Source organism: Equus caballus, chromosome 7 (genome assembly GCF_041296265.1).
Source record: "Equus caballus isolate H_3958 breed thoroughbred chromosome 7, TB-T2T, whole genome shotgun sequence".
In the NCBI taxonomy this organism is placed as follows: domain Eukaryota; kingdom Metazoa; phylum Chordata; class Mammalia; order Perissodactyla; family Equidae; genus Equus; species Equus caballus.
In genome coordinates this window covers 4581315-4653403 of record NC_091690.1, presented here as the reverse complement: position 1 = coordinate 4653403, position 72089 = coordinate 4581315, and the positions used below count along the sequence as shown (strand labels likewise).

The window sequence follows — 72089 nt, the reverse complement described above, 5'->3', positions numbered from 1 at the left end:
GAGAGGTGAGGCCTCTTCAGGGACTGAGACCTCAACAACAGCCATTACTGTGAGCTAGTACAGGCGTGTGGACACAGACACTGGCAGACACCATTGGAGATCTTCCCCTGGCCTGTTAGCCCGGGGTCTGCCACACACACTGGAGTGCTGGTTTAATCGGGCTCAGCCAGGGCAGACAGCCCACCCTAGGGAAAGACTCCACTCAACAGCAAGCCCTCAGGCAACTTTTCGACGTGCATAGACTGGGTGCCTGAATCCACTGCAGGCAGGCAACTTGCACTGCTTCTGCAGGGCAGAGCATGCATGAGGAACAGTGGAGTGGGTGGGGCGCTGGTGGGGTGTGTGGGAGCCTCTGTAGTGTGGTGACTGAGTATGCTCCAGGGAGCCAGGACGTCTGCATGGGCCAGGACTGTGTTGACAGTGTGTGTGGACCGGCAGGCTTTGGGGCTTATGAGCAAAAGAAGACCACTGCTTCACAAACAGCCAAATTGGGCTTGGCCCTGCCTGCCAAAGCCTGAAATAATTGGGTGCTTCTGCACCTGGGGCAAGCCCCACTCAGCTGCAATCCTGAGAGAGCTGACAACAGCCTTCCAAGAGGGAGGCCTACAGCAATTGTAAGCCCCTGTGCCTAGCAACCAGCCATTCTGGGAGCCTACTCACTTGACAGAAAAATTGCAACAGGAATCTGCTATTAGACCTTGCAGCCATCTGTGCTGGGGCTCGTCAAACCTGAGAAAGTGACTGAAGGGTCCACAGCAGCCACAGCAGCTGAGCATTACAACCAGCCAGCCAAGGGGACAGGCTAACCTCCCTGTGCACCTGCAGCAAGAGCAACCCTGCTGCAGCAGAGGGACACATGTAGCCCACACAGGGGTCACTGCTGCAACATTTGGACTGGAAAGTAAAAGGAAGCACACTGCTGGGCCTCAACAGGTATAAGGCCACTTCTCCAAAATCAGGAGACATGGCTGACCAACCTAATACATAGATATAAGCACAGAGAAAGAGGCAAAATGAGAGGCAAAGAAACACATTCCAAGCAAGGGAACAGGACAAAGCCCCAGAAAAAGAACTAAATGAAACAGAAATAAGCAATCTACCTGACAAGGAGTTCAAACAAAAAGTCATAAGGATCCTCACTGACCTTGGGAGAAGACTTGATGAACACCATAAGAATGTCAACAAAGAACTGGAAAATATGAAAAAGAACCATTCAGAAATAAAGAATACAATACTGGAAATGAAAAATTCACTAGAGGGACTCAATAGCAGAGTAGATGATACAGAAGAACGGATCAGTGAGCTGGATGAAAGACTAGAGGAAAACACCCAAGATGAAGAGATAAAAGAAAAAAGAATTAAAAAAGAACATTACAGTCTAAGGGAACTCTGGGACAACTTCAAGTGCACTAACATTCGTATTATAGGTGTCCCAGAAGGAGAAGATAAAGACAAAGAGGGCAGAGAATCTATTTGAAGAAATAATAACTTAAAGCTTCCCTAACCTGAGGAAGGAAACAGACATCCAAATACAGGAAGCACAGAGAGCACCAAACAAAATAAAGCCAAAGAGGCCCACACCAAGACACATTATAATTAAAATGTCAATAATTAAAGATAAAGAGAGAATCTTAAAAGCCACAAGAGAAAGGCCAAAAGTGACATACAAAGGAAACCCCACAAGGCTATGAGCTGACTTCTCAGGTGAAACCTTGCAGGCTATAAGGGAGCAGCAAAATATATTTAAAATGCCAAAAGGAAAAAACCTACAGCCAAGACTATTGTACCTGGCAAGGTTACCACCCAGATTGCAAGGAGAGATAAAGAGTTTCCCAGACAAGCAAAAATTAAAGGAGTTTCTCACCAAGAAACCAGTTTTACAGGAAATGCTAAAGGGATTTATTTAGGTGGGAAAGAGAAGACCACAAACATGGATAAGAAAATTACCAAGAAAAAAAAAAAAGGCAATAAAATCACTGGTAAAGGCAAAAATACAATAAAAGTAGCAGATCAACCACTATGAAGAGGATATGAAGATCAAAAAACAAAAGCACTAAAATTACCTATTTCAATGATAAAGGGGTAATGGCTACACACACACCAAATAAGAGGTTAGACAGGATATCAAAAACATAAAGTATGGGAAGAGGGGAATAAAAAAGCAGAGCTTTCAGAAAGAGGTCAAACTAAAGAGACGGTCAACTCAATATAGATCACTATATATGGAGATTACTATATATGAACCTCATGGTAATCACAAACCAGAAACCTATAATAAATACACAAATAATTAAGACAAAGGAATCCAAACAGAATACTAAAGAAAGCCATCAAACTACAAGGGACGAGAGCAAGAGAAGAAGAAAGGAACAGAGAAGAACTACTAAAACATCCCCAAAAAAGTAACAAAATGGCAATAAGTACACATTTATCAATAGCTACTTTAAATGTCAACGGACTAAATGCTCCAATCAAAAGGCACAGGGTGGCCAATTGGATAAAAAAAAAAAAAAAAAAAAAAAAAAACAAGACCCATATAGATGCTGCATACACGAGACACACTTCAGACCCAAAGACACTCATGAACTGAAAGTGAAGGATGGAAAAAGTTACTCCATGCAAATGGCAAAGGAAAGGAAGCTGTGGCAGCAACACTTATATCAGACAAAGTAGACCTTAAAACAAAAACTGTAACAAAAGACAAAGAGCAGCACTACATAATGATAAAGGGAACAGTCCAACAAGATACTATAACACTTGTAAATGTCTATGCACCCAACACAGGAGCACCTGAATATACAAAGCAATTATTAACAGACAAAAAAGGAGAAATAGACAGTGACACAATAATAGGAGGGGACTTTAACACTCCACTTACACCAACGGATAGATCATCCAGACAGAAGATCAATAAGGAAACATTGGCCTTAAATGACACATGAGACCAGATGGACTTAGTAGATATATACAGAACATTCCATCCAAAAACCAGAGAATACACATCTGTTCAAGTGTGCATAGAACAGTCTCCAAGATTCATCACATATTAGGCCATAAAACAAGTCTCAATAAATTTAAGAAGATTGAAGTAATACGAAGCATCTTTTCTGACCACAAAGGTATAAAACTGGAAATCAACCACAGGAAGAAAACCAGAAAAGCCACAAATATGTGGAGATTAAACAAAATGCTCCTGAACAATGATTTGGTCAATGAAGAAATCAAAGCAGAAATCACAAAATACCTGGAGACAAATGAAAATGAAAATATGACATGCCAAAACCTATGAGATACAGCAAGAGAGGTTGTAGGAGGGAAGTTTACAGCAGTTCAGGCCTACCTCAAAAAACAAGAAAAATCCCAAATAAACAATCTGACAGTGCACCTAAAGGGACTGGGAAAAGAAGAACAAACAAAGCCTCAAATCAGGAGAAGGAAGGAAATAATAAAAATCAGAGCAGAAATAAAAGAAATAGAGACTTTAAAAATTAGAAAAAAATCACTGAAACCAAGAGCTGGTTCTTTGAAAAGATAAACAAAATTGACAAACCTTTAGCTAGACTCACCAAGAAAAAAAGAGAGAACGCTCAAATAAATAAAATCAGAAATGAAAGAGGAGAGATTACAATGGACACCTCAGAAAAACAAAAGATTATAAGTGAATACTATGAAAAACCATATGCCAACAAATTGGATAATCCAGAAGAAATGGATAAATTCTTAGAAACATATAAGCTTCCAACAGAATCAAGAAGAAATAGAGAATTTCAATAGGCTGGTCACCAGTAAGGAGATCTAAACAGTAATCAAAAATCTCCCAAAAAATAGGGGCCAGCCTGGTGGCACAGCAGTTAAGTTCTCCCATTCGGCTTCGTCAGCCTGGGGTTCACTGGTCCAGATCCTGGGTGCAGACCTTTGCACCGCTTATCAAGCTGTGCTGTGGAAGGTGTCCCACATACAAAATAGAGGAAGATGGGCACAGATGTTAGCTCAGGGCCAATCTTCCTCAGCAAAAAGAGGAGGATTGGCAGCAGTTGTTAGCTCGGAGCTAATCTTCCTTAAAAAGAAAAAAACTCCCAAAAAGTAAAAGTCCAGGACCAGATGGCTTCTCTGGTGAATTCTACCAAACATTCAAAGATTTAATACCTATTCTTCTCAAACTCTTCCAAAAAATTGAAGAGGAGGGGAAGCTTCCTAACTCGTTCTATGAAGCCAACATTACCCTGATACCAAAACCAGGAGAGGACAACACAAAAAAACAAAATTACAGGCCAATATCACTGATGAACATTGATGCAAAAATCCTCAACAAAATACAAGCAAATCAAATACAACAATATAGTAAAAATTCATACACCGTGATCAAGTGGGATTCACATCAGGGATGCAGGGATGGTTCAACATCTGCAAATCTATCAACGTAATACACCACATTAACAAAATGAAGAATAAAATGACACGATCATCTCAATAGATGCAGAGAAAGCATTTGACAAGATACAGCATCCACTTATGATAAAAATTGTGAACAAAATTAGTATAGAAGGAAAGTACCTCAACATAATAAAGCCCATATATGACAAACCCACATCTAATATCATTCTGAATGGAGAAAAACTGAAAGCCATCCTTCTAAGAACAGGAACCACACAAGGATGCCCACTTTCACCACTCTTATTTAACATAGTATTGGAAGTCCCAGCCAGAGCAATCAGGCAAGAAAAAGAAATAAAAGGGATCCATATTGGAAAAGAAGAAGTGAAACTGTCACTATTTGAAGACAACATGATTTTATATTAGATGTAGAAAACTCTAAAGAATCTACTAAAAAACTCTTAAAAATAATAAAGAAATACAGTCAAGTTGCAGTACATAAAATCAACATACAAATATCAGTTGTGTTTTTATACACTAACAACAAAGTAGCAGAAAGAGAAATTAAGAATACAATCCCATTTACAATTGCAACAAAAAGAATAAAACACCTAGGAATAAACTTAACCAAAGAGGTGAAAGATCTGTACACTGAAAACTGTAAAACATTGTTGAAAGAAATTGAAGACATAAAGAAATGGAAAGATATTCCATGTTCTTGGATTGGAAGAATTAGCATAGTTAAAATGTCCATACTTCCTAAAGCAATCCACAGATTCAATGCAATCCCTATCAAAGTTCCAACAGCACTTTTCACAGAAATAGAACAAAGAATCCTAAAATTTATATGGATCAACAAAAGACCCCGAATGGCCAAAGGAATTCTGAGAAAAAAGAACAAAGCTGGGGGTATCATACTCTCTGATTTCAAAATATACTACAAAGCCGTAGTAACCAAAACAGCATGGTACTGGCACAAAAACAGACACAAAGATCAATGGAACAGAATCGAGAGCCCAGAAATAAACCCACACATTTATGGGCAGCTAATATTTGACAAGGGAGCCAAGAGCATACAATGGAGAAAGGAGAGTCTCTTCAATAAATGGTGTTGGGCAAACTGGACAGCCACATGCAAAAGAATGAAATTAGACCATTATCTTTCACTATACACAAAAATTAACTCAAAATGGATTAAAGACTTGAATGTAAGACCTGAAGCCACTAAACTTCTAGAAGAAAACGTAGGTAGTACACTCTTCAAGATTGGTCTTAGCAGCATATTTTCAAGTACCATGTCTGACCAGTCAAGGGAAATGATAGGAAAAACAAACCAGTGGGACTACATCAAACTAAAAAACTTCTGCACAGCAAAGGAAACCACCAACAAGACAAAAAGACAACCTAACAACTGGGAGACAATATTTGCAAACCATATATCTGATAAGGGGTTAATATCCAAAATATACAAAGAACTCACATATTTCAATAACAAAAAAAAAACTAACAGCCCAATTAAAAATGGGCAAACGATCTGAACAGACATTTCTCCAAAGAAGATATACAGATGGCCAACAGGCACATGAAAAGATGCTCAACATCATTAACTACCAGGGAAATGCAAATTAAAACTACAGTGAGGGGCCAGCCAGGCAGCGCAGCGGTTTAGGTCAGCCCGTTCTGCTTCAGTGGCCTGGGGTTCACCAGTTCAAATGCCAGATGCATATGCAACACTTGGCAGGCCGTGCTGTGGCAGCTGTCCCACATATAAAGTAGAGGAAGATGGGCACAGATGTTAGCTCAGGGCCAGTCTTCCTCAGCCAAAATAGGAGAATTGGCAGCAGATGTTAGCTCAGGGCTAATCTTCCTAGAAAAAAAAAATACAATGAGATATCACCTCACTCCTGTCAGAATGGTTATAATTAACAAGACAGGAAACAATAAGTATTGAAGCAGATGTGGAGAGAAGAGAACCCTCATACACTGCTGGTAGGAGTGCAAACTGGTGCAGCCACTATGGAAAACAATATGGAGATTCCTCATAAAATTAAGAATAGAACTACCATATGATCCAGCTATTCCACTTCTGGGTATTTATCCAAAGAACATGAAAACGCAAATGCAGAAAGATCCATGTATCCTTATGTTCATTGCAGCATCATTCACAACAGCCAAGACTTGGAAGCAACCTAGCTGCCCATCAAGAGACGGATGGATAAAGAAGATGTGGTTATTTATACACGATGGAATACTACTCAGCCATAAGAAATGATGAAAATCCAGCCATTTGTGACAACATGGATGGACTTTGAGGGTACTAGGCTAAGTAAAATCAGTCAGAGGGAGAAAGTCAAATACCGCATGACGTCACTCATAAGTAGAAGATAAAAACAATGACAAACAAACGTAGAATCAGAGATTGGATTAGTGGTTAGCAGAGGGGAAGGGAAAGGGAGGGGCGGAAAAGAGTAATTGGGCACATGTGTGTGGTGATGGACTGTCATTAATCTTTGGGTGGCGAATATGATGCAGTCCACACAGAAATCAAAATACATAACAATATACACTCGAAATTTATATAAGGTTATACCCAATGTTATCACAATAATAAATAAATAAACAAATTAAATAAAAAAGACATTTGCTTCAGACCCCACCACTGGACCGATGGGCCACATCCATGCTCTTCTCTTTGCCAATAAGCACTTTGGAGTGGAAAAGATTCCTCAAAGCCACATTCAGTAGATTTGTGAAACAGTCTTAACCTCTGGAGAAAACCTAGCTAGAAAGAAGAATTTAACAGCAAAGACTCCACTGGTGTATGAATGGTACCAAGAATATTACGTGGGGGCTGCTCACGGCCTGGCAGGAATTTACTACCTCCTGATGCAGCCCAGCCTTCAGGTGAGCCATGCGAAGTTACATAGTTTGGTCAAGCCCAGTGTAGACTATGTCTGCCAGCTGAAATTCCCTTCTGGCCATTGCCCTCCACGTGTGGACAATACTCAAGATCTGCTAGTCCACTGGTGCCACGGTGCCCCTGGGGTAATCTACATGCTCATCCAGGCCTATAAGGTGTTCAGAGAGGAGCGCTATCTCAGCGACGCCCGGCAGAGCGCTGACCTGACCTGGCAGTACGGGCTGCTGAAGAAGGGCTACTGGCTGTGCCACGGCGCTGCGGGCAACGCCGACGCCTTCCTGGCGCTGTTCAACCTCACACAGGCCAGGAAGTACCTGTACAGGGCCTGCAAGTTCGCTGAGTGATGCTTGGATTACGGAGAACATGGGTGCAGAACACCGGACAACCCCTTCTCCCTCTTTGAAGGAATGGCTGGAACAATCTATTTCCTGGCTGACCTGCTAGTGCCAGAGAAAGCCTGGTTCCCTGCATTTGAACTGTAAAAGGAAAGCTTGCCCCCTGCGATTGACTGCATGACCCTTTCTGTGTATCAGGCCTGGGCTAAGTGCTGTCGTTGCTTTTCAAGGAAATAGAGAGTCCAACTGTGTACTTGATTTAGTGGATTTTTTTTTTCAGAATTTGTCTTTAGTGCAGTTCGTTTTATCATTTATTTTTACTTTAAGATACCAAGAAATCTTTTAACTTCAGTTTCTTCCTATAAGAAGGTTCGATGATACATGCAGTATTTTGAGGGCATATGTATATATATTTAAGAACTAGGAGGAAATTTTATTCTTATTTAAGCTTATGAATATAACCATCTGTTACTGTTCTAAAAATGTTTAAAAGAAACTAAATGTGGTTAAAAAAAGATAAATATATGATTACTATTAGACATTGCCCTCCACCTCTGCTCTCCAGTATTTTGTCTCCAGCAGGACAGATGGTTTTATGACTCTACTTTTCTCTGGGAATTCTGAAAGGGAACAAAAATAAAGCTGTATGCTTTCAGGACAGAAATTGCAAGAGTTGCCACCTGAGCAAGGGACCCAAATACCATTTTTCAAATTCCCAATGCTTATTTAAACTAGAGAGAAACATACTTTCAAATTTAACTCTTTCTGTTAGTCAGCATCCAGGCTCTGTAAGCCAGTGTTTTTTTATCAAAAACTTCTAAAATGCAATGGTCGTTGTGAAAATTCTGATTTGAAGGTTAGTTCAGGGTAAGCTAACAAAAACATTTATTGTTTTTTTCTAAAATAAGCCAGTGTATTTTGGAACTACTTACTTAAATTTATTTGTTCTTTGGAATTAGTATAAGATCCGGAATGAGTTTGCTGTGTGTGAATATGTTGTGACCCGGGATTGGAGTCCACGCTGTCTGACTGACCTTCTAAACGTTGACTTGTGTTTTACTTACCGTGCAATGATTGTGCTATAGTGCTGCCCATTGGGGACGAGCCCTAAGGTATTTTCCTTCCTACCAATCTATCTGGATTTTGGTCTTTTCACTAAATCGTACAGCTCTCTACTTCTGTTTAAAAAGGGGAGGGTGTTAGATAGCCAGTGACTCGAGCAGAGACACAGAACTTTTGACAGAGATGCTGCTTGTGTAGGAGGCATTACCCAGGGCCGGGCTTAGAGCGGACAGGTGCCGTCTTTGCATGTCCTTGGCTTGACGTTCATCAGCCTTGAGCCCTCGGGGCCGGGATGATATGGCAGGTGCAGACTCCCTGGCATGTCACATTCTGTGTAGATGTTTTGACTAATCAGCTTCACTCCTCCTCCTTCCATTGCTGCCTTTCCCAAGCTTTTTTCGTCTTTTCTACGTTTTGACTGATTTTAGAACATTTTGCAGCTTTCGAAAAAACAGGGTCTAAGAATTTTAAATGTGCCTATTTCACAGCTCTTGGTCACAAAAATATGCTATTTTTATTGGAACTTTCAACTAAATTGCCACTGGATGTATGTTGGTGCCTGTGTGTAGCAGTCCCCTGTTATTTTCCATTTAGCACCAAAATAGCTAATGTTATTGGAAATTGACCCTTTAAAGGCTGCCGACAGTAGGATCTGAAAAGCAGCCCACTACTCAGTTCCTGGGATCAGCTTCCTGCTCTGCGACTTGTGCTCGTTGGGAACCACCTTGTGCCTCTCCGATTTCCTCATTGCTACTGCTTAGCCGCGTGCAGCCTGTGCCTTTCTAGTGAACATTTTGGATTCACGGGACAGCTCATTTGCCTTTGGCTGCGTGTCCAGCTTGAAAGAATAAAGCCCATTTGGTTTAGTTAAATGTCTTGCTATGCTGTACCTGCACACTTTCTCTTAGCCAGAGGAGGCTTCATCACAGTGCTTCTCCAAACATCTTGGTTAATTTAACCCCAGCAAGACTTCAAGATAAGGAGAAGAACATTTAGAATAAGATTCTTTCTAATATTTGGATTACAGTTTAGCTACTGTCATCCCTTAACAAATTCATCAGTACAAACACAGTTCATTTCATGTTCTTTAGCTATTTAGGACTTACTAAGCTGGCAAGATTTTATATTTGTGCCATTGTTTGTTTTATTTATGCTTAACAGTTAAGAAAGTTTGGTAGAATTTTAAACTTAGGCAAAGGCTGCGGAACGAAGACCAGTACCCTAACATCATGGTTGAAACTGAAAGAAACTTTTACATTGGCTTTCTTAGTTTTAAAGGGAAGAAGCATCATTTTGCTTCTATTTCTGTTACATCGTTTTTCCCTCAGATATTTTTCTTTTCAGTAAGAACTTTCCCAAAAGTTGCTTTCCGGAAAACTCAATAGTATCTCTTACCTCTTACAGCGATACTGTTGGAGATAAGACTAGGTAGTAAAACCCCGAAAACTTGTTGAGGAGTGTTGCTTTATCCTGTCATGTGTTTCTCTTGCTCTAGTGATGAGAAATTACAGTAGTTGACTTTTCATCGTGTAAAAAATGTCAGCGTCACCACCATCTCCATCAATTCCACTGGGCTTTGGTCTCATCCAAATTGTCAGTCTTTAATCCTTAGAGTTATTTGGCTCCCTTTTCATCTTTGACATCAGTTCCAATTATCTGGCATCAGAAGCCTTCATGGTAGGTAGAATTTTAGGTAAAAATGCATCCAAGGCTGTTTTCTCTCCTTATTACCACTTCTCTACGTAACTGAATTGAGAGACATACTCTGCTCCTGTGTCTGTTCTTATGATGACCTGCCTTCTGCTAAAAAAAAAAAAAAGAAAGAAAGAAATTCAACTTAGTAAATTTAAAGATCTAATTGGCCTTATTCAGCAACTCATGAATCAGGCAACATCTCATTTAACAAGTAGAAAGAACCTCAAGGAATTTTTCCAAATGGGAGATTTTTATAGGCAGAAAGAGGGTGGGACAAAGTTAAAGGAGTGGATTATTTCAGGAAAGGTCATCTTCCCTTAGGAGAAGACAGGGGGTCTTATCAGGCAGATTCTCTCACTAGTATTGGTCAAAATTTCAGACTGATTGGTTTAAAATTCCACTCCTGGGAGAGGCTGAAACTGCAATTAGGCTAAGTATTAAGTCTTGATGGGGCTGAGCACAAGCGACTCCATTTTGGGCCTGTTGTTTCTTTTTAACAGGACCTGTCATCCTGGAGGTCCCCTTGGGTGCCTCCTTATGTTGGAGCACTGGTTTGAGAAGCAGCCAATGACTGTTCACACTAACAAATTCTTTATAAAACCAGCTATTTGGGGAGGTCACCTGTCTCTGGTCAAGATGCAGTGGTTTGATTATTCTTGATTTGCACAAAACTTGGAAGGAAACAAAAGCACCGTGCACATGAAGGAATCTACTCCTATGTAGCATGCAAAGGAGCAAGTCACAGCTATCCACAGCAGTGTGGACAGTTTTCAGAGAAACACAGCTGAGCAACAATAGCCTTATGGGAGAAAGTTACCCACCATACTGGGTGCACAGCCAATGCGTTGCAGGCTCTAAAGGGAGTTGCAGTCGTGAGACCCCTGGCAGGCCATACTCTTATGCATGGCTGCATTCCTAGCCCACTTGCCTTCATTGGAGGCCTCCTGATAAAGAGACCTGAGAATAGAGTTCTCCATTTATCAGGAGGCAGGGGAAAATCTCGAAGACACTTCTCCACTCTGGCTCAGTAATCAGTATTTTTCTACTTCGGTCCCTCCCCTTCTCCGAGACCTCAGGTCCATAAAACTGCACAAGCCTCTTTTTGGGGGGTTTCTCTTGGTCATGAGATGACCCCTACATCTGTGCCATTCCAGCTGACTGTCAACCAGCACGCTGTTTATGGGGAAGATGGAACAGTGGAATGTTGGTGTTTTCTGAAGTTTAGCTTCTTGCTCATACTCATAATCACAGTAAATGACAAGTCTTGACTACTACTTTCATTTTGACTGATCTTAATGAGCTAATCTGACACCTGGTAGCTCAGATCTCTCCAGCTCACTTCAACTCTTAACATTACTGTCTTTCTCCTGACATTACTGTCATCCATCTCCGGAGAGGATCAACTTTCCTTCTTGTGAAAATTAATAAACAGAAACTTCATTTAAAGTGGAGTCGGGAGGCCATAAGAGAAAACTGTGACGCATGTGCCACTCGATGCAAACTGCAGACCCCAAAAGGCAAAGACACACCTCGCATCTCTGACAGGAAGTGATGCTACTTTACAACCCCAACAGAAGGAAGAAAGAAATTTTTCCTCGCCCAGCAACAGCTCAACCAATAATAGACTGCCATAATTCAGCCAATGAAAAGCCACTATACTTGGAACTCCAAGTTTCCTCCAATGGATACTTTGTTTATAACAGCCCCTCCCAACTTCTCTGGACTTGTCTGTGGTTTGCCATAGACCACGTGTCCCAAAGGCAGTTCTTTGCTGTTCCCAAATAAACACATTTTGCTGATAAAGTAACTGGCGAGTCATTTGTTTTAGGTCAATGCTTCTTTTAGGCAGCTAAGATGGAGCCACTAGCCTTTCTAGATCTCTTTAATTCACTCAAGGATTGAGTTGATCCAACACTGGGCATCAATCTCTGTGAGAATGGACCTAGTCCCAATTTTTTCTCAATCTATCAAATGCTTTGAGTGTTCACCAGGGTGGCCCCTCTTCAGTAGACCTTAACTCCAAATTTTGTGCTTCCAGCCTCATAAGTAGGTTGGGTCCTCAGCCTGTGAGCCACTCCTTCCAGATCTTATTGATTGACACCCGTGAGGAGAAGCAGCTGCCAACCTCTGAAATTCGCTCACTCAAAATCTTGGCTCTGTGACTTCCACCCAGCATTGGTGGTTCTTCCAATGAATCCAAACAGATTATTTTTATATATGTTGTCCAGAATTTCTATCTGCTCTTAGGGGGGAAAAAAAAGACCACAGACTCAAAACTTTGAAGCCAGAATGTGCAATTTAAAGAGCTACAGCGCATTTCAGGAAGAAATGAAGGCTGCTCTCCCAGTGGGGATCTGGGAACCTCAGATCTCCCTTTTTTACCAACCAAAACTAGAGGCTATTTATTCCAGAGAATTCAATATTCTTCCTCAACATTCTTTTTCAGGTTTCTTTTGGGACCCATAAGGAGAGGAGAGCCTTATACTCACAAATCAACTTCAAAAGTTTCTTCCGTTTGAAAAATATTGAAATAAAGATGTTAGGGGGAGGTGCAGAGGCTCACTATTCATTCGGAAAAACAAAGGGGTGGCGTGCACTGAATTGAAAAGTGAGTCGTGAAGCTATAGCCAAAGAGTAAAATATTAATGATCTCTTTATTAGCTGGAACTTTTAACTTTGAGACGTGTAACATGAAATTCTGCTGATCATGATGAGGATTATTTTAGGCTGGTTACTTTTAAAACTGCAGATGAGAAGGGGGCTGGTTACCTTTAATAAAAGCAACTCTGAGGAGTGGAGTTTGCTTGCCCTTTGTTGGGAAACATTTACATTTGTAAGGGAAACCTCCATCTGTAAAGATGCCTCCTCTCTGTGCCAGGAAGAAGGGAGATGACCTTATCTCTAGAAACTCTTAATCAATGCCAAAGGCAAGAACTTAAGTTGTTTACTGTCTGGCAACCTCATGTAACTGACCCCCCCCCCAACATCCTCCTTTGTCTTTAGCGGAAGATAATATTTAAGCGGTGACTTCTGCCATTTACTCAATCTGGTTTGATTCTTATCTAAAAGTTATAGGACCACCCAATAACCAGAACCCTACCGGCACTGATACCATTTTTTAGCTCTTTTTACATATTCTTTCCTTTGTCTTGTAAAGAGATAACTCACATACCTATGCCTTAAATTAGCCTTACTTTCCACCCATGTTTGCAGCAGCTGGGGCAGCAGCACCTCCTCCTGCCCGTGGGTCCTGTCCCCATGCTATTCCACACTATTCTCCAAAGAAAAGAGCACTACTGCCAGATCTTGAGAGTCCAAGAAATCTTTCTTTCGACTCCTTGGCTCACCGACCCTGCATCAATCATGGAGAGAATAATTATGTCATTGTATCCCACCCTGTGGCTTTGGGCATACATTTATAGCTAAATACTGATTAAGCTATAGATATGCCTTTTCAACCATTGTTCACTTGATTGCTTCCTAGGACTGCCATAACAAAGTATCACAAATTCAGGGGCTTAAAACAGCATAAATATAGTCTCTCAGAGTTCTGGAGGCCAGGAGTCCAATATCAGAGTGTTGGCAGAATCACGATCCCTGTGAAGACTGCAGGAGAGGATCTTTCCAGTTTCTTCTAGCTTCAGGTGGCAGTCCTTGGTGTTCTTTGACTCGTGACTGCATCACTCCAATCTCTGGCCTTCTCCATATGTGTGTGTCTGTGTTTAAGAAAACTTAGTCTTCCTCTCATGTTTCTCCTTTACTCTCATACTACTACCCCACTCACATTTCTGATGCCAGATGTTGGGGGGCGGGGGTTGACCCCAGGCAATTCTCTGACATCAGCTGGGGGTTCTACAATTCAACTCAATTCTGACACTATCTACCTGGAGGTAGCGTCAGATCCCACAGGTTGAGGGCAAGTCCAGGTTGTCCCCTGTGCTTCTGACTGATGAGCTATAGATCAGAGATTCCAACAATCCCCTCCTTGGGTTCAATTAATTTGCTAGAGCAGCTGAAAGAACTCAGAGAAATATTTTACTTACTAGATTACTGGCTTATTATAAAAGGATGTAACTCAGGAACAGCCAGATGGAAGAGATGCATAGGGGAAGGTATGAGGAAAGGAATGCAGAGTTTCCATGCTTTCCCCAGGCATGGCACTCTCCCCAAATCTCTATATGTTCACCAACCCAGAAACTCTCTGAACCTTATCCTTTTGGGTTTTTATGGAGGTTTCATTACCTAGGTGTATGTATTTGATTGAATCATTGGCGACTGGTGATTAATTCAACCTCCAGCCTCTTTCCTCCCCAAAGGCCTGGGAGTGGGGCTGAAAGTTCCAACCCTCTAATCACACGGTTGGTTCCCCTGGCAACCAGCTCCATCCTTCAGTTATCTAGGAGCTTTCCAAAACTTACCTCGTTAACATAACAAGACCCCTTTATGGCTCTCATCACTTAGGAAATTCCAAGGGTTTTGGGAGGTCCATGCCAGCAACAGGGTGAAGACCAAATACATATTTCTCACTATAAACTACAACATCACAGTCTGTTTCTCTTCTTGTTCCTGCACAAAAATGGGGTTCTCCTACCCAATGCACATTAAAAACCCAATTAATTACAACATCAGCTTTTGGGAAAAGAAAACAATTTTATTGCTAGGTCCGTCTGCAAGGAGACAGGAGGCATGTTCCCTCAGATCTGTCTCCAAATTCAGGATTTGAGGCAAAATTGAAGAGGTGAGAGAGAAGAGCTGGCACACGGAAGTGCTGGTGGAACAGGTTATTATTGGTGGGCTTTAAGCATTTATGGAAAGGTTCTAAACATTTATGGTCATGTTCTAACCATTTGTGGTCATGTTCTAACCATTTATGGTCATGTTCTAACCATTTATGGTCATGTTCTAACAAGATGGGGAAGGGATTTTCTCTCTGGATCTTCCTGGATGACAGACCCCTCACTTCTGATGAGAGTCCGACTTTCAAGTGCCGGTCATGTCCTGGTCCTGTGGTTCCATGGTCATTACAGGTCAAGATTTCTTCTGCATGTGCTTTGGCTATATGACTTTGCAAATTTTCTGAAAAACAATTCTTAATCACTCTACTCATAACAGATGGCTTCTGTTCGAATTGGCTCCAGCAGACTCATGATGGTTACATTCTCCTCTTATAAGGACACCAGTGATTGGATTTAGATCCCACCCTAATGATTTCATCTTATCTTACATCTTAATTACATCTGCAAAGATCCTATTTCTAAATAAGGTCACATTCACAAGTACCAGAGGTTAGGACTTGAACCTATCTTTTTTGGAGGATGCAATTCAACCCATCACAGTCACCATCATTCTGAGAGATTCTTGAAGGAAGTAGACCAGGTGAGGGTTGAGGGACCACAGTCAACTATAACAGTGAGCAAGATGAAGATAGTTATGCATCTGTGATCAGACTGGGCCAGTGGTATTCTACTTCATCATGGCAGCCTTGAAGTTGTCTGTGCTTTGTTTCACTGCTATGTTCTTTCCTTGGTTAGTCTTCAAGGCCACAAGGTAACTCCCTTTTCCCTTCTAAATGACAGCTTACACAGGTCTCCTAGGCTTTCAGCATCTTCACTAGTATCCGTGATGCTGGTAGAGGCAGATTCCACATGTTTAGGGGCAATTTTGATATGGTTGTGGCTTCTTGTCCACAGATCAGTACAGAGCTGACTTGAAATGAAATTTGTGTATCCGTGAGAGCAGTCCAGGATTTGGGATGAGCCAAGAGAATTTCGGAGGTCACAGCTCACCTGGGCAGGAGCAATTCCTTCTCCAGAATTCTTTTTCATAGACCCACTCTTCCAGATGGAAGAGATGTGCTGGCATGGAGTTCAGTGTGGATCTGGCCACCCACACTAATCCTGAGAAAAAGCTTAGAATGAAAGTGAATTTTTCAGTTTCTTATACATGACACCAAAAGCACAAAAAACAAAAGAATGAAATAGATAAATTAGACTTCATCAAAATCACACACATTTGTGCTTCAAAGGACACCATCAAGAAAGTGAAAGGACAACCCACAGGATAGGAGAAAATCTTTGCAAATCATATACCTGATAAGGGACTTGTACCCAGAATATATAAAGAACTCTTAAAATATAATTCAACAATTAAAAGACAAATAATCCGATTTTTAAATGGGCAAGGAATTCAAGTAGATATTTCTCCAAGAAGATATGCAAGTGACCAATGAGCACATGGAAAGATGCTCAGCATGATTAGTAATTAGAGAAATGCAAATCAAAGCCATAATAGGATACACTTTAAAACCACAATAAGGTATACACACCATAGGACAGTTATAGTAAAAAATACAGACGCTGACAAATGGTGAAGATGCAAAGAAATTGGAATCCCCACACATTGCTGGTAGCATTCTATAACGATGCAGCCACTTGAAAAACAGGTTGGAAGTTCCTCAAAATGTTAAGAATAGAGTTATCAACTGAAACAGTAATTTCACTCCTAGGTGCATGGCTAAGAGAAGTGAAAACATGGGTCCCCACAGAAGCACAGTGTTCATAGCAGCATTACTCGTAATAGTCAAAAAGTGGAAAAACCCAAATGTCCATCAACTGATGAACAGATAAACAAAATGTGGTATTTCCACATGATGGAATAATATTTGGCAATAAAAATAGGGTACTGATTCGTGCTACAACATGGATGGACTTTGAAAGCATTTTGCTGATTGAAAGAAGCTAGACACAAAAGGTCACATATTGCATGATTCCATTTGTGTGAAATGTCCAGAATAGTAAACCCAAAGAGACAAAGCAGTGGTTGTCAAGGACAAGGGACAAGGGAAAATAAGAGTAACTTCTAGTGGATATGTGGTTTCTTTTGAGGGATGAAAGTATTCTAAAATTAGATGGTGAATTAAACTCTGTGCATAAACTAAAAACCATGGAATTCTGAATTTTATGGTATGTGGATTATATCTCAATAAAGTGAATCTTTATATGAAAAGAGAATTTTAACAGTGACATCTGGAAATGTAGGACAGACAATTCCACTGGGTCTGAGCCCCACCAGTGGCTCAGCTACAGTCTTAATGATCAACATGGTCACCAGAAAGAGCTCAGGCCACTTGAGGTCTACTTTTTGGCAACTGACATTATCTCTGAACACATATTAAGGCCCATGAGCTTCCCTGGCCTTGTTTCTTCTTTCCCTCTTGGGACACATCAAATGCTGTTTACAATGTTTATAACAATAATTCTATAACTTTAAGGGGGAGGCAATCATTGAAACCCACTAAGACAAGATCCATCAGGCATGCCTTGACTCAGAGGGTCCCTTACTTACTCTCTATTTCCTGCCCAGAGTTTACACTGTGTATCTCCTTCTCTATTCAGGTCCAACCTCCTTTGTTCTGTTCTCTCATTCCCATCTTCAGGTTCCTGGTCTCCATTCTAAACAGAATATCAAAGGTCCCTGTGATGTTGTGATATAATAAAATATTATACCAAACTGTTTTCCAATAAAATATTTTTTATGATATAAAAAATACGTATTTGGTCTTTAGCCCTGGTTCCCAGCACAAGAGCTTCTAAAACCCTTGGAATTTCCTGAATGACAGGAGTGAGAGGACTGTCTTTGTTATTCATAATAATCCCCTTTCAAACATACCTCAATTTATGCTAATGAAGTGACTCTTGTGGGCCCCTAGATAGCTTCAGGATGGGGTCTGGTTCTCAGAGGAACCAACATGTGATTACAGGGTTAAAACTTTCACTCCTCCCTAAACTGAACCTACAGGGGTGGGAGAGGGGGTGGAGATTGAGCTAATCACTAACAGTCAATGATTTACTCAGCCACACCTATTTAAAGAAATCTCCATAGGAACCCCTAAATGAAAAAGTTCAGAGAACTTCCAGGTTAGTGAATGCAACCAGGTGCTGGGAGGGTGGTGCGCCTGGAGAGAGCATGGCTGCTCCACCCACCTTCCCTTGCACCTTGCCCTATGCATCTCTTCCCTTTGGCTCTTCCTCAAGTTGCATCCATCATAATAAACTGGTAATAGCAAGAAAAGTATTTTATGAGTCCTGTGAGCTTTTCTAGCAGATTACTGAGGGGATCATATGAACCCCTGACCTATAGGGGATCGGTCAGAAGTACAGGAGGTCCAGATCTTGTGATTGATGCGTGGAGCAGGGTCAGTCTTGTGGGACTGAGACCCCTGTGGGATCTGCACTAATTCTGGGTAGTGTCAGATTTGAATTGAACTGTGGGACATTCAGTTGGTGTCTGGAGAGTTAGACAATTGGTCAATGTGAGAAAAAAACTACACTTTTGGTGTCAAAACTGTTGTGGGTAAAAATGGCCCAGAGTCCCTCCCTTCCATGAGCCAGCATTTTGCATTCTCCCTCTAGACTGAGTCCTTTTATAGAAGCTAAGTATGCATTAAAATGTTTTCCCAGACAGAGGAGGAGTCACCCTTCAAAGATTGATTCTGTTGTTGCCCCCTAGAATAGAGAAATGGCTCAGCTTTCTAGAAGAGTAGCCATATTTTTGTTTAAAATAGTAATCTCAAGAAAAGCACTCTGTAATAGTGGAGTAGTTACATCCAAAAATCCACTTCTCCATAAAAACAACAAGAACGTTGGCAAAATTATGAAAATCAACTTTTTTCAGAACACTGGAAATTAAGCAAAAACATGCAACAACCCTCAAAGTATTTACTCAAAAAAAGTGATGGAATCTCAGTAAAACTAATGAGATTTGTGGTGTTTTGACTTGTGCTACTTCCATACCCCTCTTTCCAGATTTTCAGTAGCCTTGAAAACCAAAAGCCTCACCATGACAATTGCTGTGAAAATCAGCCGCCTAGCAGCCATTGAAGAGAGCAGAACAGGTGTGAAGATCTCTACAAAGCTGCATTCCCAAAGAATTGTCCCAATTTGACCTGCTTGACAGCTCCCTATGAATCCAGTCTTAGAGGATTTGTCTTTATTTGACCTGATTCAGACCTCACTCACTTTGAACAGACTTTTTCCCAGGAGATACATCAAAGACAATCAGTAACAATTGTTTAATATTGCAGCTGCCTGAGAAGGAGAGAACAGTTGGAGCAAGCAAGAGGCAGACCAAAACATGTAAAAAGACAAGCTGGGGGATGAGATGAAGAATTTGAACCTTCCCAGAATATTCCTGGGAACCTAAGAGGTCACACTCAGGGCTGTGTGCATGCTGAGGAAAGACCTGAGAAACCCCTAATTTAACCTCTAACAGCCTTTGGGCATCTAAATGAAGGAAGCTAATACAGAGTTGTCACAACTACCACATATTTTTGTGATTCTATTTATATAGGACATAAGCATATGCAAATCCGTACCAAAAAACCACTAACTAGTGGTTGGCAGGAATTAGAGGAAGGCTAAAATTGGGAATGACAGCTAATGAGTATGGGGTTTCTTTTTATGGGGATAGAAATATTCTGGAATTGGATAGTGGTGATGGTTTCACAACTTTGTGAACATACTAAAAGCCATCAAATTGTACATTTTAAAATGGTGAATTTTGTAGTATGTGAATTTTATCACAATAATTTTTTTTATTTTATTGAGTTCACATTGGTTTTATAACATTATAAAAATTTCAGGTGTACATCATCTTATTTTGACTTCTGTATAGACTACACTGTTTCACCAAAAGTCTACTTTCCATTTATCACCACATTGTGTGCCCCTTTACTCCTTTCACCATCCCCCAACCCCCTTCTCTTCTGGTAACCACCAATATGTTCTCTATATCTATGTGTTTGTTTACTTCCACATATAAGTGAAACCATATAGTAATTATCTTTCTCCATCTGACTTATTTTGCTTAGCATAATACCCACAGGATCCATCCTTGTTGTGGCAAATGACATGATTTCATCTTTTCATGGCTGAGTAGTATTCTTGTGTGTGTGTGTGTGTGTGTGTGTATACACCACATCTTCTTTATCCATTCAACCATTGGTGAGCGGTTAAGTTGCTTCCGTGTATTAAGAATATTGCTGCAATGAACATAGGGGTGCATATATCTTTTTGAAATGTGTTTTCATGTTCTTTGGATAAATACCCAGAAGTGGAACAGCTGGAACATACGGTATTTCTATTTTTAATGTTTTGAGAAATCTCCATACTGTTTTCCATAGTGGCTGCACCAGTTTCCATTCCCACCAGCAGTGTATAAGGATTCCCTTTTCTCCATATCCTCTCCAACACTTGCTATTTCTTGTCTTTTTTATAATACCCATTCTGTTGGGTGGGAGGTAGTATCTCATTGTAGTTTTTGATATGCATTTCCCTAATAAGTAGTGATTTTGAACGTCTTTTCATGTGCCTTTTGTCAGTCTGTACAGCTCTTTGGAAAAATATTCATATCATCCTCACAGTAATTTTAACAGGAGAAATTAAGACATTCTTAAACAAACAAAACTTGATAGAGTTCATCACTAGCAGAACTTCCCTACAAGAAATGCTAAAAGGGTCATTTCAGACTAAAATGAAAGGACACTCAATGGTAACTTGAATCCACATGAAGAAATAAAGAGCACTAAGTTAATAATAATTAAATATAAAAGACAGTGTATATATATATATATTTGTTGTTGTTTGTAACTCTCTTTTCCTCCTATATGATTTAAAAGACAACTGCATAAAGCAATAGTTATAAAGCTGTGTGGATGGACTTATAATGTATAAAGATGTAATTTGTTATAGAACTCTGTTCTATAACAGAGTTATAGAAGAGTAAGATTTTGATATACTATTCACATTAAGTTGGTATTAATCTGAACTATATTGTTTTAAGTTAATATGTTAATTGTAATCCCAAGGGCAATCACTAAGAAAATAACTCTAAAAGATGTGGTATAAAGATTAAAATATTTAACACTAGAGAAGGCAACAATTGAGAAACAGAGGAACAAGAAAGATATGACGTATAGAAATAATAACAAAATGGCAGACCTAAATCCTACCTTAGCAGTAATTACATTAACTGTAAATAGATTAAACACTCCAATCAAAAGACAGAGATTGGCATAATGAATAAAATGAAATGACACAACTACATACTCTCTACAAGAGACTCAATTTAGAGTCAAAGACACAAAAAGGTTGGAAGTAAAAGGATGAAAAAAGATATACCATGCAAAGAGTAACCAAAGGAGAACTGCAGTGGCCACACTAATATCATACAAAATAGACTATAAGATAAAAAGTATTCCTAGAGACAAAGAAGGACATTTTATAATGAAAAAAGGGTCAAACCAACAAAAAGATATAACAATTATAAATATATATGCACCTAATAACAGAATACCAAAATATATATGCAAAAACTAAAAAAAAAAAGAAAGAACTAGACAATTCAACAATAATAGTTGAAGACTAACAAGTAATTTCATTTTGTTGTGTTTTTACTTTGCAGATGTTTCCAACCTTCAAAGCTTTCTCTATACACTGTGGATGGGAATGAAAAGTACAGTATATTAATTAATCATCTGAACATTTTGCTTTTGGAAATGGATGACTCTGATCATACCAGACAAACCATTTTCTGGATAACAATGATAAACTCTAGACGTAATACAAACATCAGCTACTTGAAGACAATGGAAAATAAACAGAAGGAAGCAGATTTTGGTGAGGACTATATACTTTGAGGAGGGAGATATACAAAGTAAATTCTCAATTTCATGGCTTTGGTCAAAAGTCAGGCAAATTCAATGCTTCAAACGGGGCGGCAGAAGCACTGGTGGGAAAACAGCAGTCTTTCTGGCTTGGGAAGCCAGGAGACTAAATCCAGAACAATGCGGTCACTGGAGAGAGAGGAATCCCATAAGAGAAAAAGAGGAGAGAACTTCCAAATTGTCTACCCATACCTCTGTCCGACCTCTGAATCACACATGAATGAATCAGACCGAAAACAAATCAGTTAGTGACAAAAGATCTGAAATTACGATGGAGCTCTCACCCAAGAAACAGAGTTTTCATTTCAAGTCTGACTAAGATAGTTCCCTGCTGAAACGAAAGAAGCAACACTCATCAGAGAAAAATAACTGAATCCAGGTCTTCACATTTATAATGTCCAAGATACAAGGAAAATTATCCAAAAAATGAAGAACCAAGAAAAGTGAATGGGTTTTCAAGAGCAAAGAGAGTCAGCGGAGACCAAAGATGAGATATTGAAAGTAGCAGGCAAGGATTTTAAAGAAGTTATCATAAATTTCTTCAATGAAGATTGCATACGATAGATAGATAGATGGATAGATGGATAGATAGATGGATGGATGGATGGATGGATGGATAGATGGGTGGATACATAGATACATAGACAGATAGATAGATGGATGGATGGATAGATAGATAGATAGATAGATAGATAGATAGATAGATGGATAGATAGATGGATGGATGGATGGATAGATGGATAGATGGGTGGATGGATGGATGGATAGATAGATAGATAGATAGATAGATAGATAGATAGATAGATGGACATATATATCAAACGAATCAATGATTCACAATGAATCAAAAGATATAAAATATCATCCATATAATAGAAAATATTTTTTAAATCAAGCGTAAAGCCTGGAGGTGAAAAATACAATGTGTGAAATATAAAATACACTGGATGGACTTAAAAACAAACGACAGATGACAGAGAAAGGTTTAAAGTGAACTTGAAGAAGAGATCAATACAAAAAGAAAAAAGTTTGAGAAGGTTGAGCAGTGTCAGGGGCCTGTTAGATAATATAGATACAACATACATTTAATTGGAGTCACAGAAGGAGAAGAGAGAGAAATTGGGGCAGAAAAAAACACTTGAGGAAATCATTTTTTCCAAGTTGCTGGGTGACATAAATTTATAGATTCCAGGTGATCAACAAACACCAAGCAGGATTAACAACGAAGAAGGCCATGCCAAGGCAAATTATAATCAAACTTTTGTAAAAGCCAGAGATAAAAAGCAAATCTTGAAAGCAGCAAGAGAAAAATGATACATTTCATACAGAAGAATAATAATTTGTTAACACCTGACTTCTAGTCAGAAACTATGGAGGTCAGAGAGAGTAGAACAGCATCTGAGTGCTGAAGGAAAAAGAATTCAGCCAACCAAGAATCCTATGTCCAGCAAGAAGGAAGGCAAAATAAAAACATTTTCATATAAAAGCAAACTAAGAGAGGGGCTGGCCATGTGGTCGAGTGGTTAAGTTCGCGCACTCCGCTGCATGCGGCCCAGTGTTTTGTTGGTTCGAATCCTGGGCACGGACATGGCACTGCTCATCAAACCACGCTGAGGCGACGTCCCACATGCCACAACTAGAAGGACCCGCAATGAAGAATATACAACTATGTACTGGGGGGCTTTGGGGAGAAAAAGGAAAAAAATAAAAATCTTAAAAAAAATTAGTTAAAAAAAAAGCAAACTAAGAGAAATTGTCACCCTGGAAATAGAACCAAGTGGAAAGTCAAATCCTCAGAAAGGAATACAACACACTGGAAGTGGTAAATAACTGGGTAAATACAAGATACTTTTGAAATATTTTCCCTCTTATCTTCTTTAAAATACATGTGATTGTTTCAAGTAAAAATTACAACACTGTTTGTGAGGGTTATAAGGTTTGTAGATGCAATACATATAACAATTATAGCATAAAGGAGAAGGTAGGATATGGACCTATACAGTTGCAAGATTTCTACATTGACGTGGTACAATGGTAATAGTAAGTGGGCTAAAAAATAATGTCCAAAGGAGTATGGTTAAAAAGGAAATAGAAAAATTAAAATGGAGTTTTAAAAAATATTCAAATGCTCCAAACAAATCAGGAAAAGAACAACAGAAGAACATGAAAATAGAGGCTAGCCAAGTTTTTTAAAAAATGGTAGAGCCAAACTTTACCGAACCAATAATTGCATTAAATGAAAGTGGACTAAATACTCCAGTTAAAAGGCAGAGGTTTTACTAACGGATTGAAAAACCAAAATCCAACTATCTGCTGTCTACAAGACACTTCAAATGCACTTTAAATATAAAGATAGAGGATGAAATGGAATAAAAAGTTGGAGTTTTTTTGGACTAAAAGTAGGTATTTTGCTTCTGGCCATGATAGAGTAACACGGATCAGATTTACCCTCCTTTAAGCAACTAAAAAACTGTCCAAAATATATGAAAAGATTATTTTAAAACATTGAATGACAGCTAGCACAGGACAATGATCCCCAAGAATAGGTAAACAAATGAGAGATTAAGTAAAGACTTCTTAACGAGAATGCTAAAAGCATGAACCACAAAAGAGTGACCAAAGGAACTTTAAAAAAAATGAAAAGCATTTTCTCTTCTAAACACACAATTAAGAAAATGGAAAAGCAATCACAGAGAGGGAGGAAATATTTACATAATTTATATCATGCATCTAGAAAGGGATTTGTACCCAGAATATATAGAAAATTCTTACAACTTAACAATTAGGAGACAAAACCCCAGTGAAAAGAAAATTGTCAAAAAATTAGATAGCTGGCCAGCCCATTGGCTTAGTGGTTAATTCCATGCACTCTGCTCCGTGGCCCAGCATTTGTGGGTTGAGATCCCGGGTGCAGACCTAGCACCATTCTTCAAGCCACACTGTGGAGTCATCCCACATAAAGTAGAGGAAGATTGGCACAGATGTGAGCTCAGCAACAATCTTCCTCAAGCAAAAAGAGGAAGATTGGCAACAGAGGTTAGCTCAGGGCCAATCTTCCTCACACACACACACAAAAATTGGATAGATATGTTCCAAAAGAAGATATACTGATGGCAAATGAAGACATGAAAAGATGCTCCATATCACTAGTCAACATGGAAGTGCACATTAAAATGACAATAAATTACCACTAGAATGGTTAAAACCAAAATGACTGACTGTAGCAAGTATTGTTGAGAACGTGGAGCAACTGGAACTCTTGTACACTCCTGATGGGGTTGTGGTGGAATTACATGACCTTACACATTTGAGAAAACTCATCACACTGTACCCTTAAAATGGGTGAATTGTATTGTGTATAAATTATATCTCGATTAAAAATAAACCTTCACACGGATGACAACAAAATTGAAAATACGGACTCTGGGTCTGGTTTATGGAGCAGCTAAACCATGTCAGCCAACACCCATCTCCAAGTGTTATTCTGTGTGGAAAGTACTAAGCTTTCTCAACAAAAGTAACCACCATTAGTCAACTTTCCACTTCCTCGACACTGAAAATGATTTTCAACACAAGACAATAATCCTCCAAAGTCACAGCTTTCCTTCTTAGGCTGTCTTGGTCACAGAGATGGCATGTAAATGGGTGTAATCACCTGTCCAGAGTCTTCAGGAAAACTTCTGATTCGGGGGTCCAGCTTTTCACAGATACAGAACACTGAATGAGAGGTTGGATACCACCTAAAAAATCATATTATACAACCTAAATGTCTACAATTTTTGTTTGTCAATCATACCTCGATAAAACTGTAAAAATACAATTGTTTTTTTTTTAAAAAAAAAACCACATCAGCTTCTATTCCTCAGGTTTTAGTTTCAGCTTTCTGGTAGACCGCCTGAAGAAATGACCCCCGGCCATTCCCCCCGTCTTTGTATACATATATCACATATACACTATATCCCATCAGGACATAGGTGTCTACTTACCATCTCCTTGAATCTGGGTTGATCTTTTGATTTTCTTTGACTAAATGGAAGTGGAAGTGACCCAGCGCCAATTCCAGGTGTAGGTCCTAGGAGGACTGGCAGCTTCCATTTTTGCCTCCTTAGGACCCGGGTACCATGCAAAGAAGCTTGGGATTACTTCAGAAGATGGTTTGGTTTTTTCTTACAAAACTAAACATACAACCTGGCAATCACTCACCTTGATATTTACTCAAAGAAGTTGAAAACGTACGTCCACGCAGAAACCTTCACTCAGATGTTTGCAGCTGCTGTATTCACCGTTGCCAAAACTTGGAAGCAACCAAGATGCCCTTCAGTAGGTGAATGGATAAACAAACTGTGGTACATCCAGACCATGGAATATTACTCAGCATGAAAAACGAATGAGCTAGCAAGCCATGAAAAGACATGGAGGAACCTTAAATGCATAGAACTCAGTGAAAGAATTCAATCTGAAAAGGCTATGTATGATTCCAACTCATAGCAGATACCTGTTATTGTATACTGTCAAAACCTGTAGAATATACAACACCAAGAGTGAACCCTAATGGAAGCTATGGACTTGGAGCATCAATGTAAGCTCATCAAGTGTCACAAATGTACCACTCTGGTGCAGGATGTTGATAGGGAGGGAGGCTATGCACCTGTAAGGGATGGAATGGGGGGGGGTATGTGAGGACTCTGTACCTTCCACTCAAAACTGCTCTAAAAAACTAGTCTATTTTTTTTTCTTTTTAGATTTTGGCTGGTAAGCTTTTCCCTGTTACATCTCTGTTCCACTCATCCTCCAAGATGTAGGTCACCTGTTAGCTTGGGCGTGGCCCCAGAGGAAGCGGCACTGTAGAAAGGATAGAAAAGAACTTTGGAGACAAAATAGACCTCGGGTTTGAATTTCAGCTCTACTGTTAACCTTTTCCAAGGTACTTAACCTCTTTAAGTTTTCTCACCATTGCTCACTGTGTCTATTTTATATGTACCTTATAGATAGGTCTAAGGATTGCTTTTAAAATTCTAGTTGTTGCTGAAAATTCAAGAGATGGACCTGAAGATGACACTTCTTGCCCAGGAATTCAGTAAATATATGATCTATAAAGTTTTCAAAAAGCTTGTTATAAACTAATGTGACCTCAGTAAAATAATAAAACGTTAAAAAAAAAAAAACGACAACCTAAAAAAATTGAAATTGTGAAAACTATTACTGTTACAATGAATCTTGCTATGTATTTTTGTCTTGGTGTTTTAGCTAGAAATGATATGAATCCGTCATAATTAGAAATAAAGTTTAAAACTAAGCACCCACAATAGGAAAATGAAACTCTATGTCATGTGATTTTCAGTCCAGCGCTTCTAACATTTAATGAAACAATGACAAATATACAGAAGCCCCTGTGAGGTTTCACGGTAAAAAACTACAAACTATGTTACTGTAGTCGGAAAACTACAAACCATCAGGGAAATATTTTTCTTCCCATGGTGAAAATGCAACCTCAGACAAAAACGTGGGTGAGCCCCAGTGGCCTAGTGGTTAAGTTCAGTGTGCTCTGCTTCAGTGGCCCAGGTTTGGTTTCCATGGACCCACACCACTCATCTGTGTCCATGCATGGTGGTGACCCACATACAAAACAGAGGAAGCTTGATTGGCAACAGAGGTTAGCTCAGGGTGAATCTTCCTCAGGAAAAAAAAAATTATCTTTATCGATAAATATCAGTGGCAATTTAAAAAAAAAATATATTGCTGGAAATTTGAAGCGGAAAGCCTTAGAACAAATTATGTATGTGAGAGATCACATCACAGCATAGCTATTTCAAAATTGACTCTACTTGCAGTATTTTCAGATTGTGTTCCTGTCAAAAAATAGTCAAATAATGACTTTTTCTATGAGTCAATAAAGAAAAGATGTGCCTGAGAAGATAAATTCTTGGCAGTAATCCACACATCAATCCTAATGGAGAGGCTATTGTGCATTCCTCAGATACCCCCTGAATTTACAGCTCACTACTGTAACAGATTAGACTTTGGTGTTCTCTCTCCCAGGGAGCCATGACTGTATTTTGCAAGCAGGAAGAAATGTTACAGAACCAGATTTGTTTTGCCCACTGCACAATGTGCCAATCACTGAGACCAAGTTTGCAACAGAGAAAAGGTTTATTCACAATGTAGCCAATCGAGGAGACAAGACAACAGATCTCAAATCGACCTCTCTGAAAATGGGGATTAGGAATATTTGTGGAATAGAGAGCCAAGGTGGGGTCTGAAATGTGGGAGTTGATGATTGGAGGTAAGGAGGAGTGAGTCATTGATGACATGCCCAAGCAGACCCAGGAGTCATGACTTTTTATAGGATAAATGTTCACAAAAGGACAGTGTTAGCATGACCTTGAGGTGCAGATTTAGGCTCCTTGATTTCCGTAGGTCACCTACTAGACACCCACACAGGCCCAGCTGGTGAGTTAGTGATCTTGACTCGCCTGAACTGGACAAGGGGTTGACTTGTAGTTCCTGAAAAACAACTCAAGCACCGTTACCATGGTGACCCAAGCATGAGAGAGGCATTCTCTACGAGGAACCTGGGAGGAGTCAGAGAATATGTTGCCTATCCAGGTGACTTTTAAAACACAAGCAGTGCCGCTAACAATCAACAAGTGAACAACTAAAAACTACAATTAATAACTGCCAAAAAGACTTCAGTGACTAGCTACCTCGTCATCAGTGGCTAACTGTCCACAGGTTTTGAGAGAATGAGCTGAGTTTTGGTGACCTGATGGTTGGGCTCTGGTAGTGATGAGAATTTTCCACCTAATATTTTCAGCATCCCTTTTTCCAGGCTCATGGAAGCACGCCACTCTCCTGCATCCTCAGAAGATAGGCAGGGCAGCATGACACGCCTCGGCCAGTGGAGAGTGAATGATAGTGACATTTCAACCCACCATGTGCAGATCTGAACCCCTTACGGATCTGCACTTAGCATGAGCAGAAAATAAACTTCGATTGTGTAAAGACATTCAAGGGCTGTTTGTTATGACAGCATATCCTAGCCTAGCCTACTGTGATCAATACACAGGCTTCAGGAGAAGGAGGAAATGTCAGCTTTGGTGATGAAATTAGAGATTTTTTTAGCGGCTATCAAAGCAGTAGTCTTGAAAGCTAAGTTTGGCACAGAAAAGAGAAGTATTTTGTGAGTTCTTTAAATGCTAATTATGTGTTGACATTCTGATCTGAAAGATTTATGGTTAAGGTTATTGTATGTGATCAATAGAGCTGAGGTTATGATAATGATAATTAATAAAAACAGAAGTAGTAGTAGTCATAATAATAATGGCCACCACCAGTTCCTTATGACATACTGGCCCCAAGCTAAATACTTTATGAATATTAACTCATTTCATCCTTGTAGCAAGTCTATGGGGTAGGTAGCATTATTACCTCCAGGGAACTGAAGCACAGAGAGGTTAAGTAACTTACCCAAGGGCACACAGCTGGGAAGTGAGGGAGCCAGAATTCAAACGTAGGCTTCGGGTTCAGAATTAGGATAAGGAAAGTGAAGTGAGTCAAGCAAGTGCAGGGTGTTGGGGAGGAAGACATACTCTCTACCCTCTGAGTCCTTCTGCCTGGGCTACAAATTAAATTGGCATGAGACAGATTAACAGGAAAAAATCAAACAAAGCTTTATAACACTTATAGATGGGAGACGCTCAGGAAAGCTGAGCAATTTGCCAAAATAGTGGAGGTTCTTGTCTCAAATACTATCTTCAGCTAAAGACAAAGGAGGATGGTGGGGGTAGTGCTTTCGGATTTCAGAGGGGACAGCAACAATTTCCATGGAGATGGAAATGCAAATGGGCCAACTACAGACAATGAGACCTGAGAGACACGTTATACATTACTTCACAGTTTTCCTGGAACGGTAAGATAATTCTTTTAGGCAGTTGGTCGGGGAAGTCAAAGTTTTTTCCAGAGCCTTTTCCTCTTAAAATTAGTCAAGCCAAAGAGATGTTTTTGGGTGATCAGTTCTGATCTCCCACAACCCCACTTTTGAAACTTTAAGAAATTTCCCAGTTCTTTGAAACTTTAAGGTGTTTCACAGTCCAAAAGCTGAGTGGTAGATTGTTTCATCTCACTGACCTATTGATCAGTCCAGTTAAATTCATTTCAGGAGGCGATGATGCAGGTGGGCTCTCAAAGCTAGATCTATACTGTGGAAGCAAGCAACCAGGTATTTTTACTATTTCTATGAAAGTGAAAAGAAAAACAAGGTTAATGGTTGGAGAAAATTATAAACCAGTTTCTGAGCTCAGAGGACAGCCAGTCAAGAAGATGTCAGTGTCAAAGCATTTTTGCAGCTTAAAATGTCTCTGATGATGTCATTGGATATTCAAGTATCCTTTTGAGGGGCTTACATAGCAACAGGCATGTTATCAAGGTGATCTTTACAGAGTTTATATCAAGTTACCCAGGTTCAGTCTTCAAGGCTTCAGGAACAAGAGTGGTTTCAGTTCTCAATGATTTCAAATAAAAATGATGGAAAAAATTGAAAATGTTAGTTTGGAGATTTGTAGCCAGATATTTTAGGAGACTGGGAGAATTCAGGATCCAGTCCAGTTTACAGGTAGAAAACAAAAACCTCAAAGACAATTAAACAAAACTGGGATCTAATATCCACAAATGTGTATAATGGTTTCTACTGAAACATAACTTTTCTCTCAAAAATCACCCTCATTTTTACTAAAGATAGACAAATTAAGACTAGCTGGTTTGTAAAATGAAGTTTAGCTTCAATAAATTTGGCCCAATTATTTACATAAGTACAGCAAGAATAGTAATTGATCACATAGGCTTTTTTTAAACCTGCTTTGCTGGAACTTTTTATAAGCAATCTCAGATTGAAGTTTAAAGGCCTCTTGAGGCCAGGAAAGCAAAGAACTTATCATACAAAGCCTGTAATACCTACAGATTTCAGTGAAATTTTCTCTTCTTGAGGTCCCCAAATATTTTGAGGTTCCAGGCACCTCCCAGATAAGTGACCTTCCTTACTTAACTGGTAAGGTTGCTAGGAAACAAAGTACCAGGCCAATATTTCCAAGTGGCTTTATTCCAGAAAGTCCACTCTTTGTTTCTCAAAAGCTGTCTGATCATATCTGAGTCTATACCTATTTCTCTCAAATATGACATTCCAGTCAAAGCTTTGGTAATATAACCAATGTTTCCAATTGTGTCCTGTTAAAAGGAGACTAGATTCTTATTGAACTTATGAAAATAACTATATTTCCATGAAATAACAATACTTACTCACTAAAAGTTTCCAAATTCTGGAGGGATTGAGTAGGGAGGAAAAGATAAGTGTTTCTATTTTGCTTACAAAGGTATAATATACCAAATTTTTATAAGTCATAGTTAGCTTAAGAGAAAAGAGAAAAAGTTTTCCTTAAATCGGAAAAAAACATTTTTAAAAATCAGCAATGTTTCCAAGAAATGCCATAAAAATTTATAATTATCTTCATCAGTTCATTCAGTCCTGTGTAATCGATTTTTGATCTTAATCTTCTGTTAGCAGTTTTATGGGGTCATCAGTTTCTCCATTAGAGTTCTGTGATTTCTTACCCAGTTCAGTTTTATAATCTGAAAGTCTGTCAGAAAACAGTTTTTTAGAGTAAGTGTCAGAGTACTTTCCATGAATCTCTAAAGTCGAAAATATTTGTAAAAGTAGAGTTAAACAAAACTACCTATAAATGACAAAAGACTTAAAAATGACATTGACAAAGAAACTTGGTCATTTCCGTGACACACAACACTAACATAATAACTAGAATTACGACTGACAACCAAGACAGATTAGAATTTTTTTGGAATGTTATATAATTTTTTAAACACTTATGTCAATAACATTTACCCACACAATATCATAGGTCCCTGTGAAACAATGCTTAGTTATCCCTTTAACCACGGTGACAGCTAAAGAATTTTAGGTGAATGCAGAGAATTAAATACCTGTAAGAAAAACCTCAGCACCCGTGATTAAAGACTTAATCAAAACAATATAGGAAATTTATTTTTATAAAACCCAAAATCCCTACCCTTCTGGTAGACTTCTCAAAACACTTTCTTAATCTCTTTACCAAGAGAAGACTAAAATTGCAAGAAAAGTATCCTTTTAAGAGAGGGGAAATAAACAAATTTATTTTTTATTCTTTTCTTAAAGAGTGGCACCTGAGCTAACATCTGTTGCCAATCTTCTTTTCTTCTTCTTTTCCTTCTTCTTCTTCTTCTTCTTCCTCTCCTCAAAGCCCCCCAGTACATAGTTCTATATTCTAGTTGTAGGTCCTTCTGGTTGTGCCACATGGGACGCTGTCTCAGCATGGCCTGATGAGCGGTGCCATGTCCACACCCAGGATCCAAACCAGTGAAACCCTGGGCCACTGAAGCAGAGCACACAAACTTAACCACTCAGACACGGGGCCAGCCCCCAAAAAACAAATTCTAATTTTGTACCAGCTTACTTTTGATATCAAAACTTATTTATAAAATTCATTTTAATTTTAGCCAACTTGACCACGCATGAAACTTTTTCCAGAATTTCTCTTTCATAAATCTTCTATAACTTTCTTTTTACATTCAGAATTTGTCCCATGCCTTTTTTTTTTTGTTTTCTCCTAGTACTTTAGGGCAAATTTATCTTTATTAACCAACCAAACAAAAATATTTCCATTCTTTGTACTTTCTCTACTGAAAACATACATCTTACATCTTAATTTTCTTGAACACAAACATGGTTTTCTTAATTTTTAGTAGCTTTAATCACATATTAGAATTTTTAACCTTTAGAAATCTTAATTTCTAAGTGAAAACTAAGAGGTAAGCAGTTATGAACTGCCTTTTACATTAGCATTCTGTGGCTTGGCAAGTTTATAAATATTTTTTATAATTTTTAGAAGTATGTGGGAGCTGGCCCCATGGAGGAGTGGTTAAGTTCACACGCTCCACTTCAGCAGCCCAGTGCTTCACTGGTTCAGATCTTGGTCATGGATATGGTACCACTCATCAGGCCACACTGAGGTGGCATCCCACACAGCACAACCAGAGGCACTCACAACTAGAATACACAACTATGTGCTTGGGGCTTTGGGGAGAAGAATAAAAAAAAAAGATTGGCAACAGTTGTTAGCTCAAGTGCCAACCTTTTTTGAAAAGGAGAAATATGTTACTTTATAGTATAACCATTTAATAAAATATAAAACATGTTGAACCCAAATACCTTTTAGTTTCTTTGTGATAAGAAGCCAAAAGTAGGTAAACCTACATTTAATAATTAGTGTCTAATATTTTATCTTCTTTAGAAATAATGTAGAAATAATTTAAAAATCAATGAATCTTTAATCATTTAACTGAGCAAAGCCTCAAAGTTTCAAATTACTAAAGAGATTTTGGAAGTTATTAAGATACATGTCATAAAATATAATTATTCCTAAAAGTTTAAATTTTTATTTCATTTACATCTAAATCATTTGTCCCCAATGATTATGTTTAGATTACCCACCAAAACTTCGTGAGACACTAGACAAAATTAGCTACCATTTTAATTTATTATGCTGACAAACTTGTGACAGGGATAACATGAGCTTTTTTTTTAACCAGTAAACCCAGGCTGCATGTCTGCATTGTACCCAATGCTGATCACTCTCAGGACGTGTCCATTTTAATCAAACCAACAAATTTAAACAAGCTTTTATTCACCAAGGATTATTTCATATCATGTTAACTTTAAAAACATGTAAGTACTTACTTTAAGTCAATTAAACAGAGCTCTTAATTTTGGCCATATCTTCTGGGGGTAAAATATCACACATATACAACATACATATGGATGCACACAATATACAGGTAAACACAGAGACATTAAATTTTTTTATGAATCAGGCGCAATACAAAAGTCACTAGTTTCAGAGAAACATTTACATTTCAAAGAATGGCTCTCGGGTCCTAGAGAAGATGGGAGCAGAAAATCTGCATCACAAAGACACGGAGAAAGCAGTCAAGTTTTCTTCAAGATGGAGTTTCTGGGGCATATTTGCCTTATCAGTTTCTAATGTCTCAATCTTTTGTCTCAATTAACATCCAGGAGCATTTTTGGAGGAACAGGGGTTGGCAAAAGACAGATGAACTTTGAACTGCTTTCTAGAACCATGCCTCCAGCCTTTCAGAGATTTGAAAGACAGAAATAGTGGTTTCCAGTTCCCCAAAGAAATGGACTACAGCCTGAATGACAAATAAAGAGGCTGACCCACCCCACCAGCTATACCCTTCCAATTGCTTTTTTATATCAGGGAAATTTTTAACTTAGAAGGTGAATCAAAGATTTGTATGCTCTAAAATTTTCAGGACAATATACCACACCTTTAAAAGTCTTATAGTCAGGCAGGGGAAACATTCCTCATTGAGACACAATACCATCTATAATACAACCAGGAAAAAAGAGATGCAATCACTTCGCATAAAAGTCCATAAATATATTAATTTTTCTACAAAATTTCATCTAAATTCCGTCCTATCTTTCACTAGGACTTTATCAATAGGTCTTGGTGTTATAATATTAGACACGGGAATCATTCTCAGTCAGACATTTTAAAACATGTGCAGGCCAAGTTGCTAGAACTTCTTTATATAAAATCAGCTCAAATATTCCAACCTTCATAATCTTATCAACACTTATGCTTTTATATTTTCTCAATTCAATTGTAACCTGAGTCAAAGTCTTAAGGATAGACATTATTTATTTTCTATATGTATTTTCTTTTTAATTTGGCTTTTACTTAGGAACCAATACAAATTATGATGAGAGCTCTCACAAATTTTTCTTCCTAATTCAGAAGTTTTTCCAATTTAAATGACCACATTGACCAGTGGGGTCTTAATGGTGACTCTGCCCGATTATGACTCATACCAATACCTCTCATACAAATACCTCTTAATGCATAGAGTGATGGTCTCATACAAAAGTGACTCCTACCAATACCTCTTGGATGCAACAGGCGTCCTCAGAAAAGATCCAGAAATTCCACTCCCCAAAATAGTCTAAGAAAGCAAAGGTCATCATCACACAGCAAGGAACAAAGGTTGAGATGACAAAGACCCCTTTGAAAGCAACTGGGACCCCTTATGACAAACTCCCCTGAGAGCTGACACAGCTGGACAAAGATAGCATTTCCCAGAACCTCAGTCTACTTGACTGGCTACCAAGATGTGTGCAAGGACATGCATCCTCCATCTGGTGGAAACCAGAAAAGTGATAAAGCCAAGCTCTCAAGTCATAGAACAAGACAAAAGAAAAAAATCCTCATAACCCACAGACTGTGGGACCCATCCAGACAACAGGCTTATAGAGATGCCTGCATCTTGCCCTATGGTTTTTCCCTTTTATGAAAAATGACACAAAGACAGAGACAAGGAAAAATAGTGACCATCTCTGGGAGGGAAAAGATCAATAACCAATGAGTACTCAACCTAGAGTCACTGAGTCTAAAAAGCTAGCTTCACCAGCATTTTCTCCTGCTAATCTAAATTGAGAAAAGGAAAAAAACTCACCATTCTCACTTACACTGGACCTTTGCAGGCAGAATTCTGGGAGACTGACGTGGTAAGAACTCTTGCTTCCTGCCGGCTCTTGTCAGGGGTCCAGGATCTCTCAGCTGCATTCGTCCAGGAGCGAGCAGCATCCAGCAAGTGAAGTTTTATCCCATCCTCAGTGCCAAACTGTAGGGGAGAAAGACATATCCTCTACCCTCTGGGTCCTTCTGGCTGGGCTACGAATTAAATTCACATGAGACAGAATAACAGGAGAAAATCAAACAAAACTTGATAACATGTATACATGGGAGACACTCAGGAAAACTGAGCAACTTGCCAAAGTGGTGGAGGCTCTCATCTCAAATACCATCTTCAGCTAAAGACAACAGAGGATATTGGGAGGAGTGGTTTGGGACTTCAAGGGGATGGAAGGCAATTTCCATGGAGATGGAAATGCAAATGGGCCAACTACAGACAATGTGACCTGAGAGACACATTTTACCTTACATTACAATTATCTTATGGTATTAGCACCTTCCTGGAACAGGACCTTCTATTTTAAGTTCTTTTAGGCGGTTGAGGGGGCGGTCAAAGTTTTTTTCAGAGTCTTTTGTTCTTAGAAATAATCAAGCCAAAGAGACACATTTTGGGGTGACCAATTCTGACCCCCCCACACAAGGATCAGAACCAATCTTCATTTTGGGTGAAGGTAGTCAACAGGTACAAGCTTCCAGTTCCAAAATAAATAAATCATGGGGATGGAATGTACAGCATGGTGCCTATAGTGAATAATACTGTATCATATATTTGAAAGTTGCTAAAAGAGTAAATCTTGAGGTCTGATCACTAGAAAAAAAATTTGTCAAAAACATTAAAAAAAAAAAAAAAAAACACCAGGGGCCGGCCTGGTGGTGCAGCAGTTAAGTGCACATGTTCCACTTCAGTGGCCTGGGGTTTGCTGGTTGGGATCCCAGGTACGAACATGGCACCACTTGGCAAGCCATGCTGTGGCAGACGTCCCACATAGAAAGTAGAGGAAGATGGGCACGGATGTGAGCTCAGGGCCAGTCTTCCTCAGCAAAAAGAGGAGGATTGGCAGTAGTTAGCTCAGGGCTAATCTTCCTCAAAAAGAAAAAACCATTTTGACATTTCGTTGATGGTGCACATTTTTTTTTTTTGCCTTCAGTTTTTGATTTTTAAAAATATCACACTAGAATATTACCTCTCTTGATCATGGAGTTTTGGGGTGCTCCTTTGAATTTTGCATCTGAGTGCCTCACTCACCTCATTGCTAGAGTGGCCGGCTTTAGAATCTGAGCTTTTAGCCTCCGGGTCATACAAGCTCTTACCATGGAGAAATGGGGAAAACCCCAGCTTTCTCAGTCCTCATGGCTTGTGGGATGGAGAGGGGGAAATGTGTGAATACAGAGATGTCCCAATGCCCCTTCTCCCAGCTGAAATGCCAGAAGGGGGAGGGATGACGTGTGGTTAAGTGGAGAGCTGTAAGCCAAAGAGACCTTGTCTCCTTCCTGTTTAGGACTCTGGCAAGGAGAACATCAAAGGGCATAGCCCTATGGCAAGTTGGGGGGCATCCAGAGCAAAGGGACAGTGGAGGGCAAGCTGAGTTGGACAAAGAGGATGCTTGGATTGGCACCTTCAAGCTCTGTTCCCATCACCCCATGGAAAAGGCAGAAGGCAGCCACAAATCAGCCTGGAAGCCTTGAGGTTTTCCTTAGGAGGCAAGTGACCTTACTTCCTGTGTCCAGAATGCAACCCCTCAGGGCCTCTCCCCTCAACTCTTTCCCCTGCACTGGGCCCCAGACTCCCATGACTTCCGAGAAGAGAAGTAGTGAAGGAGGTGGAAAGTTAGCTGGCAAGCGGAGGGGAGCCCCTCAACGTCCCCTCCCCGCAGCCTCTTGCATGAAAAGGGAGGGAGTTCTGGTTTCAGAACTTCCTCAAAAATATCACACTACCCCCTAACAGAGCAGCACAGTGGGGAGAACAATCGATCGATGGAGCCCTGCTAAGCTCGCCAGCTCAGTAACACAGAGCAGTGGGGGAAATCCAGGCACACAATGCAAATGCACCTCCAGTCACCGGCTCATCCCCACCCTGAGCTCTGAGCTTTGTGCATTAAGCTGCTAGTCTCCCTCTCTGAGCCTGTTGCCGTTGAAAATGGAAATCATAGCCTGCCTCGCTTCTTAGGGCTCTGCTGATGGTTTGAAAAGCTGACATCTGCTGAGTTCCTAGCACCAGGCTGAGCCGTCAAAAATCAATGGGTCTTTGGGTCATTTTTCTCTGTTACTACAAATCACGCCACACTGAATTTATGTCCGTATATCTGCATTTGTCACATCTCCAAGTGTGCTTGTGACATGAAATCCTTGAGGTTAAAGTGCTGAGCAGAAGGGGAGGTGCATTTGGGGAACTTGATTGATTGTACCAAACTCTCCTTCCAAAAGGTTGGATCCATTTCAAACCCCAGCGTCCTGGTGTCCTGGATGCTTCTCACTCACACACTTGCAGTCAATCATCAAACACTTTGATCTCTCGGCAAATCAAAGGGGAAAAAGACAAAGCTAGATTATTTCATGAGCTTTCAATTTCTAAATTCTTTTATCAATGAGACTCTCTTTCTTACGGATTAGCATTTCTCTTAAAAATCTGACTGCTCATGTTTGTTTCGTTTTCTAGAGGATATTAGTCATTTCTTAATGGCTTAACATCTAAGATATTTATATCTTAAGAAATCACTTGTTGGAAGTCAGTCTCGATGCTCTGGTTTGACATGCATGTGTGTGCCTTTTAACTTGATGGTATTTTTTTTTAAGATTTTCTTTTTCATTTTTCTCCCCAAAGTCCCCCGGTACATAGTTGCATATTTTTAGTTGTGGGTCCTTCCAGTTGTGGCATGTGGGATGCCGCGTCAGCATGGCCTGAGGAGCGGTGCCGTGTCCACGCCCAGGATCCCAACCGGCGAAACCCTGGGCTGCTGAAGCAAAGCGTGTGAACCCAACCATTCGGCCACGGGGCCAGCCCCTTGATGGTATTTTTAAAGGAGGAATTATTAGTTTATATGTGAAATATATCAACATTCTCTTTTATGTCTCCTTAGTTTCTTTAACATGCTTTCAAAGTCCTCACTTCACCAAGATGAGTTTTTACAAATTTACCATACTTTCAGCACTTTCACGCTTTCATTTTTTTTTTTTTTTTTTTTTGGTACACTTAAATCTTCGATCTAGCTGAAGTTTATTTTGGGTTTAACCATCTTTCAACCTTTTCCGCCAAATGGTGAATGTAATTTGCATTTTGTTTCAGGGAGAGGCTGACGTCATTTCACTGTGTTTGTAAGCCACTTGAACTTCTTTGTGAATTATCTGCTTGTGCCTTTTGTCCATTCTTTTAATGAGCATTTTCTGGGGGGGTGGGGGGAATAACAAAATGGAGAGCTGACCTTTATTGAGCACTTGCTGAGGGCCTTGCCTATGTCTTCTCTTTAATCCTCATCACAGCCCATTTTAGAGATGGAAACATTGAACTTACAAGCTGAGGAGGGTGTAAGTTTCCCAAAACCTTCAGACTAAAATGTGACATTCCCAAGGTTGAAATCCAGGGGCGCTGAGGGACTCCAGATTCCACAGACTTAACCAATCTCTTAGCAATGATTCTTACCATGCATGACTTTGGGCTAGATGGAAGTGGGAAAGGGGCACCAGACAGACTGTAGAGAACCATCAAATGTCTGGAGTGGGGAACATGAAAGAATAGGGACTGGAAGGTCCCAGAGATGAGGTCAGTGGGTGGACTAGACTTTAGAACACAGCGGAGGTATCATATAGTAAGAAACAAGGTTGGGGGAAATTCCTAGGATCATGCCACCATGCCCAGGAGAACTGGGGGGGGGGGGGGGTCCCCCTGGAGTTACTACCAGCTGAACCCCCAAGCCCTGGAATCCTAGAGCTTCAGTGAAGGAAATTCCTTTCATACTTGGGGGTCCCAGGGAGTATGTGCTGATCACCTGAATCCCAAGCATTGTGGTCATCTTTGACTCCCCCTCTTTCTTTCACCCACCCATCACCCCGCCATGCCAGCAAATGCTGTTGGCTCAAGCTCTGAAACCTATCTCATATCCCTCTCCCAGTCCAGGCCACTATGACTCCTTACTTTGGAGCAAAATTTTTGAGTTTCGACGTCTACAGTTCAATCTTCTTACGCACAGCCACATGCCCTTGTCACACACGGTCTATGGCAGCTTTCAGGGCAGAGTAGTGAGCGGTTTGGTTCACTGACATTAACTAGTATTGTCACAGTCCTACGAGGCCCAGACGGTCTTTCTACATCTTGTAGCTACGCCATCCTTATGAGTTTCCTGTGGCCGCCATAACAAAGTGCCACAAACTGAGTAGCTTAAAACAACAGAAATTTGTTCTCTCGTGGTTCAAGAGGCCAGATGGCTGAAAAGAAGGCATCCACAGGGCTGAATTCCCTCCAAAGATTTTGCAGGCGAAGCCCTCCTTGCCCTTTCCCGGCTTCTGGTGTTTGCTGGCCATCCTTGCTGCTCCTTGTCTTGTAACGTCATGAACCGCATAAGTGCATTTCAGTCCACGATGGGCTGCATATACGACAGTGATCCCATAAGATTACCGTAGAGCTGAAAAATTCCTATTGCCTAGTAACACTGTAGCTAATGTAACAATGTAGTGCCATGCGTTACTCACTTGTTTGTGGTGATGCAGATATAAACAAACCTACCGCACTGCCGGTTACGGGACAGTATAGCACCTACAGTTATGTACAGTACTTAATACTTGATAGTTTAATAAATGGCTATGTTATTGATTTATGTATTTACTATACTATACTTTTATTGTTATTTTAGAGCATACTCTTTCTGCTTATTAAAAGATGTTTACGATAAAACAGTATGCCATGTTATACCGGCAGCAGCCTCATGCATCTCGTGTTCACGCATCTCTTGATTGCATCAGTTTCTCTTGTGCTTGATTTAATCTCATGTTTTGTTCATCACGGCCCCCCTAGGCATACAAAAGCTACTGCTATCGTTGCCAGTAAGAGGCCATGTCAAGTAGTTGAGCTGGAAACAAAATTAAAATTGACTAAGGACTAAGGAAGCTGGGAAATAAGCGATGGTTATTGCTCACCAGTCAGGCATGTCCCATTGCACCACAGCTAGGATCTTGAAGAACAAGGACAAAGTGAAGGAAGCTATTAAAGGATCTGCTTCATTGAAGGCAATGAGACTAACAAAAATTCAAGAAGGGGCCTCAGACATGGAGAAACTTGAATGACCTGGATTGAAGACCAGACACAAAAGCATTACCCTCCCACCACCATGATGATCACAGTCAAAGCAAAATGTTTGTGATGTCAAAAGGAGAAGCTAGACCTGACTATGATGTTAAATTTACTGCTAGCTCTGAGGGGCTTGAATGATTCAAGAATTGTTTACTCACGTCTAATGTGAAAGCGTGTCATGAGTCTGTGAGTATTGGTACGAATGCAAGTGAAGAATTTTTGGAAACGCTAGATAAACTGATTGTGGAGGAAGATTACTTGCCAGAATAAATATTCAATATGGATGAAAGCTCCCTATTCTAGAAACAGATGTCTGGAATGACTTTCATCCATAAAGAGGACAAGTCAATGCCAAGATTTCAGGTTTTTAAGGCCAGGATAACAGTCTTGCTTGGGGGCAATGTTGCAGGCTACAAATGGAAACTATTTGTGATTAGCACAGTGAAAGCTCCAGGGCTTTCAATCGTATCAATAAGCACACTGCCTGTGTCTACAGGAGCCATAAGAACTCATGAAAGATGCAGGTCCTCTTCGAGGATACCCTTCTGAATTTCTATGCCAGTGAAAACGAGAAGTCCTGTTTGGAGACTAACATACCTTTCAAGATTTTGCTTATTATTAAAATGCCCCCAGGTATCCTCTTTTTATTGGTGATCTTCATCCCAATATGAAAGTGGTATTTTTCTCTCTAAAACACCACCACTTTGACCAAGCCAATGGATCAAGGGGTTATAGCAGCTTTTAAGGTCTATGACTTGAGAAGGACCTTTGCCCTCACTATTGCTGCAACTGAAGAAGACACTGAGAAGACACTGATGTAATTCTGGAAGGATTACAACATCTATGACTACCTCAAGATGCTTGGGCTTGGGCTGGTGTCACCAAGGAGTGTATGAACGGCATCTGGAAAAAGACACTCAAGAGGTTAGTCTGTGACTCCAAAGGATTTGCCAAGGATGAAGAGGTTGCAAGAGTCAACAAGGCACTGGTTGATATGCCAAATAACCTTAACCTTACGGTGTGGATGAGGATGACATTGAGCAGCTGCTGGAGGTGGGTCCTGAGGAACTGACTGACGAGGAGTTGTTAGAACTGAAACAGGAATGCACAGCTGAGGAAGATCAGCAAGAGAAAAGGAAACTGCAGGGCAAGAAAAGGAAGACCTTCCAAGAAAATTCACAGTGGAGAGTTTAGCAGAAGCTTTTGCAGACCTCAACAAGCTCCTAAAAAAGTTCAAAAACGTGGACTCCAACGCTGAAAGATTTTCATTAATAGAGAGTAATCTTTGGGGTGCATTATCTGCTTACAAGCAAATCTATGATAAATAAATAAATAAACAAACCAAGCAAACCACCATCGACATATTGCTGAAAAGAATGGCACATCCTTAAGAAGATCCTCAGATCCTTCAGGAGGTATTCCAGAAGGATCATTCCAGATCATTCCATACCAGAGGTATTCCAGGAGGCATTGTTATCATAAGAGATGACGGCTCCATGTGTGTTCTTGGCCCTGAAGACCTTCCAGTGCGAGAAGACGTGGAGGTGCAAGACAATGATATTGACGATGCTGACCCTGTGTAGGCCTAGGCTAACGCGTGTGTTTGTTTTTGACAGAAAAGTTTAAAAAGTAAAAAAACAAAAAAAATTAAAAATTTTTAAAATAGAAAAAAGCTTATAGAATAAGGATAGAAAGAAAGAAAATATTTTTGTACAGCTGTGCAATGTGTTTGCGGTCTGTTATTACAAGAGTCGAAAAGTTAAAAAAAAATGAAATGTGTAAAGTAAAAAAGTTAAAGTAAGCTGAGGTTATTATTGAACAGAGAAAAATATTTTTGTATAAATTTAGTGTAGCCTATGTGTACAGTGTTTATGAATTCTACACGTGTGTACTGTGATGCCCTAGGCCTTCATATTCACTCATGACTCACTGACTGACTCAGCCCGAGCAACTTCCCGTCATGCAAGCTCCATTCATGGTAAGCACCGTATGCAACTGTATTATTTCTATCTTTAGATGTGTTTGGGTTTGCAGATACTTGCCATTGTGTTACAGTTGCCTAAAGTCTTCACTACAGTAACATGCTTTACAAGTTTGTAGCCTAGGAGCAAAAGGCTAGACCACATATCCTAGGTGTGTAGTAGGCTATGCCATCTAGTTTTGCATAAGGACACTCTGTGATGTTCACACAACGACGAAATCGCCTAACGACGCATTTCTCAGAATGTGTCCCCGTCATGACGCAAGGCATGTCTGTAGATGGATCTCTCCAATGTCTGCCTCAGTCTTCGCATGGCCGTCTTTCCTCTGTGTGTCCTCTCCTTCTCTTAGAAGGATACCAGCTGTTGTATTTAGGGCCCACCCTAATCCTGCATAACCTCATCTTGATCTAATTACATCTGCAAAGACCCTTTTGCCAAGTGAGGTCACATATCGAAGTCCTGGGCGCATAAATTTGGGGGTGACACTGTTCAACCCATCACAGCCATCAAGAGCAAGGTGGCCTCCAGGATCACAGGGGAAGAAAGAACTGAATGGAGATGTGAGATGTCTATAACATCAGGCCACCGAAGGGACAATTTATCTGCTTCTACTCTCTTCCTATTGGGGCAGGCTAGTCAGGCGGCCCCAGCAGGTGTGGCCCCAGCACTGAGGTTGAGAAGATGAAAGGGAGCGCGTGGATACCTAAGGATCCCCCCTCCATCACTGGCTGCTTTCTGCATACCCCTAGTGCCCGGCACAGTCTATGGTCCAGAGCAGATGCTCAGTGAAGCTTTGTTGCATGAATGAATGAATGAATGAATGGGTACCAGGAAAGTGAAGGTGGGGACCCCCATAGGAAGGTTGAAGGGCACGGGGAAGCAATTCCCTGGCCCACCCTTTTTGGTTCCTGGACACTGGTAGAGGGGGATTTCCGCGCCCCCACCCCCACCCCCCGGCACTGGTGTGACAGCTCAAGTCCCTCCCGTTGTTAGCGACATGCTCAGAGTGGGGCGGAGCCTGACAGGTTGAGGCAGGCAGGCAAGAGCCCGAGGAGGTCAGAAGTTTCCTTCCCTTTTCCTGGCTGCCCTCTGTGCGCCCCTGGCACCGCCAGCACGCAGCTGATGCAGCGCCGGCCGAGGACCGCGATGGCGGAGGAGGGGTCCGGCTGCCTGGTGCGCCGCCTGCCCTGGGTCACCATCCTGCGCGTTGCTTTCCTGCTGATTCTCATCGGCATGGTGATATACTGCTTTGTCTGCAACCAGCGCCTCGCACAGCAACAACAGCTCGAATCGTCTGGGGTAAGTAGAGAAAGGAGGAAGAGGGACGCACACCTGCCACCTGCCACCTGTTGGTGGAGCCTGGGGACCTCTGGGTGGGGTCTGGCTTTGCCCGGGCGCGGAGGGGAGGGGAGCAGCCGGGAAGAGAATCGCGTGGAGGCAGAGGGATGATGAGCTAGAGGGTAGACTGACTGATAGATAGACTAACAATTTAAAAAAAACAAACAAACAAAATCAGAATGAGATGGATAAAAATCAGCAGGGAGTTAGGCAGATCCGAGGCTGCCCTGGGGGTCCGGGCTCAGGAATCGTCAGTTCTGCCCAGGAGGTAATTCCCGGGTGGAGATCCCGGGGTGGAAAGGATGTCATCTGGGGAAGGTGCATCCGATGTGGGCATACAAAATGACTCGTCTTCGGTGTTCCCCAGCAGGCTGACTCAGAGCTGCTGGGGGCTTCACAAGGCTGGCAGGGAGGGTTCTGGGGCCTCCAAGGACGGGACCAACGGCGGCCGCTCATCTGAGAGCCCCGGATACCCACTACCGGGACCCCCTTTTGGGGGCTGCGAAGGGGGCTTTGCAGTAGAGAGAAGCAGGTGCGCACGGCGCCGGCGATCCTCCAGGAAACCGAGTTCTTTTGAACGTCTATATGCTCCCTGCCTGTGCAGATCGACTTCCTCTTTAAGAGATCTTTAAAGAAAAAAAAAAAAAGTCATGTCGGCTTTATGGAATGAGGGGTGGGCAGGAGGGTGGGCAGAGGAAAGAGAGTTCTTAGGGGGAGCTCAGAACTTCGGGGCTTATGTCTCTGCTGTGTTTTCTCTTGTTTTCTTCCAGTGGGCCGTCGCTGAGCTCCAGCTGAATCACACAGGTAAGACGGGGTGCACGTGTGTGCGCGCGTGCTGGAGAAAGGGGGTGGGCGAGAGGAAGGGAGAGAGAGACGGAGAGGAAAAAAAGAAAGAAATCAAGAGAGAAAGAAAATGAGAAAGAGAAAGAAAGCGAGTGAGGGAAGAAAGAAATTGAGAGAGAAATAGAGAAAGAGAAAGAAAAATAGAGACAGAGAAATAGAAACAGAACGAGAAAGAGAGAGACAAAGGAGAAAGAGAGAGAGAGATGGGGCAGTGTGTTTCTTGGTGTTTGTTACCTTACTCTTTCTCTCAATCCATCCCACGTGCTCTTCCCCTGGGAGAGCCAAAAGCAACGCCAATGGTGATTGCTAACATTTCTTCATTCCCCAAACATTAGTCGAGCAGCTACTGTCAGCCAAGAACTGTTCTAAGAGCCACAACAGCGACCAGAAGAGAAAAAAAAAAAATCCTTGTTTCTGCAGAGCTGCCCTTCTCTGGAGAGGATCAGAAATAAATCAACGAACCAGTAAAATATGTAGCATGCCAGTAGAGTAAAACACCCTTATCGTATGTTCCGGAGAAAAATAAAACAAGGGAGGAGAATGGGGCATGCAATGGGTTCGGTCCCTAAGAAGGTGGCATTTGAGCAAAGACGTGAACTAGGTGAGACAGCCAGCCATTCGGTGACCCCTGCCGGCCTCTCTTCTCCTTTGTGTCTTCCACGCTCATCCCCAGAGGTTTACATGCTGTGTGCCTCATTTTGTAGCAGAAGGAATCCCTGTTCCTCTTTTTTTTTTTTCTGTCACCTCTGTTCAGACGATGATAACAGGATACCACAGACTAGGGCAGCTTAAAAACAAGAGATATTATATCTCAAGGTCCTGGAGGCTCCTGGGGGAAGTCCAAGATCAAGATGCCCATAGTTTCAGTGTCTGGTGAGGGCACGCCCGCTGGTTTATGGGAAACCATCTTCTCGCTGTGTCCTTATACAGCAGAAAGAGCAAGAGAACTCTCTGGGGTCCTCCTCTCTCTCTCTTTTTTTTTTTTTTTTTTTTTGAGATATAATTGACATAGGACATCATATTAATTTCAGATGTACAAATCACGCTGCGATCTTTGCGTCTATTGTGGAATGATCACCTATTACAATAAGTCCAGTTAACGCCCCTCGCCACACAGAATCAAGATTTTTTTTTTCCTGTAATGAGAACTTTTGAGATCTACTCTCTTAGCAACTTTCAAATATGCAATACAGTATTATTGACTATAGCCACCACGCTGTGCATTACATCCCATGACTTATTTATTTTATAACTGGAACTTTGTACCTTCTGACCACCCCCACCCCTGCCTCTGGCAACCATCAATCCATTCTCTGTATCACGAGTTCGTTTTTTTTTTTTTTGGTTCCACACTTAAATGAGATCACACAGTATTTGTCTTTCTTTGTCTGACTTATCTCGCTTAGCATAACGCCCTCAAGTTCCATCCGTGTTGTCGCAAATGGCCTCCTTTTTATGGCTGAATAATATTCCATTGTATATATATACACCACATCTTCTTTATCCATTCATCCATCAGCGGACATGGGATCCATTCTATAAAGACACTAATCCCATTTACAAGGGCTCCTCTCTCATGATCTAAACTCCTCCAAAGGCCCCACCTCCTAAAACCATCACCTTGGACGTTAGGTGTCAACATAGGAATTTTGGATATTCGGTCCATAGCACTCAATTTCCCTAAACCTCCATCATTCCCACCCCCCCCCCCCAACTCTATCTCTAGGACCACGACACGACGCCAGGCTGCACTGGCAGGGCAACCCAGCCCTGGGCCGCTCCTTCGTGCACGGCCTGGAGCTGGACTACGGTCAGCTGCGTATCCAGCACCCTGGCATCTATAGGCTGCACATCCAGGTGACACTAACCAACTGCTCCTCCACTTGGACCAACGCGGTCCGCAGGGCCACCCTGGCTGTGGGCATCTGCTCCTCCGCCACCCACAGCATCAGCCTGCTTCGCCTCAATTTCTACAACGCTTGCACCGTCGCCTCCCAGCGCCTGACGTACTTGGCCAAAGGGGACACTCTCTGCACCAACCTCACTCTGCCGTGGCTGCCGTCTCGAAATTCGGATGAGACCTTTTTTGGGGTTCAGTGGGTGCACCTCTGACGACTGTACCTCCTGGCTCAGATTTGATGGGAGAGAATATTTTTTTCTCTTTGTTTCCGTTTTCTCAGAAAATCCTTTTCTTCTTTGTGCAAATACTGTGTATAATACTGTGATTTATAATAAAAAAAATACATATTTGGTCTTCGTCCCATTTCTGGCACAGAGCTCCTAAAGCGCTTGGAATTTTCTGAGAGAGCCATGAAGGCGTCTGTTGTTAAGTTAATGAGGTGAGTTTTAGAAAGCTCCTAGGTCACCTAAGTATGGGGGCTGGTTGCCAGGGGAACCAACTATGCGATTAAAGGGTTGGAATTTTCAGTCCCACCCCCAGACATCCAGGGAGGGGAGATGGGCTGGAGGTTGAATCAACCACCAATGGCCAATGATGTAATCAATCACGCCTGCGTAATGAAATCTCCGTAAAAACCCAAAAGGACAGGGCTCAGAGAGCTTCTGGGCTGGTGGACACGTGGAGATTTGGGAAGAGTGGTATGCCCTTCCCCTGTAACTTTCATCTCTTCCTTATGGCTGCTGCTGAGTTATGCTTGTTGGCGTGAGGAACCCACACACACACATTGGAATTGGTGCCAGAACCAATTTGACCTCTGACAGGTGAGGAAATTGAAGGATAGCTTACCCGGGTGGTGAGATCACCCAGTTCATTAAGGCAGAAGATGAAGGATAATAATATTATTACATTATTTATATAGTAAATATTGTAGTGGATGCAACTTTTTTTTTTTTTTTGAGGAAGATTAGCCCTGAGCTAACATTTGCTGCCAATCCTCCTCTTTTTGCTGAGGAAGACTGGCCCTGAGCTAACATCCGTGCCCATCTTCCTCTACTTTATATGTGGGACGCCTACCACAGCATGGCTTGTCAAGTGGTGCCATGTCCGCACCCAGGATCCAAACCAGCGAACCCCAGGCCGCTAAGAAGTGGAATGTATGAACTTAACCACTGCACCACTGGACCAGCCCCTACAATTTTGAAGTATTAATTGGTGGAGGGTTTTTTTCTGTCTGCCTGTGGTCTTTCCCTTATTTTCCATCACTTTGTTCCAGCCACACAGTGCTGCTCGCTGTTCCTCAAAGACACCAGGCACGCTCTGGCCTCAGGGCCTTTGCACTGCCTGTTCCCTCTGCCTGGAATACTGTTCCCTCAGATGGACACATGATTCACGCATGCACCTCCGTCTGTCTTTGTTCCAATAGTGACTGGCCCTTCCTGACAGCTTTATTTAAAACTGCAATACTTACCCTAGCCCAGCCTTCTCTACACCCTTTCTCTGTTTGTTTGGTCTGTTCAATTAGTTAAACAAGGAGGCCGTCAGACTAATGTGGCTCTAAAGCCGTGGCAGCCTATGTAAGCAAACCGAAATCTAAGCTTCAAGGTTACAAAATCAAAACGATAAGGACAACCGATCACACACAACCAACTAGGCTTTACTCAATAGCCAAGCAATAATTTCCTTACTTTGCTTTTTCCACCTTTTCCCTATAAAATTCTTTCCCCGAGCTCCTGTTAGTGGAATGTGTCTAACCACTGCCAGTTTGGCATTGCCCAATTCAAATCAATTTTTTACTCAAATAAACCCTTAAAATGTTTAATATGCCTCAGTTTACCTTTTAACAAGCCTCTATCGTATTTATCACCCTGGAATGTATTAGAGACATCCACTTATTTATATTGGTTATTGTCTGTCTTCCTGCTACATCCCACTGGAATGGAGACCCCATGAGGTCAGGAATTGCAGTCTGTGCTGTTCACAGCTGCAACCTCTGTGCCCAGGGAATTGCTTGGAATGTATTTTTGAATAAACGAGTGAATAAACTCTTTCCACTAGAATTTTACACCCACCCCTTTCCTGATCTGCAAAGTCCTCTCAGGTCTTAGGTAAATCCTCCTCCTCAGCGAGAGGCAGAGACCTTATGTTAGGGAACCAGGTTTGTTTTGCCTGCTGCCCAATATGCCAATCACCAAGACGACATGTTTGCAGCAGAGAAAGGGTTTATTCACAAGGCAGCCAAGTGAGGAGATGGGAGAATGAATCTTAAATCTGCCTCCCTGAAAATGGGGATTAGAGACATTTACAGGATAGAGAGGCAGGGTGATCTGAAGCATGGGGATAGATGATTGGAGATAAGGAGAAGTGAGGTGACTGATGGTCTGCACAAGCCATAGTCCAGCTTCATGGCTCTTTGTAGGAGGCATGCTCACAAAATGGCGGCATTAACATGATCTGAGAGTGGAGTTTTCAGCCCCTGGACGTCAAAGGGTCATCCACGCAGGCCCAAGTGATGAGTCGGTGGTCTTAACTGGCCTGAACTGGACAAAGTGTCCACTCTCGGTTCCTGAAAAACTTAAGCACCCGTTACTATGGTGACCCAAGTGTCAGAGGTGCTATCTGCAGAGCAGGCTTTAGTAAGGCGGTATCTGAGTGTTTTTGCAAATAGGCAGCTCACTGAGTATACTTAAAGCAAGTTGGCCCCCGGGTTCACTTGTAGCTGGAAGATCTCTGGAAACTGTCATCAGCTTAAGCTATTTCATGGGGTGAAAGTGTCAATCATTTCCCTCATCTCCTCTCATCACCATGGCAACCCCTTAACCAAAGGAGGTCTGATCCTAGGACCTTACCCCCACTTTGATTATTCAAGATTTACACTGCCATCATGGTTTTCCTTTGGGTTTTGAAGGAACAAGTCTTCTAAAGTTTATTTCCTCGTGGAGATGGATTACAGAGGTGGACCATCTGTAGGTGGGGGAACTCACAGGTGAGATTCTGTTTTATTCATAGTACACTTTAAAATAACATCAGATCCCTAAGGAGAGAATGGGGCAGGCCCATCATGGACAAATCTGAATTTTTTTCTGCCTCTCTGATTTTGTTTACTTCATATTCTATTTTGATATCTACGCTCTGTGTGGCTGCTAGTATTACTCTTGCACATGTCCTCTTTTCCATCCGGCATTCATTCTTTTGCCCCTTTTGCTTCTCTTGCCTTCCTCATCTTTTCCTCTCTGTCTTCACTCCTTTCCCTATCTCCCTGAGCCCCTCCCTGCTCCCGTCACTATCACAATTTGGGAACTGTGTCCAGACTCCTTAAGCACCACAAATTGGCATTTCTCTAGCCTGTGGTAGGGACATGTTCCACTGACCACAGAGAGAAGGAGGGCTAACAATGACTCATAAATTGATGACAAAATTAGAGAGAACCTATGAAGAAGGCCATGAGAGTGCCACAATAAGAGAACTAGGAAACTAATATGTATTTTCAAAAGGTTGCATTTTTTGAGTAATGACTCCTCATCTCTTATGCTAATAGGAAACAATAATAATTCTTATATGTATTTATATAGTCACTCAAGAAGTCACTTATGAAGGGACTGGCCCAGTGGCATAGTGATTAAGTTCACCCATTCCACTTCGGCGGCCCGAGTTTCACCAGTCGGGATCGTGGGCGTGGACCTACCCACCACTCATCAAGCCATGCTGTGGCAGCATCCCACATACAAAATAGGGGAAGTCTCAGAAACCAAAAACCAACAGCCCAATTAAAAAATGGACAAAATATCTGAACAGAGATTTCTCCAAAGAAAATATATGGATGACCAACAGGAACACAAAAAGGTGTTCAACATCCTTAACTATCAGGGAAATGCAAATCAGAACTACAATGAGTATCACCTCACTCCGGTCAGAATGGCTATAATTAACAAGCCAGGAAACAACAAGAGTTGGAGAAGATGTGGAGAGAAGGGAACCCTTGTTCACTGCCAGTTGGAGTGAAAACTGCTGCAGCCACTATGGAAAGCAGTATGGCGATTCCTCAGAAAATTAAGAATAGATCTACCATATGATCCAGCTATTCCACTGCTGGGTATTTATCCAAAGAACTTGAAATCACAAATGCATAAAGATACATGCACCCCTATGTTCATTGCAGCATTATTCATAATAGCCAAGACTTGGAAGCAACCTAGGTGCCCATCAAAGGATGAATGGATAAAGGAGATGTGTTATATATACACAATGGAATACTGCTCAGCCATAAGAAACTATGAAATCCAGCCATTTGTGACAACATGGATGGACCTTGAGGGTATTATGCTGAGTGAAATAAGTCAGAGGGAGAAAGTCAAATACCGTATGATGTCACTCATAAGTAGAAGATAAAAACAATGACAAACAAACACATAGCAACAGAGACTGGATTGGTGGTCACCAGAGGGAAAGGGGGGAGGGAGGACAGCAGAAGGAGTGATTATGCACATGTGTGTGGTGATGGATTGTAATTAGTCCTTGGGTGGTGAACACAATGTAGTCTACACTGAATTCAGAATATATGACAATGTACACCTGAAAATTATATAATGTTATAATCCAAGGTTACTGCAAGAAAAGAAACAAAAGAAACAAAAATAGAGGAAGATTGGCACAGATGTTCACTCAGGGACAATCTTCTTCACTAAAAAAAAAAAAAAAAAAAACTTATGGAGCCTACAGAAAATCGTCAAATTACAAGGGAAGAGAGCAAGAGAAGAACAAAGGAATTTTAAAGATAGCTAGAAAACAACAAGATGGCAATAGTAAATCTACACCTATCAATAATTACTTTAAATGTAAATGGACAAATTCTCCAATAAAAAGACAAATTCTCCAATCAAAAGTGGCTGAATGGATAACAAAAACAAGACCCACCTATTTGCTGCCTACAAGAGACTCACTTTAGCTTTAAGGACACATACAGACTGAAGGTGAAGGGATAGAAAAAGATATTCCACGCAAATGGAAACCAAAAGAAAGCAAGGGTAGCTATACCTATATCAGACAGAAGAGACTTTAAAACAAAGACTAATAAGAGACAAAGATGGACATTACATAATGATCAAGGGGTCAATCCAACAAGAGGATATAACCTTCAAAAATATTTGTGCACCCAACATAGGGACACCTAAATATATAAAGCAACTATTTACATACCTGAAGAGAGAAATAGAGCAACACAATAATAGTAGAGGATTTTAATTCCTCCCTTTCACCAATGGTAGAAAATCAATAAGAAAACATTGGACTTAAGCTATATATTATATAAGCTGGACTTTACAGATATATACAAAACATTTCATCAAAAGCAGCAAAATACACTTTCTTTTCAAGTGCACACAGAACATTCTCCAAGTTACGAAAGACTTGTTTTCTGAGACAAGTCTTCATAAATTTAAGAAGAGTGAATCGTTTCCACAGTCTTTTCTAAGCACAATGGTATGACACTAGAAACCAATTACAAGAAGAAAGCTAGAAAATTCACAAAAATGTGGAGAATAAACAGCATGCTACTGAATAGCCAATGGGTCAAAGAAGAAATCAAAAGATAAATCAAAAAATATCTAGAGACAAATGAAAATGGAAATACAACATACCAAACTTATAGAATGCAGCAAAAGCAGTTCTAAGAGGTATATTTATAGCAATAGATACCTACAATAATAAACAAGAAAGATCTCAAATAAACTACCTAACTTTATACCTCAAGGAAATAGAAAAAAGAAGACCAAAATAAGTACCAAAGTTCTATTAACTTTACCAAAGTTAGTAGAAGGAAGGAAATAACAAAGATAAGAGGAGAAATAAAAGAAACAGAGACTAAAAAGACAACAGAAAAGATCAATAAAACTGAGAGCTGATTTTTTTGAAAAGATAAACAAAATACACAAATCTTTAGGTAGGCTCACCAGGAAAAAAAAAGAGAAAAGATTCAAATAAACAAAATCACAAATGTAAGAGGAGACATTACAACTGACAGCACAAAATACAGAGGGTCATAAGAAACTACTATGAACTTTTATAAGCCAACAAATTAGGCAACCTAGAAGAAATGGATAAATTCACAGAAACAGACAACCTACCAACATTGAATCATGAAAAACACCAGAAAATACGAATAGATTACTAGTAAAGAGATTGAATCGGTAATCAAAATCCTCCCAACAAACAAAAGCCCATGACTAGATGATTTCACTGGTGAATTCTACCAAAAGTTAAAGAGGAATTAATACCAATACTTCTCAAATTCTTACCAAAAAATAGAAGAGGAGGGAACACTCTTATGAGGCCAGCATTATCTTGATACCAAAGTCAGGCAATGATGCTTAAAAGAAAGTAAAATTACGGGCCGATATCCCTAAAGAACATAGATGCAAAAATTCTCGAGAAAATGTTAGCAAAATGGCCTCAATAATACATTAAAAGGATCATACACTGTGGCCAAGTGGGATTTATTCCAGGGATGTAAGGATGGTTCAACATAAAGCAAATAATGTGATACACCACATTAACAGAATAAAGGATAAAAATCATGATCATCTCAATAGACGCAGAAAAAGCATTTGACAAAATTCAACATCCATTCACGATAAAAACTCTCCACAAACTGGATATAGAGTGAACGTACCTCAACATGATAAAGGCCACATATGACAAATCCACAGCTAACATCATAATCAATGGTAAGATCAGGAACAAGACAAGAATGCCCATTCTCTCCATTTTTATTCAACACAGTACTGGAAGTCCTAGCCAGAGCAATTAGGCAAGAAAAAGAAATAAAAGGCATCAAAATCCGAAAAGAAGAAGAAAAACTATTTCTACATGCAGGTGATGTAATATTATATATAGAAAACTCTAAACACCCCTCCAAAAAGAAAAACTGTTAGAACTAATAAAAAGTTGCAGGATACAAAATCAATATTCAAAAATCAGCTGTATTTCTATGCATTAACAGTGAACCATTGGAAAGAGGAGTTAGAAAAAACAATCCCATTTACAGTTGCATCAAAAATAATAAAATACCTAGAATAAATTTAACCAAGATGATGAAAGATCTATACACTGAAAACTGCAAGTCGTGGATGAAAGAAATTGAGGAGGACACAAACAAATGGAAAGATGTCTCATGCTCATGAATTAGAAGAATTGATATTGTCAAAATGTCCATATTACCCAAAGCAATCTACAGATTCAATGCAATCCCTATCAAAATTCCAATGGAATTTTTCACAGAAATAGAAAAAACAATCCTAAAATTTGTATGGAACCACAAAAGACCCCAAATATCCAAAGCAATCTTGAGAAAGAAGAACAAAGCTGCAGGCATCATGATTCCTGATTTCAAGCAAATTGCAAAGCTAAAGTAATCAAAACAGTATAATATTCACATAAAAACAGGCACAGAGATCAACGGAATACAATAGAGAGACCAGAAGCAAATCCACACATATGTGGTCAATCAATTTATGACAAAGGAGCCAAGATTACACAATGGGGAAAGGATAGTCTCTTCAATAAATGGTGTTGGGAAACTAGACAGTTACACGCAAAAGAATGAAGCTGGACTCCTGTCTTACACCATACACAAAAATCAACTCAAAACAGATTAAAGACTTGAACATAAGACCTGAAACCTTGAAACTCCTAGGAGAAAATGTGGGGGTAAAATTCTTGCCATTGGTCTTGGCAATAATTTTTTTTTGATTTAACACCAAAAGCAAACGAAACAAAAGCGAAAATAAATGTGTAAGACTACATGAAACTAAAAAGCTTCTGCACAGCAAAGGAAACCATCAACAAAATGAAAAGGCAACCTACTGAATGAGAGAGAGTATTTGCAAATCATACATGATAAGGGGTTAGTATCCAAAATGTATAAAGAACTCACACAACTCAATAGCAAAAAAACCCAAAGAATCCAATTAAAAAGTGGGCAGAGGAATTGAATAGACGTTTTTCCAAAGGAGAGACACAGATGGCTAACAGGTGCGTGAAAAGCGCTCAACATCACTAAACATCAGGAAATGCAAACCAAAACCAGGATGAGACATCCCTTCGCATCTGTTAGAATGGCCATCGTCAAAAAGGCAAGAGATGCTGAGTGTTGAGGATGTGAAGAAAACTGAGCCCTTGTGCAGCATTGGTGGGGATGTCAATTGGTGCAGCCTGTGTGGAAAATAAAAAAAATTTAAAACATAACTACCATATGATCCAACAATTCCACTTCCTGGTACATACCCTAAGGAAACAAAATCACCATCTCAAAAAGATATCTACACCCTCATTTTTAGTGCAGCACTATTTATAATTATAGCCAAGACATGGAAACAAGCTAAGTGTCCATCGATGGATGAATGAATAAAGAAGATGTGGTGTCTATAGACAGTGGAATATTATTCAGCCATAAAAAATGAGTAAATCTTACCACTTGTGACAACATGGTTGGATCTTGAGTGCATTGTGCACTCAAGCGAAATAAGTCAGAGAAAGACAAATTCTGTATGATCTCACTCACATGCGAAATCTTTAAAAATCAGTCATAGATGTAGAGACTAGATTGGTGGTTGCCAGAGGTGGGGGATGGCGAGTGGGCCAAATGGAGGAAGATGGTCAAAAGGAATAAACTTCCAGGTATTAGATAAATAAGTTCTAGGGGTATAATGTACAGCATGGTGACTAGAGTGAACAAAAGTGTACTATAGATTTGAAAGTTGCTAAGAGAGTAAATCTTAAAAGTTCTCATCGTAAAAATAAAAAGTTTTGTAACTATGTGAGGTGATGGATGTTAACTAAACTCGTGGTAATCATTTCACAATATATACATGTATCAAACCATCATGTTTTACACCCAAAACTAACACAATGTTATATGTCAATTATAGCTCAATAAAAATGGCGGGGTGAGGGATGACTGACACCCCCTATCTATTGGTATAGTGGTACAGTTTCTCTTCTGTTAATTTATTAGAGGAAAACATTATATGGACAGATTTCCTGATGTTGAACCATCTTTGAATTTCTGACATAAAACTTTCTTGGTCATAAGATAATATACATTCAATATCTTGCTGGATTCTAGGTGCCAACTTTTTTAAAGAATTTTTGCATCCGGATTCCTCTTGCAGAATTATTACGCTTGGGTAAGTACAGTCATGTTGTGATTATAAATGAGTTGGCCTGCTCACCCATCCTTTTGGGGACTTTTTCAGTAGCATCTAATGATCTTGTCCTAATTTGATTTTTTTCACTCTCTTTTCCTTAAACAGAATCTCAAAGGGTTTGGCTATTTTATTTGTATTTTCAAAAGCAAAGCTTTCAGTGTTAAGTTTGACTTTAGGTTTCTTCTTTTTAATGTTTTTGTTTTATATTTTATTAATATTTCATTAATATCCTGATTAATTTTGTTGTTCTGTCTCTTTAATAATACTAAATTATTTTTTTATCTATCTTCTTTAACAGTGAAAGCATGTAAGTCTACAACTGTTTGCTGAGAGCAGTTTTTGAGGTATCCCATGGGTTTTGGTATATAAGTCTCCTTTTTGTTATATTCTGGAGAGTTTGTAATCTTTTCTTTACATTTTTCTTTTTGATCCAAGGATTATCTTGCAATGTTTCTTTCTTTCCTAGCAGTTAAGCTCTTGGCCAGCTCTCTATTACTTCTTACAATTTTACTGGACTATGATCAGAGACCTTCGTCATAAAATCTTCACTCTTTTAATTAATTAAGATTCTTTCTATGAATATCACTATCTTGTAAATATTCCCCGGATGTATGAAAAAGTGTACATTTCCTGTTCAAGAGATTTAAAGTTCTCAATTCTATCATTTCAGGCCTCTGTGTTCTAACTCAACTTTTCTCTGTTAGATCTCCCCAAGTCTGAGAGAAGTTTGGCAACATCTCCCACCATATCTGAATTTTGATCAAGATCATCTTCATTGCTAGCAGTTTTCCCTTTGTGTTTAACTAGCAATTGTCTGTTGCATTCAAGTTTATAACTCTCACATTGAATTTTATCATTATCCAGGGCCTTACCTTTATCCTTCTGGTGCTGTTCATCTTAAATGAGAGCTCGTTTTGATGTTAACCCTGCCTCTCCTGGGAGGGAAGCTGTCTATTGAAGCAAATGTGTCATCACAAAGCCAACTTACTTCGAGCCCTTATTTAAAGCTGTTTCATAAGTAGCCTCCTTCTCAGCTCTAGAATATGGGGGAAACACCAGAAATTTCCCCAACCACATGAAATAAGTCAAGTCAGAATGGAGGCAGTCTATGAGAAGGCTGTGCTTTGTTCAGAGGTACAGTGTATTTCTACCACATTTCTTCTGTTATTGTGGACTCACGAAGTCAAAAGGTTGCTGAGAAAAACCTGGCAAAAGTGTTGATAATGGTCGAGGGTGAGTGAGGGGCACATGAGACATTTGGCCTTAGACCAATGACTCACTGCCCATGCTTCTGTGAATGTCTAGACCATTCTAAGGATTTAGATCTCTGTGTGTGTTCATTTCTTAGGGTTGCCATAACAAAGCGCCACAAAACAAAAGGCTTCAAACAACATACATTTATTCTCTCACGGTTCTAGAGACCAGAAATCCAAAATCTAGGTGTTGGCAGAGGCATGGTCTCTCCAGACTTCTAGGGGAGAAAGCTTCCCTGCTTCTTCCAGCTTCTGGTAACCCCCACGCCTTCCTCGGCTTGTGGCAGCATCATACCAATCTCCGCCTCTGTCTTCACACGGCCTTTTCTCTGTGTGTCTGTGTCTGTGTCCGAATGTCCTTCTTAGGAAGACATCAGTCCTGTTGAATTAAGGGCCCTCCTAATGATCTCATCTTAACTTGATTAAATCTGAAAAGACCCTATTTCCAAATAAGGTCGTATTCACAAGTACTTGAGGTTACAACTTCGATGTGTCTTTTCTTCGGGGACACAATTCAAACTATGACACCTATAACCTATTCACCAATTCAACCTATAACACCATGTTACCATGAGAAGTTCGTGGGGAAGAAATATTCCTGAGCTGGAGATGTATAAGGAAAAGGGCTGATGCTGATTTTGCTTCCCGGTCATAATAAAAGATCTTAAGAACCCTCACAGATCGGCAACCCCAGACTTTTATTTGTGTTTTCCCAGAACTTGGCAGCCACTTCCCATCCCCTCTTAGCTGAGTTGTCCTCCTTTAAAACTCAGATCCAATAGGAAAACGTCTAGAAAGATATAAGGCCAAATGGTCAGCAGGGGCCCTTCCAAAGGTAGGCTGAGGAAGGAATAATACCAACTCTGGCTTGTTTTCTGCTTGTTTTACTTGATATTTCTCTGCATTGTTGGAATTTCTTCTGCCGTGTATGTTTTCTTTTTGGAAATTTTTTTTTAGTGGCAAAGGAATTATGTCATTCTTTTAAAATCTCAGCAGAGTCATGATGAGGTGCCATCTCACACCCATTAGAAGGGCTACTGTAAAAAAAAAAAAAAAAAAAGAACAGAAAATAACAAGTGTTGACCAGGATGTGGAAAAAAGGGAACCCTTGTCTGCTGTTGGTGGGAATTTAAAATTGTTCAGACGCTGTGGAAAACAGTAAGGCAGTTCCTCAAAAATTTAAAAATAGGACTACCATATTCCATCTCATGGGGTACACCCAAAAGAATCGAAAGCAGAGACTTTGTGCGTTCATGTTCATAGCAGTGTGATCCGTGATAGCCAAGAGGTGGAAGCAACCCAAGTGTCCATCAAGAGGTAAATGAATGAAGAAAATGTGGTCCACCATACAATGGACTGTTATTCAGGCTTAAAAAGGAAGGAAATTCTGACACACACGACAACATGGATGAACCTTGAGGACATTATGCTAAGAGAAATACACAAGTCACAAAAAGCCAAATACTGTACGATTCCATTTCTAGGAGGTCCCTAGAGTAATCAAACTCAAAGAAACAGAAAATAGAATGGTGGGTGCCAGTGGTTAGGGGAAGAAGGTGGGGAGTCAGTGTTTCTTGGGGACAGAGTTTCAGTTTGGGAAGATGAGAAATGTTCTGGAGACGGATGGTGGAGATGGTTGCACAACAATGTGAATGTGCTTCATGTCACTGAACCATATGCTTAAAAATGGCTAAGATGGTAAATTTCATATTCTGTGTGTTTTGCTGCAATTTTTTTTAAATCTCAGCAGGTCCGTCTACTAACAACCAAGACAATAGCTATTTTTTACAGAGAGCTTTCGATGTGTTAGTGGATTAGTTACCTAGGGCTGCCATAACAAAGAACCACAAACTGATGACTTAGAAAACAGAAATGTCTTGTCTCCCGGTCCTGGAGGCCAGAAGGCTGAGATCAAGGTGTCAGTAAGGTTGGTTCCTTTTGAGGGCGGTGAAGGAGAATCTGTTCTGTGCTTCTGGTGGTTTGCTGACATCTTTGGTATTCCTTGGCTCATAGAAGCATCATCCTGATTTCTGCCTTCATCTTCACATAGCATTCTCCTCTGTGTCCAAATCTCCCTTTTTTTATATATATAAGGAAATACTCCTACTGGATTAGGAATCCACCTTCGTCCAGTGTGACCTCATCTTAACTAATTACATCTGCAAGGACCCTATTTCCACCTTCTGGGTCCTCAGGGTTTAGGATTTCAACATGTGAATTGGGGGGTACAACACACAGTTGGCCACTTTACAAACCTTGTCTTATACAAATGTGATGGCAAACCTATGAGATGGGTCTTAGGCTGAGCTATGTAAAATAGCCAGTTGAAAATTGCCACATTCTAGGATGAGCTTTGTAAGATGACGAACTGAAATTTTCACTTTTGCCAATGGCACAGTTTTAGGTTGAGCTATATGATACACAGCGATCACGTATTGACAGCATCATTCACTGAGATTCAGAGAGGTTAAGCAATTTCCCTAAGACCACATAGCTCTGGTGGAATCAGAATTTGAATCCAGGTCTGTCAGATATCAAAGTCACTCCCCAACAGGGGCCAGTCCCATGGCCTAGTGGTTAAGTTCAGCGCACTCTGCTTCAGCAGCCTAGGTTCAGTTCTCAGGAGTGGACCTACACTACTCATTGGTGGCCATGCTGTTGGGGGGACCCACATACAAAATAGAGGAATCTTCCTCAAGCAAAAAGAGGAGAATTGGCAACAGATGTTAGCTCAGGGCCAGTCTTCCTCAGCAAAAACAAAACAAAACAAACAAACAAAAAAAAACAAAGTCATCCCCCAGAAAACCATCCTACATGTTCTGCCTCTTCTTGACACCTCCTGACCACTCAGGCTGACCATCTGTGCTTACAGAACAAACCACTTACCCTGTGGCATTTCAATAAACTATTTAAGCAGCTCTTTCTTGTACTCTGCTCTGATTTCCCTGAAAGACACAGAAACAAGAAGAGGGAAAAGATGTGGCATTTGAGCTGGGGATAAGCCAAAGGTTATCCCCAGAAACTAAGAATCGCTACCTTTCATGGCAAAAGGAACTTTGCTGATGTAATTAAATTAAAGGTCTTGAGATGCGGAGAGGATCCTGCATTACCCAGATGGACCCAATGTCATCATGAGTTCTTATAAGAGAGAAACAGGAGGGGCAGAGGAAGAGACGTGATGACAGAAGCAGAGGTCGTGGTCAGAGAGAGATTGGAAGATGCTACACTACCAGCTTTGAAGATAGAGGAAGGGGCCATGAGCCAAGGAAGGTAGGCAGCCTCTTGAAGCTGGAAAAGGCAAGGGAGCAGGTTGTCCCCCCTGAATTCTCCAGAAGGAATGCAGACCTGCTGACACCTTGATTTTAACCCAGTGACACTCATTTCAGACTCTGATCTTCAGAACTATAAGATTATAAACTCGTGTTATTTTAAGGCACAAAGTTGGTGGTCACTTGTTACAACAGCCACAGGGAACTCATACACGCCCTCTTCTTTGCTGTAGTGGTAGGGGTTCCATTATCTTTTTTTTTTTTTTTTTGGGTGAGGAAGATTGGCCCTAAGCTAAGATCTGTTGCCAATCTTCCTCTTTTTGCTTGAGGAAGATTGTCATTAGCTAACATCTGTGCCAATCTTCTTCTATTTTATGTAGGACATCACCACAGTGTGGCTTGATGAGCAGTGTGTAGGTCTGCATCTGGATCCGAACCCACAAACCCTGGACCATGCAAACTTAACCACTACACCACCGGGCAGTCCCTGGGGTTCCATTTTCTCACTAGCCTCTGCATCTCCCCCCGTCTCACCTCTCTCTTCAGAGACTTCACTCCCCTCTCTCAAAATTCCACTGACTTTATCATGCAGAGCACCTGAATTCCGCCTTTATCGATGCCCAGGGAACTTCACATTTCTCAACAATCATACCAAAGATTATATATCAGGATAGAGATTCCAAGATGGCGCCGTGAGTAGTCCTCTTTGTCTCTCGCCCTTCGAGTCTACAATTATTTGGACACTTATCGCTTGACAAAGGATATCCAGACAGCATCTCAGGACGTCTGAGACACCCACGCGACTATACATCGGAAGGCGGACGGACTTTCCTCCGGGAGGATGTGGAAATAGGTGAAAACTCTCCGACCCCGACGGGCAGCCTAGTACCCGCAAGTGGCTTTCTTCCAACGGACGCCCCCAGAGGATCCACACACATCTAGGGCAGGAGCGAGAACACAACAGAGGAGCGACGGTGGAAACAGGTGACCAGAACCCTACTTAAACCCCCTGCAATTACTCCTAAACGCAGAGGGAAACTTTGGAGTTGCACACCTGAGCCCGCGGGGAGAGTCTCTCCCCGCCATTGGCGGGGAGACCCAGCCTGGTGCTCGGGGCGCCCGGAGGGTCCCAGAGAGACGCCCGCCCCGGGGGACTAGGGATTGCCGGAGATCTCGGAGAGGACCGGGGCGGGGGAACTTTCAAAGGCGCATCCGGCGACCCGGCGGGGAAGCGCCGGAGCTCCGCCAGGCAGCAGACAAAACTCTCTGTCTGCCAGTAGCAGAGGGGCCACGCTGAGCACTCAGGGCTCCCGGCAGAGGCCCGGAGAGAAGCCCAGAGGGCGGGGCGACCCCCAGCTGCCATTGCCCGCCCGGGGGGACTAGGGATTGCCGGAGATCTCGGAGAGGACCGGGGCGGGGGAACTTTCAAAGGCGCATCCGGCGACCTGGTGGGGAAGCGCCGGAGCTCCGCCAGGCAGCAGACAAAACTCTCTGTCTGCCGGTAACAGAGGGGCCACGCTGAGCACTCAGGGCTCCCGGCAGAGGCCCGGAGAGAAGCCCAGAGGGCGGGGCGACCCCCAGCTGCCGTTGCCCGCCCCGCGAGACTAGGGATTGCCGGAGATCTCGGAGAAGACCGGGGCGGGGGAACTTTCAAAGGCGGGTCCGGCGACCCGGAGGGGAAGCGCCGGAGCTCCGCCAGGCAGCAGACAAAACTCTCTGTCTGCCATTAGCAGAGGGGCCACGCCCAGCATTCAGGGCTCCCGGCAGAGGCTCGGACAGAAGCCCAGTGGGCGGGGCGTCCCCCAGCTGCTGTTGCCCGCCCCGTGGGACTAGGGATTGCCGGAGATCTCGGAGAGGACCGGGGCGGGGGAACTTTCAAAGGCGGGTCCGGCGACCCGGAGGGGAAGCGCCGGAGCTCCGCCAGGCAGCAGACAAAACTCTCTGTCTGCCGGTAGCAGAGGGGCCACGCTGAGCATTCAGAGCTCCCGGCAGAGGCCCGGAGAGAAGCCCAGAGGACGGGGCGACCCCCAGCTGCCGTTGCCCACCCGGTGAGGCTAGGGATTGCCGGAGATCTCGGAGAGGACTGGGGCTGGAGAGAGTTCCAGAGACCCAGCTTAGTAGCCTAGGGGGAAACCCTACAGGCTCACAGAAGCCTTAGGGAAAGCCTCTGCACAGCACCAGTAGAAGGCACCCAGCCGCCAGCCACAAGGCTGGAAGACCCCAGGGCAAAAGCAGCATAGCTAGGTGTACTAACCACAGACTGTAGAAGATGCCAATAGCTCTCCTGCGACCCATAGAGGACAAGTGAGATTTGGTGGGTGCCGACAGCAACGGAGCGACAAATATAAGTGATCCCACCCCTGGCCGCTGGAAAAGCCCATAACACCGTTGCAGACCCCAAGGAGAGAGCGCATCTAGGTGGGCAACAACAGTAGGCCCCTGCAGCCTGAAGCCCCCCGTGACGGCCCCCACGGCAGAGGAGGGAATCCAAAGGGCCACTGTGGCTACGAAGAGGGGCCCAGGCCCAGTTAGCAACTACGGACAGGGTTCCTGGTTGGTGAAGTATAAACAGCTGCTCCCCCCACCGCAGCAGCTGAAACAAGTGAAAGGAGCAACTAAACTCTATCTCCATGCAGAGGCACAAATCAACATCATCAAGCAATATGAAAAAATACATTAAATCTCCAGAACAGAAAGAAAGTAACAAATACACAGAAAACAATCCCAAAGAAAATGAGATATATAACCTAAATGATGATGACTTCAAAACAGCCATCATTAAAATACTCACTGAGTTAAGAGAGAATTCTGACCGACAACTCAACGAGTTCAGGAGCTATGTCACAAAAGAGTTTGATACGATAAAGAAGAACCAAACAGAAATATTGGAAATGAAGAACACAATAGAGGAGATTAAGAAAAATCTAGATGCTCTGAACAGTAGGGCCGATAATATGGAGGAAAGAATTAGCAATTTGGAAGATGGCAATATAGAATTGTTGCAGGCAGAGGAGGAGAGAGAAGCAAGACTTAAAAGAAATGAAGAAACTCTCCGAGAATTATCAGACACAATTAGGAGATGCAACGTAAGGATTATAGGTATACCAGAGGGAGAAGAGAAGGAGAAAGGGGCAGAAAACCTATTCAAAGAAATAATGGCTGAGAACTTCCCAAATCTGGTGAGGGAGATGGATCTTCAGGTGACAGAAGCCAATAGATCTCCAAACTTTATCAATGCAAGAAGACCAACTCCACGGCATATAGTAGTGAAGCTAGCAAAAGTCAACGACAAGGAGAAAATATTAAGGACAGCCAGGCAAAAGAAACTAACCTACAAAGGAACCCCCATCAGGCTATCAGCAGATTTCTCAGCAGAAACTTTACAGGCTAGAAGAGAGTGGAATGATATATTCAAAAATCTGAAGGACAAAAACCTACAGCCGAGAATTCTCTACCCAGCGAAAATATCCTTCAAATACGATGGAGAAATAAAAACTTTCCCAGATAAACAAAAATTAAGGGAGTTCATTGCCACAAAACCTCCTCTTCAGGAAATCCTCAGGAAAACCCTCATTCCTGAAAAATCCAAAAAAGGAAAGGGGCTACAAAACCAAGAGCAGAGGAGATAAGTAGAAGGACAACAACAGAGAGTAGCAGCTCTACATCAGAACAGATTAAACCATGGGACGAGAAACAAAGGAAACTGAAGAAAACCGGAAAACAAGACACAAAATGGTAGTGGTAGGTCCCCACGTCTCAATAATCACTCTAAATGTAAATGGATTGAACTCCCCAATCAAAAGACACAGAGTGGCAGGATGGATCAAAGAACAAGATCCAACAATATGCTGCCTCCAGGAAACACACCTCAGCCCCAAAGACAAACACAGACTCAGAGTGAAGGGATGGAGAACAATACTCCAAGCTAATAATGAACAAAAGAAAGCAGGTGTCGCTATACTAATATCAGACAAGGTAGATTTCAAAGCAAAACAGATAAAGAAAGACAAAGAGGGACAGTATATAATGATAAAAGGGACTCTCCACCAAGAAGACATAACACTTATAAATATATACGCACCCAACACAGGAGCACCAAAATTTGTAAAGCAACTCTTAATAGAACTAAAAGAAGACATCAACAACAATACAATAATAGTAGGGGACCTCAACACACCATTAACACCAATGGACAGAACATCCAGACAGAAAATCAACAAGGAAATAATAGAATTAAATGAAAAATTAGACCAGATGGACTTAATAGATATATATAGAACACTTCATCCAAAAACAGCAGGTTACACATTCTTCTCAAGTGCACATGGAACATTCTCAAGGATTGACCATATTTTGGGAACCAAAGCAAACATCAATAAATACAAGAGAGTTGAAATAATATCAAGCATCTTTTCTGATCATAACGCTATTAAACTAGAAATCAACTACAAGAAAAAAGCAGAGAAAGGTGCAAAAATGTGGAGACTAAACAACACGCTTCTCAACAAACAATGGATCATTGAAGAAATTAAAGAAGAAATCAAATATTATCTGGAGACAAATGAAAATGAGAACACGACATACCAAATCATTTGGGATGCAGCAAAAGCAGTCCTAAGAGGGAAATTCATCGCAATACAGGCTCACCTCACTAAACAAGAAAAAGCTCACGTAAGCAACCTCAAACGACACCTAACAGAACTAGAAAAAGAAGAACAAACAAGGCCCAGAGTCAGTAGAAGGAGGGAAATAATAAAAATAAGAGCAGAAATAAACGATATTGAAACAAAAAAGACAATAGAAAGGATCAATGAAACAAAGAGTTGGTTCTTCGAAAGAATTAACAAAATTGACAAACCCCTAGCCAGACTCACCAAGAAAAGAAGAGAGAAATCGCAAATTAATAAAATCAGGAATGACAGAGGAGAAATCACAACAGATACCAATGAAATACAAGAGATCATAAGAGAATACTATGAAAAACTATATGCCAACAAATTGAACAACCTGGAAGAAATGGACAAATTCCTAGACTCCTACAATCTCCCCAAACTGAATCAGGAAGAAATGGAGAATCTGAATAGACCAATCACAAGTAAGGAAATAGAAACGGTAATCAAAAACCTCCCCAAAAATAAGAGTCCAGGACCAGACGGCTTCTCTGGAGAATTCTACCAAACATTCAAAGAAGACTTAATACCTATTCTCCTCAAACTGTTCCAGAAAATTGAGAAAGATGGAGAACTCCCTAACACATTCTATGAAGCCAACATCACTCTGATCCCCAAACCTGACAAGGACAACACAAAGAAGGAGAACTACAGGCCGATATCACTGATGAACATAGATGCAAAAATCCTCAACAAAATTTTGGCTAACCGATTACAGCAATACATCAAAAAGATTATACACCATGATCAAGTGGGATTTATACCAGGGACACAGGGATGGTTCAACATCCGCAAGTCAATCAACGTGATACACTACATCAACAAAATGAAAACCAAAAACCACATGATCATCTCAATAGATGCAGAGAAAGCATTCGACAAGATCCAACACCCATTTATGATAAAAACCCTCAGTAAAATGGGTATAGAAGGAAAGTACCTCAACATAATAAAGGCCATATATGATAGACCCACAGCCAACATCATACTCAATGGACAAAAGCTGAAAGCCATCCCTCTGAGGACAGGAACAAGACAAGGGTGCCCACTTTCACCACTCCTATTCAACATAGTTCTGGAGGTGCTGGCCAGAGCAATTCGGCAGGAAAAAGAAATAAAAGGAATCCAAATAGGTAACGAAGAAGTAAAACTCTCGTTGTTTGCAGACGACATGATCTTATACATAGAAAACCCCAAAGAATCCACAGAAAAACTATTAGAAATAATCAACAACTACAGCAAAGTAGCAGGGTATAAAATTAACGTGCATAAATCAGTAGCATTTCTATACACTAACAATAAACTAACAGAAAAAGAACTCAAGAACTCTATCCCATTCACAATCGCAACGAAAAGAATAAAATACCTTGGGATAAACTTAACCAAGGAAGTGAAGGATCTATACAATGAAAACTACAAGACTTTCTTGAAAGAAATAGGCGATGACATAAAGAGATGGAAAAACATTCCTTGCACATGGATTGGAAGAATAAACATAGTTAAAATGTCCATACTACCTAAAGCAATATACAGGTTCAATGCTATCCCAATCAGAATCCCAAGAACATTCTTCACAGAAATTGAACAAACAATCCTAAAATTCATATGGGGCAACAAAAGACCGCGAATTGCTAAAGCAATCCTGAGCAAGAAAAACAAAGCCGGCGGAATCACAATCCCCGATTTCAAAACATACTACAAAGCTACAGTGATCAAAACAGCATGGTACTGGTACAAAAACAGGTCCACAGATCAATGGAACAGAATTGAAAGCCCAGAGATAAAACCACACATCTATGGACAGCTAATCTTCGACAAAGGAGCAGAGGGCCTACAATGGAGAAAAGAAAGTCTCTTCAACAAATGGTGCTGGGAAAACTGGACAGCCACATGCAAAAGATTGAAAATTGACCATTCTTTTTCACCACACACCAAAATAAACTCAAAATGGATCAAAGACCTAAAGATTAGGCCTGAGACAATAAGTCTTTTGGAAGAGAATATAGGCAGTACACTCTTTGACATCAGTTTCAAAAGAATCTTTTCGGACACTGTAACTCCTCAGTTGAGGGAAACAATAGAAAGAATAAACAAATGGGACTTCATCAGACTAAAGAGCTTCTTCAAGGCAAGGGAAAACAGGATTGAAACAAAAAAACAGCTCACTAATTGGGAAAAAATATTTACAAGCCACTTATCCGACAAAGGGTTAATCTCCATAATATACAAAGAACTCACACCGCTTAACAACAAAAAAACAAACAACCCGATCAAAAAATGGGCAGAGGACATGAACAGACATTTCTCAAAAGAAGATATGAATATGGCCAATAGACACATGAAAAGATGTTCATCATCGCTAATCATCAGGGAAATGCAAATCAAAACTACACTAAGATATCACCTTACCCCCGTTAGATTGGCAAAAACATCCAAAACCAAGAACGACAAATGTTGGAGAGGTTGTGGAGAAAGAGGAACCCTCATACACTGTTGGTGGGAATGCAAACTGGTACAGCCACTATGGAAAACAGTATGGAGATTTCTCAAAAAGTTAAAAATAGAAATACCCTATGACCCAGCCATCCCATTACTGGGTATCTATCCTAAGAACCTGATATCAGATATCTCAAGAGTCCGTTGCACCCCTATGTTCATCGCAGCATTATTTACAATAGCCAAGACGTGGAACCAGCCTACATGCCCAGAAACTGATGATTGGATAAAGAAGATGTGGTATATATACACAATGGAATACTACTCAGCCATAAAAAAAGACGAAATTGGCCCATTCACAACAATGTGGATGGACCTCGAGGGCATTATGTTAAGCGAAATAAGTCAGTCAGAGAAAGACGAACTCTATATGACTCCACTCATAGGTGGAAATTAGCATATTGATAAGGAGATCTGATCGGTGGTTACCAGGGAAAAGGGGGGGTGGGGGGAGGGTACGGAGGGGGAAGTGGTGTACCCACAACATGACTAACAAAAATGTACAACTGAAATCTCACAAGGTTGTAATCTATCATAACATTAATAAAAAAAAAAAAAAAAAAAAAGATTATATATCAGGACCCATCAAGAGTTTTTCACAAAGAAAATGATCATCATCCACTTCCATAAATGAATTGCACCACTCCACGTGAAAGCAAAGGGCCACTGTCGGGCTCAGGAGCCCCACGATGGCAGAAGTAGAGGGTGCTCATGAGTGTGTTGTGAAGCAGAAAATGAGGCTAGGACCAGGTTGTGCAGAGCCTTGAATGCCAGGCTAAGAGCTGAGGATCCATTACCCAGGCAAGAGAGAACCATTGAAGGTATGAGAGGAGGCACCTGATTGAATTTGCAGTTTTAAAAGGTCATTCTATGGCTGTAACCACCAAGACAAAAAACAACAAATGTTGGCGAGGTTGTGGAGAGAAGGGAACCCTCATCCACTGCTGGTGGGAATGCAAACTGGTGCAGCCACTGTGGCAAACGGTATGGAGATTCCTCGGAAAACTAAAAATAGAAGTACCTTATGACCCAGCCATCCCACTACTGGGTATTTATCCAAAGAACTTGAAATCAACAATTCAAAGAGACTTATGCACCCCTGTGTACATTGCAGCATTATTCACAGTAGCCAAGATGTGGAAGCAACCCAAGTGCCCATCAATTGGTGAATGGATAAAGAAGATGTGGTATATACACACAATGGAATACTACTCAGCCATGAAAAAAGACAAAAATCATATCGTCTGCAACAACATGGATGGACCTTGAGGGTATTATGTTAAGTCAAATAAGCCAAACAGAGAAAGACAAACACCAGATGATTTCACTCATATGTGGAAGATAATCAAACACACAGACAAAGAGACAGTTTAGTGGTTACTAGAGGGGAAGGGGGCTGGGAGGTGGGCACAAGGGGTAAACGGGCACATATGTATGATAACTGATGAAGCATGTACAACTGAAATTTCACAATGTTACAAACTATTATGACCTCAATTTTTAAAAAAAAGGTCATTCTAGGAACTTTCTACATAATTCTCCCTACCCCAGGACTACACTAACTCTCTCCTTCTGCACCCGTTTGACTCCTGGTAACTTCATAGCGCTGTTTACAATTAAAAAGGTATACACGGAGATATTTGCTGACTCTCTCTCCATCAGGACCAGGCTGGCCTTGTTTACTTCAGACATTAGAGTGTCCACCGTCTGGCAGGAGAATGAGCGTCATAGTGATGGGGAAGAAAGGATAAATATTGGTGAAAGAAAAGAAGGAAAGAAGACTCAACATCATCAGTTACTGTGGAAATGCCGATCAAGACCACAATGAGGAGGGACCGACCCGGTGGCGCAGCGGTTAAGTGCACATGTCCCACTTCGGTGGCCTGGGGTTCGCTGGTTCAGATCCCGGGTGTGGACATGGCACCACTTGGCAAGCCATGCTGTGGTAGGCGTCCCACATAGAAAGTAGAGGAAGATGGGCACGGATGTTAGCTCAGGGCCAGTCTTCCTCAGTGAAAAGAGGAGGATTGGCAGCAGTTAGCTCAGGGCTAATCTCCCTCATAAATAAATAAATGAATAAATAAATAAATAAATATTTAAAAAATAAAAAAATAAAGACCACAATGAGATACCACTGCACACCCTCTAGGATGGCTCTAATCCGAAAGACAGACAGTAAAAACTCTAGCAAGGGTGGAGAGATACTGGAACTGTGATGCTTAATTTTATGTGTCAACTTGACAGGGTCACGGGATGACCAGCTGTCCAGAGTCATAATTTCTGGATGTGTCTGTCAGCGTGTTTCTGGAAGAGATTAGCGTTTGAATCTGAGTACCGGCAACAGAGCGTTGTCCTCCCCAGTCGGGGGTGGGCATCATCCAACTCACTGAGGGTCTGAACGGAACAAAAGCAGAGGAAGAGAGGGTACCTGCCGTCCTGCCTGCCTACTTGAGCTCGGACATCAGTCGTCTCCTGCCCTTGCACTGGGATTTACATCATCAGCTCCCCTCGTTCCTGCTTTCAGACTTGGACGGGAATTGCACCAACAACTTTCCTTGCTCTCCAGCTTGCAGATGGCAGATCATGGGGCATAGCCACATGACCCAATTTCTCATAATAAATCTCCCTATGAATTTGTATCTCCTATTGGTTTTGTTTCTCTGGAGAACCGTGACTAACACGGGAACCCTCATGCACTGCTGGTGGGCTTCTAAAATGGTGTAGCCTCTCCGGAAAACAGCCCAGGGGTTCCTCAAAAGTAAATGTGGAGTTCCCACATGACCCAGCAATTCCGCTCCTAGGTATGTACCCAAGAGAAAGGGAAACATCCGCCCACAAGAAAACCTGTAGACAAATGTTCATTGCAACATTATTGCTAATAGCCAAAAATGGAAACAACCTAAATTTCCGACAAGGAATGAATGGATAAACAAAATGTGGTACCTCCATATGATGGAATATTATTTGTCAGCTAAAGGAATGAAGTACTGATACACGTTACGGAGTTAATGAACTTTGAAAACATAATGCTCTGTGAAAGAAGTCAGACACAAAAGGCTGCATATCATATGATTCCATTTATCTGAAATGTACATAATAGACAAATCCACAGAGACGGAAAGTGGATTAGTGTTTGTACTGGTCAGCGTACTCTGGAGAAACACTATCAATAGCATGCACAAAAATATAGAAAAAAATTATTATAAATTGGCTTACATGGTTATGGAGCCAGACAAGTCCCAAGATTTGCAGCTGGCAAGCTGGAGACCCAGGAGAGCCAATGGTATAATTCTGTCTGAGGCCCACAGGCTCAAGCCAATGGGAAGAGTATGAAGGCAGGGGGAAAAAACAATATCCCAGTTCAAAGGCAATCAGGCAGGAGGAGCTCCCTCTTACTCAGCCTTTTTGTTCTACTCAGGCCTTCAACTGATTGGACGAAGCCCACCCACAATAAGGATGGAAATCTGCTTTACTCAGTTTACCGATTCAAATGTCAATCTCATCCAGAAACACCCTCACAGAGACACCCACAATGTTTGACCAAATGTCTGGGCACCCTGTGACCCAGTCCACTTAACACGTGAAAGTAACCATCACAGTGGTTGTCTAGGGCTGAGGGAGGCAGAATTGGGGAGTAACTGCTAACAGATACAAGGTTTCTTTGGGGGATGGTGAACATGTTCTAAAATTCATTATAGTGATGGATGCACAGCTCTGTGAATGTGCTAAAGGGCAAGAATTGTGCACTTTAAACGGGTGGATTTTATGGTGTGGCATGTGAGTTATATCTCAATAAATCTGCTCCAAAAATAAAAGAAGGAAGGAAGGAAAGAAGAGTATTAAAGCAGAAAAATCCATGCAAGAGGAATAGAGCCCTGGGGAAACAAGGGGCAGAGCAAGAGAGAGATGGAACTCAGGTCCCTTGAGGGAAAATAGACAAGTTTCAGGTCTCCAGCCTGAAGTTCTCATGAAACTCAGCTTCTGAAGTTGTCCTATAGACTATTTGCCCTGCCTATGCTGTCCCCTGAACTGACACCATTTCCCCACTGTCCCCAGTTCCCTTTTCTCTCTCCGACCCTGCCCTTTCAGCCCAGCCCTCAGTCCTGTTCAAACATTTATTTAAGTGCTACTAGGTAAAAACTTTACAT

The 72089-nt window shown here is 41.2% G+C and overlaps 1 protein-coding gene and 1 pseudogene across 1 annotated transcript; both read left to right on the top strand.

Moving 5' to 3' along the window:
- The first annotated feature begins 7041 nt into the window (after nucleotides 1-7041).
- LOC100065908 (glutathione S-transferase LANCL1 pseudogene) lies at nucleotides 7042-7916 on the top strand (annotated as a pseudogene).
- Nucleotides 7917-43981: 36065 nt separating this feature from the next.
- Nucleotides 43982-47400, top strand: CD70 (CD70 molecule). The gene is made up of 3 exons (XM_001496320.5): nucleotides 43982-44271; nucleotides 45081-45114; nucleotides 46880-47400. The coding sequence occupies exons 1-3, from the start codon at nucleotides 44095-44097 to the stop codon at nucleotides 47263-47265; spliced, it is 597 nt and encodes a 198-aa protein (XP_001496370.2). The 5' UTR covers nucleotides 43982-44094; the 3' UTR covers nucleotides 47266-47400.
- The last annotated feature ends 24689 nt before the right edge of the window (nucleotides 47401-72089 follow it).

What these genes read in the sequence shown, in the direction of transcription:
- CD70 (XM_001496320.5), top strand. Translation starts at nt 44,095, where the DNA reads ATGCAGCGCCGGCCGAGGACCGCGATGGCGGAGGAGGGGTCCGGCTGC. An exon ending in AACAGCTCGAATCGTCTGGG is followed by an intron (nt 44,272 to 45,080) that starts GTAAGTAGAGAA and finishes GTTTTCTTCCAG; the next exon opens with TGGGCCGTCGCTGAGCTCCA. An exon ending in GCTCCAGCTGAATCACACAG is followed by an intron (nt 45,115 to 46,879) that starts GTAAGACGGGGT and finishes CTCTATCTCTAG; the next exon opens with GACCACGACACGACGCCAGG.